The sequence below is a fragment of the Electrona antarctica genome, assembly GCF_951216825.1.
Source record: "Electrona antarctica genome assembly, chromosome: 2".
Lineage (NCBI taxonomy): Eukaryota > Metazoa > Chordata > Actinopteri > Myctophiformes > Myctophidae > Electrona > Electrona antarctica.
This window is the reverse complement of record NC_136807.1, coordinates 52599708-52671796: the sequence shown is the minus strand read 5'-3', so window position 1 is coordinate 52671796 and position 72089 is coordinate 52599708. Positions and strand designations below refer to the sequence as shown.

General features: G+C 45.2%; 2 protein-coding genes across 3 annotated transcripts; one reads left to right on the top strand and one right to left on the bottom strand.

Annotated features, from left to right (window-relative positions):
• Positions 1-12707: 12707 nt before the first annotated feature.
• LOC306917000 (intermediate filament protein ON3-like) lies at positions 12708-20318 on the top strand. The gene is made up of 8 exons (XM_079495118.1): positions 12708-13226; positions 15130-15338; positions 16948-17008; positions 17099-17194; positions 17644-17808; positions 18107-18232; positions 18714-18978; positions 19466-20318. The coding sequence occupies exons 1-8, from the start codon at positions 12795-12797 to the stop codon at positions 19708-19710; spliced, it is 1599 nt and encodes a 532-aa protein (XP_079351244.1). The 5' UTR covers positions 12708-12794; the 3' UTR covers positions 19711-20318.
• A 12508-nt stretch (positions 20319-32826) lies between these two features.
• LOC306917025 (uncharacterized protein) lies at positions 32827-62972 on the bottom strand. Of its 2 annotated transcripts, none has more exons than XM_079495143.1 (3): positions 62547-62972; positions 53955-54095; positions 32827-34310 (listed from the first exon to the last, which is right to left on the bottom strand). In XM_079495143.1, the coding sequence occupies exons 1-3, from the start codon at positions 62839-62841 to the stop codon at positions 33490-33492; spliced, it is 1257 nt and encodes a 418-aa protein (XP_079351269.1). In that variant the 5' UTR covers positions 62842-62972; the 3' UTR covers positions 32827-33489. The 2 variants fall into 2 exon arrangements, with proteins under 2 accessions (XP_079351269.1, XP_079351270.1); XM_079495144.1 differs by lacking the exon at positions 32827-34310 and adding an exon at positions 52212-52665.
• Between the last annotated feature and the right edge of the window lie 9117 nt (positions 62973-72089).

The window sequence follows — 72089 nt, the reverse complement described above, 5'->3', positions numbered from 1 at the left end:
CATCATCATGCATCATCTCATACTGGCCAATCAGAATGCCTGTTGCCACAAATCTACGTCAGGCCCGCTCCTCTCTGGAGGGCGGTGATGGGGATAATTAAACAATAACTGGCTTCTTTTCTTTCTTTTCTCTTCTAGGTGGCGGTGGTGGACCCAGCGGACGGCGAGATGAGTGGTATAGCCTAGGCTTTAGCGTAGGGCTTTAGAATAGCGTTTAGCATAGGATTTCTCCCCCCCCCCAGGGGTCCCGTCTACAGGTGAAGTATGACAACAGGTGATATATTTACAATTTACAATTTAGGCATTTAGCAGACGCTCTTAATCCAGAGCGATTTACATTAAGCAATAACAAAAGCATGGCATACATCACATATATAAAAAGTAGTTATCATGAATCATGCGTAAACTAAGAACGTAACAGTGGAGTATCTATGTTAACTATACATACTGTAGTGAACCTGAACTTGGAGGACGTCAGAAATGACAACTGTCAATCACAGACTGATGGCCACCACCTGAGTGTGAGACGTGCGTCGCGCTGATCACTCACGGCTGGACATGATAGGTTTGAGGAAGGTGAAACTATAAAACTGTCTTGCTCAGTATGATACGGGGTGTCTGGAGAGCGGAGCTCTGGTTATGTTGCTGGCGTTGAGCCAACGATTTGTTTGTGCACTCACTACGGAGGGGGGTGGGTGCCGTTCGCACGCTGTTTAGGGCTGCCGGCGGCGAAGATAGTCAGGGGCTTAGGGCCAGGTTCCTGCGTTAGGCAGGGAGAGAGAAATATAGCGGGGACATAGGAGTGCTCTCGTTCCGTTCTCCAGTTTGGGGCGAGCGGTCTCATACAGTCAACGGAGATCACTCACGGCGTTGGACCGGCGGTGTTTCCCACACACCAACACAGACAAACTAACAGCCGAGCCAACGACACAGCTCCGACCCTGTGGGGGGTCGTTTCCTTGTGGAAAGTTAAGTACATATAGCGCGTTAAAGACATTCAGTCAGTCAGTACATGGATATTATATATTGTGATCATCATAGACTAATTGTATTGTGTAGAGTATATTGTGTAGGTTTTAATTAGGATGAATTATTAAACTGCTTATGAAATGTATAGATTGAATATTTAATGTTTGGAAAGTCCATCGGCTGATGGCATTCTGTCCATGATTTGTACTGTGCTTTAAAGGGGTTGTAGTGGGTGGGGGAAGGAATCTATATGACTGCATATTTATTATTGTCTATTGTCTAAGAGTGAATTAATAAATGATCCGGGCTGTGAAATAGTACCTGGGTTGTTCTCTTCCATTATTAAATGCTCACAGTTGAAATATTCTGTAGGGCGGGCTCTTTACACTTCTCATACCTGAGACAAGGTTTATTACACTGGTGGCAGCGGTGGGATCTTGTATCTCCCAAAAGTAACACTTGGTAAAGTTAGCCCTTTAACAATATGGATGCAGAAAATATCCCAAATGGGGGGGGCAATGGGGAGGCCCCATCCACTAGCGCTATTCAAGTGAATCCCTTGTCTGTGCGTCCTGTGGGCGGACAGACTCCCCGTCCGGTTTTTATGCCGGAGACATTTACAGGAGCAGGCCGTGAGTGGTCTGATTGGTCAGAACAGTTTGACTTGGCCGCTGAAGTTAATAATTGGGACGAGGCACTCAAGCTCAAGTTCATGTCTCTCTTACTGTCTGGGCGTGCACGTGATATGTATAGTGGACTGCCTACTGAAGATAAAAACAATTATGTCCTGTTAAAAGCTGCTATGTCACGGTGTTTCGAGCCCTGTGATAGCGATGATTGGGGCAGGGCTAGTTTCACTTCCCGCCGCCGTCGTCCACATGAGACGGCCAGGGAATTTGGAAATGCTTTGAGGAGGCTTGCCAATAGGGCATATCCCTCCGCTGATGACCGCACCCGTGATATGTTGGCCAGAGATCAATTCATATTACATCTCGCTACCGGTGATTTCCGGGTTAGCTTACGAGCTGCCAAGCCTAAAACATTAGAGGAAGCCATTGAACTGTCCTCCGAAATGGAGTTGCTGAGAAATCTGGAGCAGTCTCATCACGTGACTCCAGAGGCCAAAGTGATGGGTGTGTCAAATGTAAAATCCAGCAGTGAAGAGCAGATGGGTGTATTGTTGGGAGTAGTGGAGGGGTTAAGGCAGGATGTGGCATGTCTTCAATCAGCTGTTAAGAATATGCAATTAACCCCCAAGGCACTCAATCCGGTGCAGTCCACTGAACCCTCTGGTGGGGCTTGTGGGCGTAATAGTGCGCCACCTAGTGGAGCAGCCAGTCAGGGGTACAGAGACAGTGGAGGGGGGTGTTGGGAATGTGGTTGCACCCGGCACATCAGACGTAACTGCCCATATCTGCAGGGAAACTAGAGGGGGCAGGTACCGCAGGCCAACTGCCTGCCCCCGAGTGCATTAAGACAACTGTGGCCTCTGCAGGTAACCATGGGGGTTCTGGATATATCGCAGCAAAAGTAGGAGGGTCAGATTATTTGCTATTGGTTGATAGTGGTGCAACATTCTCTGTGATTCCAAAAGAAATCTGGTTAAATATTACTAATGGGGGATCACAGCTGGATGGTCACCATGGGGAAGTATCGGCTGCAAATGGTGGGGGGATGGGAATCCTGGGGAAGTGGCAAACCATCTGTCAATTTGACTCGCTGGCAGTGGTTGCTGAATTTCTGGTGGCTGATGTGCCATCTCAGGAGGTCTTATTAGGGTTCGACTTTCTCCACAAGTACGGAGCTGTAGTGGATTTTGAGAAAAATGAATGTAGGATAATGGGCAAACACCTTCCCCTCATTGTTCCGGCAGACCTGGGAAAGCCTCAAGTCGTCACAATACCTGTGGACACTGTAATTCCCCCCCGCAGTGAAACGATCATCGAAGGTAGAGTGGAAGGCAATATGGGTCCAGGGTGGGAGGGGATGTTGGAACCTGCCGACTCTGTGTCTGAACATTGTAATGTCATGGTGGCCCGGGTGGTTTGTAAAGTAGAACAGGGCTCCCTGCCGGTCCGGGTCATCAATGTCACTGACGAGGCGCTCACTTTGAAGGGTGGGGTAAAAGTGGGCACATTGCATACTGACATAGAGGTGGGGAAAAGGGCAGAGCATATGGGGATGGCAGACAAGGGGGAGGAGTCACCTAAATCTTGGTCAACTGACTCATTGTTAGACCATCTTGGGTTAACACAGAAAGGTTTTGGGGCCCCTGAGTTGGCAGTCATCCGTGATTTACTGTACCAGAATCTAGCAGCATTCAGTACCGGGGACAATGACTTGGGGAGAACTCAGTACACTGCGCATCAGATTGATACAGGTGGAGAGAGGCCAGTGAGGTTGCCCCCTCGGCGTGTCCCACTCCATTTACAACATGAGGTTTCAGAGCAGGTAAAGAAAATGTTAGAGAATGACATTATCCAGCCGTCTCACAGCCCCTGGGCAGCCCCTGTAGTTCTTGTCCGCAAGAAAGACGGAAGTCTCCGCTTTTGTGTGGATTACCGAAAATTGAATGATTTGACTCGTAAAGATGCGTACCCTTTACCCCGCATTGACGATGCTCTTGACATCCTGAGTAAGTCGTGTTGGTTTTCCACTCTCGACTTAGCCAGTGGGTACTGGCAGGTCGAGATGGACCCACAAGACAGGCCTAAAACAGCATTCACTACGCGCCAAGGCCTTTTCGAATTTAATGTGATGCCTTTTGGCCTGTGCAATAGTCCAGGTACATTTCAGAGGTTAATGGATCTGGTGTTGGCGGACCTACAGTGGGTGACCTCATTAGTCTACTTAGATGACATAATTGTGTTTGGTCGAACATTTCATGAACACGCTGCACGGTTGGACGAGGTGTTAACCAAACTACGGCAGGCTGATCTCAAAGTAAAGCCAGTTAAATGTAACCTATTCGCTACTCAGGTTAAATATTTGGGTCACATCATTTCCGAGCAGGGTGTGGAGGCCGATCCTGCCAAGGTAGATTGTGTGCGACAGTGGCCGGTACCAAAGAACCAGACTGAAGTCAGAAGTTTTGTCGGGCTGGCGTCCTACTATAGGAGATTTATGAAAGGTTTTGCCAACATTGCTCGACCCCTGCATCAGCTCACAGAAAAGGGCAGACGGTATAAATGGACGGATGACTGTCAGGCAGCCTTTGAGTCACTCAAACTCAGTTTGATGTCCGCACCTGTTCTCGCCTACCCTGATCCTCACAAACCGTTTATTTTAGACACTGACGCTAGTGATACCGGTATTGGTGCAGTATTGTCACAGGAGGAAGGAGGGCAGGAGCAGGTCATAGCTTACGCCAGTAGGGCGCTGTCCAAACCAGAAAGGAAGTATGCAACCACCAAGAAAGAGCTGTTGAGCATGGTCATGTTTACTCAACACTTTAAACACTACTTGTTGGGCAAAGAATTTGTGCTACGGACAGACCATAATTCTTTGAGGTGGTTGCACAATTTTCAAGGAGTTGAGGGCCAGCTAGCTAGGTGGCTAGAACAGTTAGCCAGGTTCCAATACAAGATTGTGCACCGCCCTGGGCGTGTACATTCTAATGCAGATGCGCTCTCTAGGTTGCCTGCATTTATGTCAGAGCGAGAGGTAGGGGAGTCCCCAGTGACTCAAACTATACGTGCAATACATGCTCGTCGTAAGGAGCCGGCAGAGTCAGAGGAAGGAGATGAGTTGGTGCAGGCTCAGCGAGAGGATGCAGAGTTGCAGCAAATCATTGTTCTTAAGGTGGGGAAGACGGAGTGTGTGCAACCCCCCAGAGAGTTACAGAAATATGCACCAATGTGGGCTCAGCTGCAAATGCAAGGTGCTAGGTTGGTGAGGGTACCCCCTAGTAATTCTGATGCAGCTAATCAGGTTCAGGTTGTCCTTCCTAAAACCTTGGTGCCAAAAGTTTTAGAACAGTTGCACAATTCAGTCACAGCTGGTCATTTGGGGGTACAAAAGTTGCAAGCTAAGGTAAAAGATCGGTTCTACTGGCTGGGGTGGTTTGGGGATGTGAAGCGATGGTGTCAGGAGTGTGTAGACTGTGGTTCCCAAAAGATATCTGGACCACAGCGGCGGGCTCCTCTCCAGTCGACGGTAGCATCCAGGCCATTTGAGCGGGTGGCACTGGACATTTTGGGGCCACTACCAGAAACTTCTAATAAGAATAAGTACATCTTGGTTATTGGGGATTATTTCTCCAAATGGACAGAGTCATTCCCCCTCCCTAATCAGGAAGCTCAGACAGTGGCCAAGGTTTTGGTAGAGCAGTGGATTTGTCGACTAGGGACCCCTCGTACCATTCACAGTGACCAGGGAAGACAGTTTGAGTCAAACTTGTTTAAAGAGGTATGTCAGCTGTTAAAGATGCAGAAAACCCGCACGTCGCCCTACCACCCTGAGTCCGATGGAATGGTAGAAAGGTTCAATAGGACATTGATATCGATGCTGTCTTTGTTTGTGGAGGAAAATCAGACAAATTGGGACGTACTGTTGCCGTATGTAATGTTGGCTTATAGGAGCAGTATGCACTCAAGTACTGGGTTTACGCCTTATAAGGTCTTGTTTGGGCAGGAGATAATTCTCCCTGTGGATCTGATGTTGAATCTGGGCAGGGGGGAGACTTTCACTGCAGCTACTGAATATGTATCTAGATTGGCTGACACACTATCCACAGTGGTAGGTGCTGTAAGAGGACATCAGGCCAGGGCCTCAGGTAGACAGAAGGAAAATTATGACGTGAGAGTAAAGTGGCAGTATTATTCAGAGGGGGAGTTGGTATGGGTCCGTTCTAAAGCTAAGAAAAAAGGGGTCTGCCCGAAATTGCAAAGGCGGTTTAAGGGCCCCTATAGGGTCCTAGAGAGAGTGACCGAAGTGTTATATCGGTTGGTGTTAGTCGAGGGAGGACCAGAGATTACGTTGCACTTCAACCGACTCAAACCCTGTATTTCCCCTGTACCAGAGAGAAACAACCAGGAGGGTGCACCGAGGCAGCAGACGGTGCCTACACAACCTGGGACGTCTGGGACTGCTGGCTGGACCCGTTGGCGAACCCCTGGTTCTACAACAATGTCAGGAGGGGGAGACGTCCAGCAGCCAGACAGAACAGCAGCCCCAAGTCAGGGGGCGGGGGAAAGAGAGAGGCAGACAGGAGGAGCCTCAGCAGGAGACCAGCCTTCAGCAGAACCCGCAGCGGTAACTTCAGCGGAACCGGCAGCAAGGACTCCAGCAGCAGGGACTCCAGGAACCAGCAACCGTCGTGCACGGGAAGGAGAAAGGCAGAGTAGAGGATCAACTATACAAGAGGATGCAGCGACTCCCAGCCCAGACCAGAGAGAACAGCGGGTGTTGTCATCCTCTCGTCAAGGACGGAGACGGAGGTTACCAGGATGGGCCAGTGACTATGACTTTTGGTGACTCAGGGACGAGTCACATTTAAGGGAGGGAGGAGTGTAGTGAACCTGAACTTGGAGGACGTCAGAAATGACAACTGTCAATCACAGACTGATGGCCACCACCTGAGTGTGAGACGTGCGTCGCGCTGATCACTCACGGCTGGACATGATAGGTTTGAGGAAGGTGAAACTATAAAACTGTCTTGCTCAGTATGATACGGGGTGTCTGGAGAGCGGAGCTCTGGTTATGTTGCTGGCGTTGAGCCAACGATTTGTTTGTGCACTCACTACGGAGGGGGGTGGGTGCCGTTCGCACGCTGTTTAGGGCTGCCGGCGGCGAAGATAGTCAGGGGCTTAGGGCCAGGTTCCTGCGTTAGGCAGGGAGAGAGAAATATAGCGGGGACATAGGAGTGCTCTCGTTCCGTTCTCCAGTTTGGGGCGAGCGGTCTCATACAGTCAACGGAGATCACTCACGGCGTTGGACCGGCGGTGTTTCCCACACACCAACACAGACAAACTAACAGCCGAGCCAACGACACAGCTCCGACCCTGTGGGGGGTCGTTTCCTTGTGGAAAGTTAAGTACATATAGCGCGTTAAAGACATTCAGTCAGTCAGTACATGGATATTATATATTGTGATCATCATAGACTAATTGTATTGTGTAGAGTATATTGTGTAGGTTTTAATTAGGATGAATTATTAAACTGCTTATGAAATGTATAGATTGAATATTTAATGTTTGGAAAGTCCATCGGCTGATGGCATTCTGTCCATGATTTGTACTGTGCTTTAAAGGGGTTGTAGTGGGTGGGGGAAGGAATCTATATGACTGCATATTTATTATTGTCTATTGTCTAAGAGTGAATTAATAAATGATCCGGGCTGTGAAATAGTACCTGGGTTGTTCTCTTCCATTATTAAATGCTCACAGTTGAAATATTCTGTAGGGCGGGCTCTTTACACTTCTCATACCTGAGACAAGGTGTATTACAATACTATACTATATAATATATTATACATGTGTACTATAAAGTGCTATGACTACATAAAGTGCAATTCTAGAGCTGTCTACGTAAGTCTGTTTAAAATACTATCTAAGTCTACATAATGTGCTATCTAAGGGGATAGGCTAGGGCAAGTGCTACGGGCCATGGTGGAGTCTGAAGAGGTGGGTTTTCAGACTACGGCGGAGGATTTGGAGTGAGGCTGCAGTTCTGACTGTGATGGGAAGTGCATTCCATAGTTTTGGAGCCAGAAGGGAGAAGAGTTTGGGACGTGTGGAGCGTTGTCCCGGCGTTTTTAGTGAAGGTACCTCCAGCTTCCTTGCGTTGGCTGATCTGAGTGCGCGGGAGGGTTTGTAGGGTACGATCATACTTGTGAGATATGGGGGGGCCATGCCTTTGGTTGCTTTGAATGCCAGCATCAGAGTTTTGTATTCTGTGCGGGCAGCGACCGGGAGCCAATGGAGGGAGCGGAGAAGGGGGGTGACGTGTGAGAATTTTGGCTGGTTGAAGACCAAGCGGGGTGCGGCATTTTGGATCAGTTGGAGGGGCTTAAGTGCACATGCCGGTAGGCCAGTAAGGAGGGAGTTACAATAGTCAAGTTTTGACAAGACTGTTGTCTGGATTAGGAGCTGGGCTGACTCCTGGGTGAGGAACTGTCTAATTCGTCGTATGTTGTAGAGTGTAAACCTACAGGATCTAGTGACAGCTGTGATGTGTGTTTTGAACGAGAGCTGACTGTCCAGGACAACACCAAGGTTCCTGGCTGTCGGGACAGACTTTACCAGGGCGTTGTCTACGGAGATAGTTAGCTCCCGCATAGGGCAGGACTTAGCTGGGAAGAACAGAAGCTCAGTCTTGTCTGGGTTCAGCTTGAGGTGGTTGGAAGACATCCACTGTGAGATGTCAGCCAGGCATGCAGTGATGCGCTCTTCTACCTGGGTGGCAGAGGGGGGGAGATAGAAACAGTTGTGTGTCATCGGCATAGCAGTGATAGGATATATTGTGAGCAGAGATGATGGTGCCAAGGGATTTAGTGTACAGTGAGAAGAGGAGGGGACCAAGTACAGATCCCTGTGGGACCCCAGTTTGGAGGGTGCGGGGGGATGATAGCAAACCTTTCCAAGAAACCTGGTAAGTCCGGTCAGAGAGGTAGGAGGAGAACCACTTCAGCGCTGTCCCGCCGATGCCTAGATCAGCTAGGGTGCCTAGGAGCAGCTGGTGGTTCACTGTGTCAAATGCCGCCGATAGGTCTAGGAGAATCAGGACTGCAGAGTGGGAAGCAGCCTGGGCAGCATGTAGTGCTTCTGTGACTGCAAGGAGTGCAGTTTCCGTGGAGTGTGCCTTCTTGAATCCTGACTGGTTTGGATCCAGCAGGTTGTTCTGTGAGAGATGGAGAGAAAGCTGGTTAGAGACAACACGTTCAAGGGTTTTGGAAAGAAAGGAAAGGAGTGATACCGGTCTGTAGTTCTTGACATCTGAGGGGTCAAGAGTTGTTTTTTTGAGGAGTGGTGATACTCTGGCTGACTTGAAGGCAGATGGGACGCAGCCTGAGGTTACTGAGGTGTTGATAATGGAGGTGATGAAGGGGAGCAGGTCAGGTGCGATGGTCTGGAAGATTGGAGACGGGGCGGGGTCGAGAGGACAGGTGGTAGGTCTAGTGGATGTGACTAGTTTCAGGACCTCGTCTGGGGATAGAGGAGAGAAGGAGGACATGCATGGTATGTTATGGTTAGCATTGGTTGAGTCGAGTGCTTTTTTATGGGGGAGGGGGGTAAAGGAGCTACTGATATCATCAACCTTCTTTTCGAAGTAGGTGGCAAAGGCCTCCGCGGTGAGGGATGAGGGTTGAGTGGAGAAGAGTTTCCTTGGGTTAGAAGTGCAGGATTGGATTTTGGTGTGGTAGAAGGAGGTTTTAGCAGTGGTTAGTGAGAGGGAGAAGGCAGAGAGGAGTGAGTGAAAGTGGGAGAGATCGTCTGGTAGCTTTGTCTTGTGCCACTTCCTTTCAGCTAGCCTGAGAGGTGTTCGTTCAGATCTGAGGGTTTCAGATAACCAGGGGGCCGGTGGGGATGAGCGAGCTGGCCTGGTCGAGAGAGGGCAGTGTTGGTCAAATGCAGATGAGATAGAGGAGAGGAAGGATGTGGTTGCGGAGTCGGGTGAGAGAGAGAGGAAGGACTCCAGGGAGGGTAGAGAGGAGAGAATAGAGGATGAGAGGGAGGAGGGGTTTAGGGACTTGAGTTTGCGTCGGGTGGTGACGGTCGGAGGGTGAGTAGGTTTAGGTGGGAGAGTAGAGAGAGAGAGGGAGAAGGTTATGAAGTGGTGGTCAGACCTAATTAAGGGAGTAACAGAGCGTGGAGGGGGAGCAGCCTCTGCAGAACACGAGGTCCAAAACATTACCAGCCTTGTGAGTGGGAGGGGAGGGAGAAAGGGAGAGGTCAAACGAGGATAGGAGGGACGTAACGGGAAGATACTTCTCTGCCGTAGGTAGGTTAAAGTCACCCAGTAGAATCAGGGGGGTGCCATCCTCCGGAAACGAGCTGATCAGAGAGTCTAGTTCTTCCAGGAAGTTCCCAAGGGTTCCTGGGGGGCGATAGAGCACAATGAGGGTGAGGGGGACTGGTTGTGATATTGAGATAGCATGAAATTCACATGTGGTGAGAGAAAGGTGAGAGAGATTTAAGACACGGAAATTCCATTTTACAGCCATCCCTCACGTCCATCTGACACTGTATATTAAATGTCAAGTAAATTATCACCAACAATCAGGCCAACAGGCTGGTTTGCGCAGTTCACCTTCTTTGCATATACACATACATACCTGTATGTGACACGGTGAATAGAAACACATGATTTAAATTAACAGGTTTATCTCCATGTCACAACGAGATAAAGCCTGGAATGAACTACTGCCTAAAGTGCCTAAAGCCGGAGCTCCACCGGACGGCGGACGAGTTGCGTCTCCGTCGCATGCGTCAAAAAACGAACCGGGGCAATTTTAATGCAGTCACGCAACGCAATGCGGGCAGTGGAGCCACTTTCATTGATTAAAAAGGGAACATTCCCTGACGGTGACGGTGACGGAGATGCGACGCTGACGCGCCCGGTGGAGCCTTGGTGTAACCGGAAGTGCAAGAAGTACATGCCCTGTAGGCTATACTTTCTGCACTTCTGGTTGTGGTTCATTGTGAGCTTGGAGATGCTATTTAAAAAGAATGTGACATTTTGGAAAGTTTTATAGATTTCTATAGACTTTTAGAAATATTTTAGAAATTCTTTCAAATGTTTTTGGACATTTTGGAAACTGTTCACATGTGCTGACATGCCCAAAATATCTCTCACTCACATTTTTGTACTCACACTACAAGTATCAATACCACAATGTAGAAATGACATGTAAATGCCCTGTATTCAAATTTAACTTGAGGTACAAAAGTATTGGCATCAACATTTACTTAAAGTCCCAAAAGTAAAAGTGATCATTATCTAGAATGTCCCTTTTCACAAGTTTTCAAAATGTATTAAAAGTCTATGCAGATCTACAAGCTCACAACGCGTCGCACCTCAACGCGTTGAGCTTGTACATAGCCAAACTATATACAGTATAGGGATGAAGTGGTTATGTATGGTTTATATGTTTTGTAATAATAATGACTGAAAAAGGAGAGAGGCCGCACAGCTCGTAGTCACGATGCCAATCAAAATCTTTATTTTTCCAACGTTTCGGCAACAAGTTGCCTTCTTCAGGGAATCAATAATAAACATAAACAAAGTAACTTGTAACTAGTTTAGTTTTCAAATAATTGTTGTGGAGTACAACATTTGCCTCTGAGATGTAGTGGAGTAGACGTAAAAGTATTGCAAATTGGAAATACTCCAGTAAAGTAAGTAACTCCAAATTGTACTTAAGTACAGTACTTGAGTACAAGTACTTATCGGTACTTTCCACCACTGGCATGATGCTTATCTCTTGTCTCTGACAAGAAGACCACCCAATGTGTTGCCTGAAGATGCAATGTGTGTAATGAGTGAAATGAGTGAAACTCACTCTGGAGTGCATTTGAATAATGTAAATTGTATTAGGGGTGGGGTGGGTCAGCTTGTGCAGCAAGCCAATGCTGCTTAGGAAGATGTATTAATTAGAAGGGGAATGAAGCTACTTGAAAGCTCTGCTTTAACTCCACATATTCAAAGACAACATTAAATAACTGAACTGTCAGCTAATGTTAGCATTAAGGTAAAAAAGATGTCCACCTCACATTATGAAAAAGGCCTTGGAGAAATGCATACTGTAACAACAGGTCACTACTCTCTGACACACAACTAGCTGTGACAACAAGCCACTTGTCTAATTGACAGCCATGATGGCACGCACGCACGCACGCGCACGCACGCACGCACGCACGCACGCACGCACGCACGCACGCACGCACGCACGCACGCACGCACACACACACACACACACACACACACACACACACACACACACACACACACACACACACACACACACACACACACACACACACACACACGCACACACTCGCTGTGTAAGAGTAGCTGCATACCATTTAGAAGAGTAATCCCTAAAGAAAGAGGAATTTAGGCAGAAAGAAAGAATGAAAGAAAGAAAAAGAAAAAAAAGGAAAAAAAATAGAAAGACACTATAACTACGTAACTAACTAACCAACTAACCAACTAACTAACTAACTAACTAACTAACTATTATCTCATTAACACACTCACACACTCACTAACTTTCTACAAACCTAATTATCTAAGAATATAACAAACAATGGGAATGATACACGCCCTCCCTGACAATCCAGAAAAATAACAAGTTTTCCCTGACAAAAGTCCTCTAAAAAGGCCAGATAATGCACAAGAGATAAGCATCATGCCAGTGGTGGAAAGTACCGATAAGTACTTGTACTCAAGTACTGTACTTAAGTACAATTTGGAGTTACTTACTTTACTGGAGTATTTCCAATTTGCAATACTTTTACGTCTACTCCACTACATCTCAGAGGCAAATGTTGTACTCCACAACAATTATTTGAAAACTAAACTAGTTACAAGTTACTTTGTTTATGTTTATTATTGATTAATGGTTTGGAATGACTGGACGATGCGTCATAGAAACCCAGAAGTGTTTAGTTACAGCACCGCCTCTCTCTCCCCCCTCCCAGCCGTAGCTGCTGGCCAATCGCAGCTGACCACAATCCCCTCCCATGACGGCAGGCAGTTAAAAACACTTCACTAACTTGTGCTCTGCCTATCCACTCTGGTCTCTCCCCAGCCATCCAGCCATCTAGCCTGCCCGCCAGCCTAATCCTTCCTCAGTACAGTCTGAAGCCACTCCAGAACTCACCATGTCAGTGAAGAGGAACGTCACCTACAGTGTCAAGTCGTCCTCCTCGGGGACGGCCCCCAGGAGCTTCAGCAGCATGTCTTACAGCGGACCCAGTGTGGCCTCCCGTCAGAGCTACAGCGTCCGCAGCTCAGGACCCAGCAGGGGCTTTGGAGGAGGTTCCGGTGGCGGCTACATATCCAGCTCCAGTGCCTACGGAGGTGGCATGGGCCTGGGCATGGGCATGGGTGGCGGTATGGGTATGGGTGGAGGTATGGGTATGGGTGGAGGTATGGGTATGGGCGGCCATGTCCCTATCCAGGCCGTCACGGTGAACAAGAGCCTGCTGGCCCCACTCAACCTGGAGATCGACCCCAAGATTCAGTCCGTCCGCACCCAGGAAAAGGAACAGATCAAGAGCCTCAACAACCGCTTTGCCTCGTTCATCGACAAGGTCAGTGCTTGTGCTGTACAATAAGAGCATGCAGTGAAACCCTGAGTGTCAATGTAACTCCGAGAGGTCAAAACTGACCCTTACAGGTCCGCGTTGACCTCTCTGAGTTACACTGACCCTCTGGATACTGATGATTTCACTTTGTAGGTGTATGTGTGTGAACCTTCTCTGTGTCGAGGTTGCCTTGTGCTTGTACAACTTAATTATACACGGGGAGCCCATTTCTCCTCCTTCTCTCAGCCATAATGGTTATGCAAGCTGTCTTTGATCAAAGGTTTGATCCATGTGTCTGCAATACTATGCTAATACCTTGGGTTCGACGGCGTGGAGAAAAAGTAGATTTACTCTCCCTTATGGTTTCATCACCTCCCACGGAACGCAGTCAAGACAGGAGATAAGAATGTTTGTCTCTAGGGGTTTGGCTTCAGGGCTCATATCTAATGCTTTTTTGGCAGTCCTTTTATAGTGATGGAAAACAGACACGCGGAGGAGCGAGGATTGGAGAGCGAGGGGCGAGGAAAGGGAGCGAAGGGTGTGTCCATATGAAGCCCATAGCTAGTGATACGAGTTACCTTGGCAACGGGCCTGCCCTTTGCTGGGGTGTGGCTCTTAATATGTGGCCCTTACGGACACAGACACAAACACACACACATACACCAGTGACACAGAAACCAAGCATATCTACCTAATTGACAATAACGGAAATGTTCACTACAGTGACATGCCAATGACATGACAAAGTAGTGTCCAATGTTATAGCTTTTCATATGGTATTTCCTGACATTGAGCCCATTCTACTGCTGCTAGGCGTATAGTTAGGTGCAACGTCTCCCCAGGCCACAGCAGGTTCATATTTTAGAAGGCCAGTTGGTTTCATGTTCTGGTCAACACTGGTAGATTGGTTACATAACCACTCTTCTTCTCTCTGAGGCCTGCGGACCGTCAAACAGAGAGATTATAGGGAAACTGGCTTATCGCTTGATAATTGGTGACAACGGTCGGTTCCTATACGTGCCTCCTCATTTTTAGGATGTCTGTTGCAGCTCAAAGGAGCTGCCTGTCAAGAGGCTTTGTCCTCCAGACTTCAGAGCTGCTCTGTGAATAGAATGCAGCAGCGAGGTGGGGAGGGGCAAGGTTCAGTCGCTGGCCATCACATACCTGTTGTCACACCCTGTTATTAATGTCCACAAATGTCTCTCTCGCCTCCCCACCCCCACGGTGTTCTCCAGCCCCTCCCACCCCCAATGGAGTGACTCTCCCCCCCCCCCCCCCCTCTCAATCTCTCTTTCCCCTCATCGCACCTAGATCACAGTTAAATATTTACCTTGCTTGTGTGTGTATGTAAACGAAAAAGGTTGCCTAGCTTCATAACCATGCCCTCCCCCCTCCCTCCTCCTCTCATCTGGTCTGGCACCCGTGACAACGGATATCAGTCTCCCTTGCTCTGTGAAAACAGGAAGACACAAAGGGAGGGATGGGGTTAAATACCTCTTTCCAAACCCGAAATGCACACCTCCCTCCACAGTACACGACCTCCTGTCAGGATGCTAGTACAGCGTGGCCTTCCTATGGAAAGAGAGACACACGCTGGAATGACCAATGAGCAGCTGGCCCACGCAGATTAGAACAATAAACACAGTTGATTGTGAATAGCGGCTGAATCCTGCCGTTTTGGTTGATGTCCAGGATGATATCCAACCTTGTATGTGGTTATCATGTCAGCGAGCAGCGTTTACATCACCATTACAGGCAATTACAACCTGGCGCCCCTATTATATTGTCCAAGAAGAATAGTTACATTTCCATTATTACATTATGATAAGGCTATTTATTCGTTCTAATTTCGGAAATTCGCGGGAAATGTTTGCCTATAATGACATGCCTTCATCTTTCTCCATACCAGGTGCGCTTCCTGGAGCAGCAGAACAAGATGCTGGAGACCAAGTGGAACCTGTTGCAGGGGCAGACCTGCACGCGCTCCAACATCGACAGCATGTTCGAGGCCTACATCACCAACCTGCGCCGGCAGCTAAACGGCCTGGGAAACGACAAGATGAGGCTGGAGGCCGACCTGCACAACATGCAGGGCCTGGTAGAGGACTTCAAGAACAAGTGAGTGACCTAGTAGAGGACCTGGTAGAGGACCTGCACAACATGCAGGGCCTGGTAGAGGACTTCAAGAACAAGTGAGTGTCTGTGAGGCACGAGGACCCAAGCCCCCAGTAAGGCTATCCAACGTTGAAGTTGCCACTACCTACTGGTGAAATGTGGAATTGCAGCACTTAATGGAAGTGGACGGACGTTCATGACGTCACGTGAAAAGCCCGGACCTCAAAGTTCAGGTCCGGGTCTAGGCTAGGCTAAACTTCCGCTCACTCGAGCCATTGAGTTATAATTATACTTCCGGAAGTCTTCCGGGTGCTTCAAAACGCCACTGAGCAACTTCCACTGAAATGAATAGCGGGGGGGTGGGGGGGGGGGGGGCGGGGCTAACGCTCCAGTTCGGTCTCTATCCTTTATATACTCTATGCGAGGACGTGATAGCCAACCCTTAGGTGGTGGGAAGGGAAGGGAGGAAGAACACAGGAGGAAAGGGTGGGAGGGATAGATCTGGAACTTATGATTCACGGACTCTACCGTCAGTAGTCTTGCCTAGCCAGACGATGAGAGATTTCCGCCTACTGATATGTCGGTGGAATTCTAACGTCAATGTAGGGGCTAGAACAGTGGAGACAATGACCATGCACTGCGTTGAAAACCAATCACATCACCGATCTAATATGAAGGACCACCTTTAAAGTATTTGCATTGGTTCCACAATGCAGTTCCTTTCCCCTAAAACTCAGTTTTAGAAACAACATTGAGTTTAGATGTCACCAGACATACACATGACTAGAAGATCAGGAGCAAGGGTGTGAAAATAAGCTTAACCCTAAACCACAGAAGGATGCATTATTCCAATGAAGTTGAAGGGAACATGTAGGTGAAAGGATTCTTTTTGGTCTTTCTGTGGACTCATATTCTTTATGGACATGCATGTCTCATCTGTTCTAAATTAAAAAATACACTGACTCGGAACAGTCAAGGCTCAGGGTTCAAACTAGTTCTGAAATTATTAAGTTTCAAGTAACTTGACACTACACGGAACGAGCCGTACACTGGAGTTGATCGCTATGTGACCTACTCCCCACATCTGTCTGACCGCAGATCTGCAGGGAATGACAGCACACAATAGGCATGTCCTGATTTATAAAACCAACACAATACAAAATAACTAGAGACAGAATGACTAGAGACATGAACCTTTCACATGCACGAGATACACAAACACACCCATGCACAGCAGTGCATAGACGATGCATAAATCTATTGGCTTCTTATAGACACCTGGAGCATGTTAACTGAAGTCAGAGGGGGCCTGAAAGGGAGAAATATGAACACCTGAAACTACTCACAAGTTCATTCTCATTTTGGGCATGCAGGTTTTCAGAATGTTCAACAATCTTTTTTCAAACAAATTGAAAAGTAGTAAAGATACAGCACAATCCCACAACGCATCCCATTGTGATGATTTATGCAACTTGTTGAAGTATGGAGACAATGTTTCTGCCCAACAGCGACGATTATGAACATGACTTGATAGAATCCTGTCAAAGCTCTGTCTGTGTGATTTTGTTTTTAATTTTATACTAATGACAGTCTCAATAATGTTTGCACTCAGGTACGAGGATGAAATCAACAGGCGTACAGAGTGCGAGAACGACTTTGTGCTCATCAAGAAGGTCAGTATCCAGATTCAATATTTGAAACTGAACATATTTGTTCTCTGTGCTCTGTTGTCCCTGACGGTTTGACGATTCCGTATGTTTCAGGACGTCGATGAAGCCTACATGAATAAGGTCGAGCTGGAGGCCAAACTGGAGAGCCTGACAGATGAGATCAACTTCCTCAGACAGATCTATGAGGAGGTAAGCAATGATCCACTGCCTGATGTCACTCACCCACTGCATCCTGATTGGCTCAGACAAACCCTAGGGCCTCACAAGCACCAGCTGTTTTGGGCCTTGGTTGCACTCACTACTCACAGACTCACTAGAATAAAATCAAAAGAAGCAAGGGAAGAAATTATAAAACCATCCTTGATGAATCATAAAGGTTACAGAGTAGAAATGGTAGCAATTCCGTGTAGCAAGCATGGCTTATTTTGATTGCAAACAGATGAATTCTGGGTTGCTTTCATCAACATTATTCCGGGTTTAATTAGCGAGCTGTCTTTGTTGAGTTATCGTCTTGCACGAGCGACCTGGGTTCATATCGCGGGTAGGACACGGAAGTTGTGGACTGCAGCTTTAAACAGCCTCAGAATTAGTTTCTGCCTGGTGTTTTAATCCCATGTCTGTCATGGTTCTTCCTCCAGGAACTGCGTGAACTACAGTCACAGATCAAGGACACCTCAGTGGTCGTGGAGATGGACAACAGCCGCTCCCTGGACATGGACGCCATTGTGGCCGAAGTGCGCGCTCAGTACGAGGCCGTAGCCAACCGCAGTCGCCAAGAGGCCGAGACGTTGTATAAGTCCAAGGTGAGGTCACTCACACACTGACACGTGTAGCTCTCATCATGTGGAATAAAGCCAAAGGCAAAACCTAGTTGTGTGCCTGTGTGCATACGCTTGAAAATAGCTGATCTGCAAGTTCACAATGTGTCACAGTGCGGCCCGCCGTGAGCTTGTAGATCCGCCAAAAAAGTACGACAGCGCTATAAGGCAAATTGAATGGGCACCTAACGATGACATTTGAAATCACAAAGTTAACATTTCTCTGCGCATTATCAAGAGGCTTTCAAAATACTGATTGGTTGTTTTCCTGATGTCTGTTTAGTACGAGGAGATGCAGACGTCTGCCGGCAGATACGGAGATGACCTGAGGAACACTAAGACAGAGATCTCAGACCTGAACCGCATGATCCAGAGACTGACAGCAGAGATCGATGGCGTCAAGGGACAGGTAAAACATTATGTAGCTCAGAATAGACTTCTGTAGTTGCCATCATTGTTTTCTTATTTTGGACCATTGCAACTTATCCCAGAGTAATTTAGTCATTTTAATTGCCATACGACATTAGTCTTTGAGAATCATAAAGATATTGTTCCAGCATTTTTGTTCTTACTGTCATGTGACCAGGAATGGCGCAGTAGATGTGCAAAAACACTTGAAAAACACTAAACCATTTGTTTTTAACATTTTAGCTTTGCCAGTTTTAACTGAGAATAACACCATTTTATTTTCTGAACTTTTTTAATTCTCACCATTGACACATTTGTAGTATTGTGGGGAAAGCTTCCGCAGAAAAAAACAGATTGGCAAGCTGACAACGTGACGCGTTGTAAAAAAAAAACCCAACACACCAGCACAGATCCCTGAGGGACTTCACTCAACCATACAAGGGTTCAGTGGTTAATGTCTTCTGTTCTCTGTCTTCGATCAGCGGGCCAACCTGGAGGCCCAGATTGCTGAGGCTGAGGAGCGGGGAGAGATGGCCGTGAGGGACGCTAGGGAACGCATCAAGGACCTGGAGGACGCTCTGCAGAGAGCCAAGCAGGACATGGCCCGCCAGATCAGAGAGTACCAGGACCTGATGAACGTCAAGCTGGCGCTGGACATCGAGATCGCCACCTACAGGAAGCTGCTGGAGGGAGAGGAGGACAGGTTGTCCACTGGCATCCAGGCCATCAACATTTCCCAACAGAGCTGTGAGTTTAAAACATCTCTAGATGGTCAGAGCTGTGAGTTTAAAACATCTCTAGATGGTCAGAGCTGTGAGTTTAAAACATCTCTAGATGGTCAGAGCTGTGAGTTTAAAACATCTCTAGATGGTCAGAGCTGTGAGTTTACAGTTTGCCGTTATTTCCTTGTAATAACTGCAGCTATAGGTTATTATTGTTTGCCATGATTATACCCTGGTATTGTATTCGTTTTCCTATAGGCTTTAAAAGCAATCCCTTTATTTGCAATCAAACATAGAAATGCCATCTCTGGCAAACAATTACATGACTCTCCTCATACAATATTAAAGGATGTAGCCTACAATATGAAGATAAAAACATAAGGCTACACATTAAAAAAAAAGTATATACAAATGAAAACTGAACAAAGTGTAAAACATCTCTAGATGGTCAATGATTTGATAGATTTCTTCAATTGCCCATTTTCATTCTTGTCCTCGTCCCCTCTCACCAGCGAGCTACGGCGGCGGTTACAGCAGTGGCGGCTACGGCAGCGGCGGCGGCTACGGCAGCAGCAGCGGCGGCGGCTACGGAAGCAACAGTGGCGGCTACGGCTTCAGCTCCGGCAGCAGCAGCGGCGGCTACGGCGGCGTCAGTGGGAGCAGCGTTGTCCAGAACAAGAAGAGTGTCATCATCAAGATGATCGAGACCAAGGACGGCAAAGTGGTGTCGGAGTCCTCCGAGGTGGTGGAGGATTGAGCCGTTCAGATGAGAGCGTCCGCCGCGGCCTGCTAGGATCTTCTCCTGTTTGTCTTAGTAGTTTTATACTCACAGCTCACTTTCCCCAAACCGTTAGTCTCTCAAGCCATGACTATCTCTTCCACAATCTTTGAATGCTACAGAGGGTGCAATTCCGCCCGGTAAAAGTTGAGAACAGGAAGCTGTCATCTGCTCTTCAGGCTGGAAGGGTATTATTCGACCTATCACAATGCGGTGTTCACGAAAATGAAGTACAGACTTTCAGGCGGAAGCATTTGAGAATTGTGGGAGCCTAACACGTCTGTCTGGAGAGACTAAACCGCTGTCTAATAACCCAGTCTGAAGCAATTCCTCGCCATTCCTTCTACAGTACCATGCATAGGCCTTCCATGTGTCCGCTAAAAGAAGCAATAGTCCTGACCCGAAAAGAAAAAAAGATCTGAAAGGGACCAAATAATCTATTTTTGTCAGTCACATTTTGTATATCTTGAGATGAATGTTTGTTTTTACTAAAACAGTTGTTTGAAGTTTTTGTCTCACAAGCAACAAAAAAAGAGAAAAAGGATCGATGGGCAAATTGCAACTATGTAATAGTTGAAAAACAAAAAGCAACATACAACACATTCCCTCCAATCTATGCAACTTTACTATTCCACACTACAAGGGCTATTCCCTTAAAGAATACATAAATACAGGTTGCATGAAATGGGTAAAGTAGTATTGTGAATGTACTTAAACAGTGCAGAGGTGTTTTTGGTCAACTAATGTCTTAAAAATGTCTGTAGGTAGTGCATGTCACCCCTATGTGTGTGTCCTGTAACTGTCAACGGGCGACCCCTTAGGAGACTGCCCACACAATACTGTTGTCCTGAGGTGTCCTGAGGTGTCCTTAGGAGACTGCCCACACAATACTGTTGTCCTGAGGTGTCCTGAGGTGTCCTTAGGAGACTGCCCACACAATACTGTTGTCCTGAGGTGTCCTTAGGAGACTGCCCACACAATACTGTTGTCCTGAGGTGTCCTGAGGTGTCCTTAGGAGACTGCCCACACAATACTGTTGTCCTGAGGTGTCCTTAGGAGACTGCCCACACAATACTGTTGTCCTGAGGTGTCCTGAGGTGTCCTTAGGAGACTGCCCACACAATACTGTTGTCCTGAGGTGTCCTGAGGTGTCCTTAGGAGACTGCCCACACAATACTGTTGTCCTGAGGTGCTGTTTTTGCTACCAAAGCAAATAAAACAGTGTTTACTGAAATCTCCATGTTGTGATGAATTTATCCTTCATTCAAATGAAATTATGAATAAATGAATCAGCAAATTATGGTTTAAGGTTTTGAATGAATGAATTAACGAATAAATGAATGAATGAATGAATGAATTAAGCAGTTGAGACTAATAAGCAGTCTAAGTCCCTAATTTATTCTGACCCCTCCCCGAAAAGGCCTAGCTGTCCTGACCCCATATCCATCATTTATACATTATGGATAATTAGTGTGGACTTAGACTGTTATTCGTCTCAACTGCTCAATTAACGAATGAATGAACGAATTAGAGAAACCGGAATAAAATACATCTAATCCTTATTATTTATTTATACTATGTGCTATCAAATTAATGCAGCATGCAATTAAAATGACTGCTAGCATTTACAGTTGTTTATCTGATCAAGAACGAGAAATTGCTTTACAAGAAGCTTTATAACAAGCGCCCCTGTTCCTTGACTGCAAAAGGCAAGCCATTTCACATTTGTATAGCCTTATTAGCAGTTAGCACAGGCCTCTTAGCACAGGGCTTATAGTTTAGTTTAGTTTAGTTTATTCGCACGATAAAAACAGTACAAAAAAAAGGGTAACATCAATAAAAGAGAAATATGTGCAGGTGAGAAAAGAAACCCATGGAGGGCTTATATGTGGTTCTCACCAAAGATAATTTTACAAATAGTAAATAGACAAAGTAATCAAACAACTATATGTGGGGGGTGCGAGGCAGTGTGGATCTGACTTACCACCCGACGTCGTTAGTGAGGCGTGCCTCCGTTGTGCCCGTGGTGAACCAGCCGCTGTCAGACGCGGAATGACGTCGTCTTTTATATCGACCCTCCTGGGGGATCCGGCTGCCGCTGATTAGGGTGCGGCCCCGGCATCATTTCACACTGCTGGAGGAGGTTCGGTATGTATCCGTGATCTATCAGCGCGCCGAGGGCGGGTCTTTTGTCCGAGGACGCTATGTGTCTGACAGCGCGTCTGGTTACCATGGCAACGCACTCACCTGGTCGGGGGTTTCCTAGCGAGACCCCACAATACAAAATAATTGACATGAAATCTATATCTATCTCTTTATCTGGCTATGCTTTTTTACATGCTTTCCTCTAGTTTTTAGGATTTATTTAATGTCAGAGTATTGTTTCGTACTTGATATAACACATTTCTACAGAAGCCGTGGATATCCTTCTGGGCATAAACAAGAAGTTGAACATTTCAGTGATATAGCACAACACAGAGGAGCTGTAGTGGTGAAACCTTTATTAGATAAACTGACCAAACATATATAATTTCCACCAAAGGCATAAAAGGAGATCTTTGAGGTTATAACAGCACCTCTATGAAGACACAACAGTATAATGAGTTTATAAAACACCTCTATGAAGACAGTTAGGAAATTAGGTTAAATTAACTTTGATTTTACAATATACATTGGGGCCAGAGATAGAAATGTCATTAAATAGGGGGCCCTTGAAATAAAAATGGTTGAAAATCACTGCTAGAGTCGTAAAAATCTTCTCCTTGGCATATATTTTCAAATGGGGGGTCCGCACCGCAGGGATAATGAGTGTCAATTTGGGGGTCCTTGACATGAAAAGGTTTATGAACCATTGATGTACACCGTGTCTCTGGAATCTAGCATATGATGTACTATGATCATTTAACAATCCAAACAACACACAACGTCAACACAGTGAATAGCAGCATGTCAGCACTTTATGGAACCTTTATTTACAGCCTTTGCTGCATATCAATGAACATAATAATGATTGCATGAATATCATAATGAATATAAGAAAATAAGAAAATAAGATCCATACACAAGATGAAACAAAAATCCATCCAACAAACTATTCATCTTTATTTTAACATGTTGATATTGTCAGATTATGTGATTCCTCTCCTTTAGTATCCTCGTCATTGTCATCCTGGATTAGACTGAATGATCATATAATTGTCTGTGTGTGACAAACTTATACTAACAGACTTCACCCCCTGTATGAGTTAGATTACCCTTCTGAGTATAGCCTTTACCACAAACTGTACAAGAAAAGGGCTTTTCACCTGTATGAATCCTCATGTGTAGTTTTAGATCATTTGTGCTAACAGAGCCTTTTCCACAAATTGTACAAGAAAAGGGCTTTTTGCCTGTATGACTCATCATGTGTATTTTTAGATGACATTTGTGAGCACAGCCTTTTTCACAAACTGTACAAGAAAAGGGCTTTTCCCCTGTATGGGTCATCATGTGTAATTTTAGATTACGTGTGGCAACAGCCTTTACCACATACTGTACAGGAATAGGGCCTTTCGCCAGTATGAGTCATCATGTGTGTTTTCAGACTACCTTTCTGAGTAAAGCCTTTACAACAAACACTACAAGAAAAGGGCTTTTCCCCTGTGTGAATCATTGTGTGACTCTCCAGCCTGTGCTTTGATCTAAACATTTTGCCACACTCTGTACAACTAAAAGGTTTCTTCCCTGTGTGACTCCTCATGGAGTGAGTTTGTTTAGATGATTTCAGGTCCTGGGACAGCTTGCGCTGTCCTCCCACAAGTTGTGTGTTTTGTGATTTCAGTGCGTTTAAAGCTGACTGATCTCCCCTAGTCTCCTCCCACTCATCACTGTCTTCAGTGATGTCAGATTCAGAACAGTGTGAAGAGAGGAGCTGCTCATCACTAGCTGGTTGTGATGTTCCACAGTCAGTTTGTGTTTTCATGTGTTCAGTTGAGGTGCCGGCTACAGGCCCTGTCTCTCTGTTTTCATCATCATCTTCACTTTTCACTGCTAGTATTGTCAACGTTGACCCACCAGCCTCCTCTGGTCTTTGGGGTAGCTCCTCTTGTTCATCTTTAATCTGTGGAGGTTGTGGTTCCTCCTGGACCAGACTGGAGATCCTCTCCTCTTCAGATGAAACCTCCTCTTTACATACAGGGAGGTGCACGATGTCTAGGGAAAAAACAGGGATGTGCAGGTAGTCTAGGAAAAAGATACAGTGAAACTCTATAAAAGGTTTGAACTTGACATGATTTCAGTGAATCCTCTACAGCAGGCTAGTTAACACTGAAGTAGAATTAACTAGTAAATATTTGTACAACCCAACCATTGTCCGATTCATAGTACATTTAGATCAATGCATCAATGAAGTCACATTGTTAATGCTTACATCGAGAAATGATTCATATCAGTTCATCTTACACCCTCAGTACCGACCCACTTTCACCAATAAAATAAATGAAGACAGAGTGCTTGAAACTTACTGAGATCTAGGTGGTCTTCAGGTTCCTGTTTAAGATGGTCTTCAGGTTCCTGTTTAAGGTGGTCTTCAGGTTCCTGTTTAAGGTGGTCTTTAGGTTCCTGTTTAATAGAAACAGTGGTGGCTGGAGGACTGATCTTCACCTGCAGACTGGACTCCACACACTGGTCTGGAATGAAGGAATACAATAAGGACATAATTATTACTTAAAGGACCACTTCACCACTTTTCAGCCTATCCTAGTTTAATTGGTCCTCTCTGTTTTCATCATCATCTTCACTTTTCAATGCTAGTATTGTCAACGTTGACCCACCAGCCTCCTCTGGTCTTTGGGGTAGCTCCTCTTGTTCATCTTTAATCTGTGGAGGTTGTGGTTCCTCCTGGACCAGACTGGAGATCCTCTCCTCTTCAGATGAAACCTCCTCTTTACATACAGGGAGGTGCAGGACTTCTAGGGAAAAAACAGGGATGTGCAGGTAGTCTAGGAAAAAGATACAGTGAAACTCTATAAAAGGTTTGAACTTGACATGATTTCAGTGAGTCCTCTACAGCAGGCTAGTTAACACTGAAGTAGAATTAACTAGTAAATATTTGTACAACCCAACCATTGTCCGATTCATGGTACATTTAGATCAATGCATCAATGAAGTCACATTGTTAATGCTTACATCGAGAAATGATTCATATCAGTTCATCTTACACCCTCAGTACCGACCCACTTTCACCAATAAAATAAATGAAGACAGAGTGCTTGAAACTTACTGAGATCTAGGTGGTCTTCAGGTTCCTGTTTAAGATGGTCTTCAGGTTCCTGTTTAAGGTGGTCTTCAGGTTCCTGTTTAAGGTGGTCTTTAGGTTCCTGTTTAATAGAAACAGTGGTGGCTGGAGGACTGATCTTCACCTGCAGACTGGACTCCACACACTGGTCTGGAATGAAGGAATACAATAAGGACATAATTATTACTTAAAGGACCACTTCACCACTTTTCAGCCTATCCTAGTTTAATTGGTCCTCTCTGTTTTCATCATCATCTTCACTTTTCAATGCTAGTATTGTCAACGTTGACCCACCAGCCTCCTCTGGTCTTTGGGGTAGCTCCTCTTGTTCATCTTTAATCTGTGGAGGTTGTGGTTCCTCCTGGACCAGACTGGAGATCCTCTCCTCTTCAGATGAAACCTCCTCTTTACATACAGGGAGGTGCAGGACTTCTAGGGAAAAAACAGGGATGTGCAGGTAGTCTAGGAAAAAGATACAGTGAAACTCTATAAAAGGTTTGAACTTGACATGATTTCAGTGAGTCCTCTACAGCAGGCTAGTTAACACTGAAGTAGAATTAACTAGTAAATATTTGTACAACCCAACCATTGTCCGATTCATGGTACATTTAGATCAATGCATCAATGAAGTCACATTGTTAATGCTTACATCGAGAAATGATTCATATCAGTTCATCTTACACCCTCAGTACCGACCCACTTTCACCAATAAAATAAATGAAGACAGAGTGCTTGAAACTTACTGAGATCTAGGTGGTCTTCAGGTTCCTGTTTAAGGTGGTCTTCAGGTTCCTGTTTAAGGTGGTCTTCAGGTTCCTGTTTAAGGTGGTCTTTAGGTTCCTGTTTAATAGAAACAGTGGTGGCTGGAGGACTGATCTTCACCTGCAGACTGGACTCCACACACTGGTCTGGAATGAAGGAATACAATAAGGACATAATTATTACTTAAAGGACCACTTCACCACTTTTCAGCCTATCCTAGTTTAATTGGTCCTCATTGGTATATCCGAACTCCGATTATTTGCAGGGTCATATCTGCTGATTATACCACAATGGAAACAAGCCTAGGCCCTAGTGGCTTGGCCCATAGCCTGTTAATAAAGTAAGTTAGTATTCAATCAATAAATAAAAAAGCCTATAATTTTCCACGTGTCTGTTTTCACAACTGAATGACTGAGATTAATACACAAATAAAATGTAACATTTTACACAGTATTTGATTTGGCTTTTGTTCTAGACACACTTGACATACTAGACACACTAGACACACTTGATTTATATTGAACTAATTTATGATTGTTTACATTTTTCATATATTAAATAATCGGGATAAGACTGATCCGATACCGCTATGGCATTTGTATGGCCGATATGGCCAATTCCACTATTTTGATAGCACATCGGTGAGCTGGATGAAATCCTACCTGGAGGGAAGAGAACAGATGGTGGCGGTGAACGGAACACTGCCCCCACCCCCCCCTCCTCCCAGTGAGCTGTGGCCTTCCACAAGGAAGCATTATTGCTTTACTGTTCCTAATATATGTAAACGACATGACATCTGCTTGTGACTGCAACTTGTTCCTGTTCGCAGATGACTCAGCACTGCTGGTCTCGGACAGGAACAAACTGATGGTTGAAAAGGACCTCAGGAGGGGCACGGTGGCACAGTCGGTAGTGCTGTCGTCTCACAACTAGAAGGTCCTGGGTTCAATTCCCACTGGGGACGCTGTGGGCGTGTTCTCTCCTCCGCGTCATCAGTGCCCATACCCGAGGCGGGGTTGGCGAAAGGGCCTTTCTGTGTGGAGTTTGCATGTTCTCCCCGTGTCCCCTAGGGTAGGTACCCTCACAAAAAACATGCAGTAATCCTGGTCTTTAAACGACCTCCCCCTGACCAGCCAGGGCAGCTGATGGAGGGGAAAGGAACTGGTCGGAATAACGTGTTCCTTCCACACGATATGTCTGGCCGGGGAAACTCCCCCCTGTCAGGTGAAAAGAAGCAGCTTGGACTCCTCATGCATAGAAGGAAGCATGAGGTCAGTCCGCTGCCCCCCCCCCCCCCAGGTTGGCAGAGGAAGTGTAGCACCCAGGATTACATTAAATAATCGACAATGGGTGGAAAAAAATGGGTTGCAAAATCGTGGGATGAAAATTAAATGAAAAGAAAAGGCCCTCAGCTCTGAGCTCGGTAGAATCTGCACCTGGCTCGCTGAAGACAAACTATCTTTACACCTGGGAAAAACTGAATCCATTCTCTTTGGATCAAATAGTAATCTCAGCAAGGCTGATGGCTTCTTGGTTAGAGTGGGTGACAATATTATCACACAAAAAGATGAAATTACCTACCTAGGTTCCATCCTGGAGGCAAATCTTTCCGGTGATGAAATGGCCACCAATGTAATAAAAAAAAGTCAACCAAAGAATGCCTATACAGGATCTCATCACTGCTAGCCACGATCACACATTGGTGTGTCATTCTCACGTCGCCATATTATTGTATCGTGATGCTAATTATACAAGCATCTATTTGTAGCGATCATGTTATGATTTGGCCTATAAAGCCACGGTACAATAAATTAATTTGATCGCTACCAGCCGGGTAAAAAAATAATTTCGTTCCGCGTTAATAAATGTGACGGCTGGCACGCCCTATGAAATCAAGCCTCGCCCTCGTTTTTGCGAAATGAACAACTGCAGTACGACCTTGGAAACCATAGTTACATGACGAAAAAAATCAAGCCTTGCCTTGCCTTGCTGACCGCCTCACCCCCCCTCTCATACACACACACACACAGACGCACGCACGCACACGCAACTTGCAAGCAACTGTCACTGTGTGTTGTTAGTTGTATATACAATTATTAAAATGTTTATTCATTTAATATACATTATATAATATAAGATTAGTGAGCGAAAACCTGAACCTGTGATTCTGTGAAGCATTAATTAGATAATATTGCTCACGTCATTGGAATGAGTTTGGACACGCACAACCCGTGACAAATGCTGTTTTGCAAATAGCTGCATCTCCTCCTCCGCTCCTGTTCTGTCTGTCACTGTCGTGACATGCAGGTCACTGTCGTGCACGTTTATGACATTACTGTATATTAGACTGCCTCCCTGCGCAGCCTAAACCTTATGTGGTACAGGTGGTAGGCTATAGTGCCGTCCGTGAAGTTGGCACCCCGTGATTTTCCATATGAAAAAAATAATAATAAGATGCGGTCCCCACTTGCGCTGCCTCGGCACTGTCGGCATGTCACATTTATTGGCATTCGAGCGCATCAGATTTATCCTTAATTAAAAGGACGAGACGTAATGCGAGAAAGACATGGCTGTAGATTGCAGTTGGTTGGTAGACTTGACTAGCTGCATAGCCTCGGTCCCAGGCTTACTTATCTGCGAAAAGAAAAGCTATATAGCTGCAGCAGTGCAGCTATGCAAATGCCTCTCGATCCATGTCATGGAAGTGAACTACTGGTATAGTTAACTAGAGGGGGGGGGGGGGGGGGGGATTGGGGGGGCTACCGGTATGTGCTCATGCAAAACATGGCTTAAGCATGACTTGCAACATTGTTTTTAATTGCGCGATTTTAATTGCTTGCACACTTATAAATATCCTACCAATTTCATATGACATGCCTTTACAAAATATATTTTTTTCACATGTATTATTAGTTTTATACATTTTAGGAGTGAAAACAGATGCCTGTGACAGCCTCTCAGCTGGTCAAACAATGCTGCTCCGCTTTTCTACAACAGAAAAACAGGTGAGGACAAAGCGTACGACAGCTCCCGACCTAACGTGATTTTTGTCCTGGCACACGTTCAAATTCAAGGTTTTGCGGAAATGGTAAATGCCGAAAATTGCGGTGATTTCGGCATGCACCCATATTCCACATGCACCCGAGTTGATAAATGAGGGCCTATATTTTGATACATATCATGGGCACCAAGTCATATCAAAACAATGTCCTTGGATGTGTTTTTATCAAAACTGTGTTTCTTCATAACAGGTTTTTGAGATACATGAATAGACAAGGTACTGGTCAGACTATGTAAACATGGTATACATCAAAAAAAATGTAACTAGACAACTCACCCTTTAAAATGAGATATGGCATGGGTATGTACGCCCAGCAGAAAAAAAGTTATTTGGAAAATAAAACTTCAAACGGGCATAATTTTTTTTGTTGTCCTAGAAACACTACAGAGTGTAAATGCAGGCTTTTAAATGGCTTCCAACACAAAAACTAAACATTTTATCAACTCAGTTCATTTATTGCTTGGAAGCAGACAAGTCAAGCTGTCTCTGAAGGTCTTTCAGTCGCACATTCACAACAGAGAATTTTCAATAAATCATTCAAAAACTGCATTCTCCCATAGAGAAGTCCATCAACTACATTGATTTGACTTGAATCTTTCAAAGAGTTAAAACAAGGCTCCAGACGTCCCAAAACAAACTGGTTAGGTTACTACTTGGCCTCACTCCCTGAACGCCAGAGTACAGCATCTTGCAATGGGTCTGGTCCACAAGATTCGCTACTCCACCAAGATACCCATGTACCCGTCTAAATACTTCCTTAATGTCAATGAAGTCCACACCCACAACACCAGAGGGAGTTCAACAAACCATGTGCAACCCAGATTCGGCACAAACAAGGGACTAAATTAATTTCGCTCTTATGCCACCAAAATGTGGAACGTAGAGGAGGTCTATCTGAACGTGTGCGTATGTCAGACCAGTTGAAACATAGAACAGATTGTTGTCCAGCGTCCAATTTGTAAAGGCCATGCACTCAGAATGTATCCATTTAGCTATATTTTTAAAATTATTATTATTATTTGTTTTACAAAGAAACATAATGTTGTAGAGAATTAAATGCTTAATTTATAGTTGTAATGTGTAAATGAATAGTTTTTCAATGGATTCAGTTCACTAGAGGGTACTCTTATTTTTAACAGAAGTCTTATATTTGCTATCTAATATGTGGCAGCTAGACAGAGCGCAATCGGGACACTGTGTGTTTTACTATGACTGTCTCGATCTAGAGAAAAACAACACAGAGTACACTATAAAAAATGTTTTGGCTCATCTGCAGCCTGATTGATTGATTGATTGATTGAAATATTTATTAACAGTTTGCAGAATTACAGTACATTTCAAGCACAAACACAATACAAAGGCTGTTAACTGTGAGTGGACGACCCAATTAAGCATTACATTTGTTTACAAGAGGGTCCACCATGTTCAATTCATCAAAACATTTAGAGACATACAAATAAGACACTTCTATATAGACAAAGAACAGAACAGGAATTCATCATAATGGAGGTAAAAAGGGACATGTTTCCTAGTCATTCCTAGAAGGCAGCTGCTACTTGTAAAAGTTCATGTGTTTACCAACCTGCTCTGTGTAGTCTGATGTGTGTCTGCAGCATCACGTCCAACAGTTTGTTCCGTTTCTCCAGAAGAGTTTCTAGTGTTTCCATCTCTCTCTGGAAAAGGTTGCACATGAACTCTCCCACCGCGCTGAGGCGCTCCAACACAAACACTCTGACATTAAGCGTCACACTACAAACATCAACACCACGCTGTTTGTCCAAAACACACAATATCTCCTCTCCCACCGACGTCATGTGTTCATTTATCTTCAGCCGTACAGACTCCATTTGACTCCTTTTACCTCCTTTGGGAGACATTTTCACCACGCTTTCTGTTAAAGTAATGTAAACTTAAGGCACAAAGTCGACAAAGAGCAATCGACGCAGCATGCTCCCACAATTACTAAAAATAAACAACACGCATTTACTTCCAGGTCAACGTGCTACAAGCACGAGCAGCAAAGGATAAAAGCACTGTTGTCTTTCGCCGCCTGGTGGAGGAGGTGTAACTGTCACTGAATGAAGATGAGATAGATTTCAAAAGAAAGCACAAGTCAGTACAAAAACTGCTACTGGGGATAAAAGTAAAACCAGAAAAAAGCACTATTAAAAGACTTGTTTAAATCAGGGTCATTTTCAATTCACTGGAACATTTAATGACGTACAAATGTACACTACGAAAAACAGGAAATCATCATATAGCCTAGTTAAAGAAAGTTAAAAAAGGAAAAAAAGAAAATCACACCTGTGTGAAGTGAGGGGCACTCTTATCAACATACATATATTTGTGTCCTCACTTTTCCATCCTCAATTTTATCTTCAATGTTTTACAGGGGCCAGTTTTGAATTGCAGCCGCCCGCAAGTGCTCTGTGAGAGCGGTTTTGAAGGAGTCTAGGGATTCACATTTCTTAACGGATACCGGAGAACTCGCCAGTATACCGACTCTCTGCAGTTTAGTGCATTTTAGTTTATACACCAAAGTACCAAAACAATGTAATTCATTAGTAAACAATATCCTGAATAGGCCTACTATCATTGGTATTCACATACTCAACCTTTTATCATTGAATAGCTGGCCATTTAATTGCACAAAATAATTTGATGACTTTGGAAATGAACTATAACATCTGTGAGTTTGACATACTATACTGATGAAGACAGCATGTTAGCATAACGATGAAGACATTTTAATATATGTAATGTAATGTGTACACAAAAAACAAAAAAAAGATTGTCGACTTCAGGACTAGAATCAGGCCACAACACCATCCAATGACCATGTATGGATTGATTGATTGAAGTATTTATTAACAGTATGCAGAATAGGTACATTTCAAGCACAACTCATGACGCGGAATGACGGCGTCTTTTATATCGACCCTCCTGGGGGATCCGGCTGCCGCTTATTGCTGATTACGGCGCGGCCCGGCATCATTTCAAACTGCTGGAGGAGGTTCGGTATGTATCTGTGATCTATCAGCGCGCCGAGGGCGGGTCTTTTGTCCGAGGGCGCTATGTGTCTGACAGCGCGTCTGTTTACCATGGCAACGCACTCACCTGGTCTCCTAGCGAGACCCCACAATACAAAATAATTGACGTGAAATCTATATATATCTCTTTATCTGGCTATGCTTTTTTACATGCTTACCTCTAGTTTTTAGGATTTATTTAATGTCAGAGTATTGTTTTGTACTTGATATTTTATTCTTGTATGAATCGATGTTGTCTTTTAACTAGGAGAAACATACATATTTTTTTATTGAGGCTGCTTGCAGTTGGAAAAGCAATGCCAGATAAAGCAATCTTGATTGAATCTTGAATAATATACATTCATGCTCCAACATTCACAAATTGATTTGTAAACTGACTCAGTCAAAAACATCTGTAATCAGTGATCCAGGACTATCCAACGTCGGTATCGGCATTGGAATAAAAACAATGTGGCATCGGTCGGGCTCATTCATTTATTTCTACAATTGCAACACATTTCTACAGAAGCCGTGGATATCCTTGTCATTCTGGGCATAAACAAGAAGTTGAACATTTCAGTGATATAGCACAACACAGAGGAGCTGTAGTGGTGAAACCTTTATTAGACAAACTGACAAAACATGTATAATTTCCCCCAAAGGCATAAAAGGAGATATTTGAGGTTATAACAGCACCTCTATGAAGACACAACAGTATAATGAGGTTATAAAACACCTCTATGAAGACAAATGATAGTTAGGAAATAAAATGGACCCTTATGTGTCTGTAAATCAGAGATTGTACAAATGGAAACAAATGGAGTTAAATTAACTTTGATTTTACAATATACATGGTGGCCCCAGAGATAGAAAGGCCATTAAATAGCTTAATGTAAGTCGCTCTGGATTAAGAGCGTCTGCTAAATGCCTAAATTGTAAATTGTAAATTGTAAATTAAATAGGGGACCGTGGCCTAATTCAGGTCAAACCGGGGGCCCTTGAAATAAAAATGGGTGAAAATCACTGCTAGAGTCGTAAAAATCTTCTCTTATGGGGGTCCTTGGCATATATTTTCAAATGGGGGGTCCGCGCCGCGGGGCTAATGAGTGTCAATTTGGGGGTCCTTGACAAAAAAAGGTTTATGAACGATTGATGTACACCGTGTCTCGGGAATCTACCATATGATGTACTATGATCATTTAACAATCCAAACAACACACAACGTCAACACAGTGAATAGCAGCACGTCAGCACTTTATGGAACCTTTATTTACAGCCTTTATCAATGAACATAATAATTATTGCATGAATATAATAATGAATATGACTCGTTAAATCCTGACAAATGTGGACACACACTGATGTTCATAATGTTCTACCAGTAACCTATGAGCTGGAGGGAATAATACAAGATAAAAAAAATGAAAAATGAAATTCCATCATGTTGAATAGAAAATAAGATCCATACACAAAATGAAACAAAAATCCATCCAACAAACTATTCATCTTTATTTTAATCAGTCATGTTGATTTAATCAGATTATGTGATTCCTCTGCTTTACTATCCTTGTCATTGTCATCCTGGATTAGACTGAATGATCATATAATTGTCTGTGTGTGACTAATTTATACTAACAGACTTCACCTCCTGTAGGAGTCCTCATGTGTCTTTTCAGACTACCCATCCGAGTAAAGCCTTTACAACAAACACTACAAGAAAAGGGCTTTTTGCCTGTATGAGTCACCATGTGTTGTTTTAGATTGCTTGTGCCAACATAGCCTTTACCACAAACTGTACAAGAAACGGGTCTTTCACCTGTATGAGTCCGCATGTGTTTTATAAGATTAACTTTCTGAGCACAGCCTTTACCACAAACTGTACAAGAAAAGGGCTTTTCCCCTGTGTGAATCATTGTGTGACGCTTCAGATCATGCTTTAATCTAAATATTTTTCCACACTCTGTACAACTAAAAGATTTCTTCCCTGTGTGACTCCTCATGGAGTGAGTTTGTTTAGATGTTTCCAGGTCCTGGGACAGCTTGCGCTGTCCTCCCACAAGTTGTGTGTTTTGTGATTTCAGTGCGTTTAAAGCTGACTGATCTCCCCTAGTCTCCTCCCACTCATCACTGTCTTCAGTGATGTCAGATTCAGAACAGTGTGAAGAGAGGAGCTGCTCATCACTAGCTGGTTGTGATGTTCCACAGTCAGTTTGTGTTTTCATGTGTTCAGTTGAGGTGCCAGCTACAGGCCCTGTCTCTCTGTTTTCATCATCATCTTCACTTTTCACTGCTAGTATTGTCAACGTTGACCCACCAGCCTCCTCTGGTCTTTGGGGTAGCTCCTCTTGTTCGTCTTTAATCTGTGGAGGTTGTGGTTCCTCCTGGACCAGACTGGAGCTCATCTCCTCTTCAGAGGAAACCTCCTCTTTACACACAGGGAGGTGCAGGATGTCTAGGGAAAAAACAGGGATGTGCAGGAAGTCAAATAGACTGTAGAACACTTTCCCTCTCGTTCGCGAGTTTCCAGAGTTAAGTTTTCATTGTTTAATCCACATTTTAATCAGTTTGAAGTCATACAGACTTTCGACCGGACAGAGGAGGATAGGAGCTGTTACCACTGAAGTAGAATTAACTGCAAAGCTCCAGTAAATATTTTCACAACCCAACCATTGTCCGATTCATGGTACCTTTAGATCAGTGGTTCTCGGTACTTGAGCGCGGAAGAATCTTCCCAAAAATGAAAAGGGGGGGGGGGGGGGGGGAAATATATATATATATATATATATATATATATAATAAAAACATAATAAAACTATTGAAATACTACTTTGAATGGAAATGACATTACCATAATATCACTTTAATTGAATTTAAAAAATGTTTTGTTGAACACTTGGGAACAGCGCATTTCCTGGCTGTTACTTTTAATGCGCCGGTACTGGTAGTAGCCACGATCAAAACAAACACGGGGAACTGATGGCTGGCGCCTTAGAGGTGGATTTAGAGGCACTGCGACGGGATTCAACTTTTGCGTGCGTGTGTGCGTGTGTTTGTTTGTTTGTTTGTGTCGGTCGCGCGCGCGCGACCGCGCGCGCGCGCGCGTGCGCGTGCGTGCGTGTGTGTGTGTGTGTGTGTGTGTGTGTGTGTGTGTGAATGTGTGAAAATGTAATCTTTGTTCACAAAGTGTACAAGTAAAGGGCTTTTTGCCCCTTATGGCTCCTCATTGTAACAGTTAAAGTGCCCGTTTTGCACAGCATGATTTTGGCTGACGTCTGTGAAAAATAATAAATATTCTTATTAGGACTAAATTTGCCTCCTGTGTGAACTGTGCATATATATTTTAACATAAGTTATAATGGTGGTCATATTGTCATTATAATGGTGGTGATATTGTCATTATCATTTTGATAACAGTGTATATGTACCCGAAATCCATCATAAACCCGCCAAAAAAGCATCAATAACCGCTAATAACCGCACATTTTCCCTGTGCACGTTTGGCGGTGGTGGTACTTGGAGTGACAAATACAATCTGAGGTGGTACTTGGTGTAAAAAGGTTGAGAACCACTGCTTTAGATCAATGCATCAATGAAATCACATTGTTAATGCTTAAATCGAGAAACGGTTCATATCAGTTCATCTTACACCCTCAGTACCGACCCATTTTCACCAATAAAATAAATAAAGACCAGAGTGCTTGAAACTTACTGAGATCCAGGTGGTCTTCAGGTTCCTGTTTAAGGTGGTCTTCAGGTTCCTGTTTAATAGAAACAGTGGTGTCTGGAGGACTGATTTTCACCTGCAGACTGGACTCCACACACTGGTCTGGAATTAAGGAATACAAGGACATAATTATTACTTAAAGGACCACTTCACCACTTTTCAGCCTATCCTAGTTTAATTGGTCCTCATTGGGTTTGTCAAATTATGAAATTATTACCGATATCCGATCTCCGATCATTTGCAGGGTCATATCTGCCGATTATACCACAATGGAAACAAGCCTAGGGCCTAGTGGCTTGGCCCATAGCCTGTTAATAAAGTAAGTTAGTATTCAATCAATAAATAAAAAGCCTATAATTTTCCACGTGTCTGTTTTCACAACTGAATGACTACTGAATGAGATGAGTACACAAATAAAATGTAACGTTTATTTTTACACAATATTTTATTTGGCTTTTGTTCTTGACTAGAGGTACTAGACACACTTGATTTATATTTAACTAATTTATGAATTTGTACATTTTTAAACGACATGACATCAGCTTGTGACTGCAACTTGTTCCTGTTCGCAGATGACTCAGCACTGCTGGTCTCGGGACGGTGGCACAGTCGGTAGTGCTGTCGCCTCACAGCTAGAAGGTCCTGGGTTCAATTCCCCCTGGGGACGCTGTGGGCGTGTTCTGTCCTCCGCGTCATCAGTGCCCATACCCGAGGCGGGGTTGGCGAAAGGGCCTTTCTGTGTGGAGTTTGCATGTTCTCCCTGTGTCCCCTAGGGTATGTACCCTCACAAAAAACATGCAGTAATCCTGGTCTCTAAACTACCTCCCCCTGGTCAGCCAGGGCGCCTGATGGAGGGGAAAGGAACTGGTCAGAATAACGTGTTCCTTCCACACTGTCATGGCAGCTTGACTGGCTGTCTGTTCTGACTCTTCTGTTTCTTTGTCTTTTAGGTTGGAGCTGCATTCCACTTTCGGGGAGGTGTGTCCTGGCTATGACCTGGCTGGTCTCCATCAGGCAATCACCTTGGCTGTCTACTAATACCTGGCTGTGATGGCACGCAGTGCTCAGTGATAGTTCCTCCTTCGGCCAGTGCACACCTCTGTGCTTTTGTACTAGGTCAGTTGTATTCTGCGAAAGACTTAAGTACCTATTCTGCTCCTTGACTGCATGGCCTGCTTCTAATTGTTGGTCTCCTCCCTCAGTGCCTGCCTGCCAGCCTGCACACCTCTCCTTGCAGCTCCAACCAAGGACCTAAGTATAATTTATTTTGGAAACTTGGACTTTAAGTTTGGACTTAAGTTACGTTTTTGCCTTGAAAGTTTTGGAAGACCTTCTGTGTTTTGAGTAAATAAATACTCTGGATTTTGACATTATACCACGTTTCCTTGTCTGTCTGCATCTGGGTTCCCTGTCTGCCAATATGAACCCAGCAGACTCAGACAACATCCATCAGGCTTTGGCTGGTCAGGCCGTATTACTAGGAACTCATGATCAAGCTTTGAGAGAAATTATGGGTGGCATGCGAGACCTTTCCAGCAACATGACTAGCCTACGCAGAGAGCTAAGCACCACCGCTGCCCAGGCTCAACCCCTTCCCTCCGATGATGTTGATGATTCAGTGAACCGGTCTGCTGCATCCCCGGGCTCCTCTCGGGAGCCTCACGCCCCAGCACCCGAGCGTTACGACGGTTCCCTCGTCTTTGATCTTCAGCCACAGGCTTATTCCACTGATCGGTCACGTATCGCCTACCTTCTAGGCTGCTTGAAGGGAGAGGCCTTGGCCTGGGCGAGACCAGTATGGGAGAGCCGATCCCCCGTTTGTTGTTCGTTGGAGGCTTTCACCCAGGCTATGAGAACCGTATTCGATCACCCTGTGAAGGGGAGGGAGGCGTCCAAGCGGCTGTTGAATTTGAAGCAAGGCTCCAGAAGCGTGGCGAAGTACGCAGTTGAATTTCGCTCCCTCGCCGCTGAAAGCAGATGGGATGACGTCGCACTACAGGAGGTGTTTCAACATGGCTTGTCCGAGGCTATCAAGGATGAATTGGCAGCTCGCGACGAGGCTGAGGATCTTGATTCTCTCATTTCCCTGGCCATTCGCCTCGATAATCGGCTCCGTGAACGACAGAGGGAGAGAGGTGGGCGTACCTCCCAGTCTCGTGTGTTCACTCCCCGACGCTCTCCACCACGTGGGTTTCCGTCTTCCTCCGAGAATACCCGAGAGCTCCCGACAACGAGCGAGCCCGAACCGATGCAAGTCGGTCGAGCTCGTGCTCCGTTAACGACGGAGGAGCGTCAGCGCCGCCAGCAGAGCAACAGTTGTTTTTACTGTGGCAAGCCAGGCCACTTTATTCACCAGTGCTCCCTGCTGTCGGGAAAAGACAAGGGCTCTCAGTCAGGAGGGGACTGATAGCCCAAACAACACGGCACACCTCTACCACGAGAACTTCTCTGCACGCGCAGCTGGTAATTAAAGGTACAGTGCACTCATTTTCTGCTTTATTAGATTCTGGCGCAGATGAGAGTTTCATTGATTCCTCTGTGTGTGAGAGGCTTAATATTCCTCTTATTGACCTAGAAGTGCCTCTTAAGACCAAGACTTTGAGTGGGGAGTTGTTAGCCCTTGTCACCCAGAGGACTGAACCTTTAATGCTGCACCTGTCTGGTAACCACCAAGAATGTATCAGTTTCTTTGTATTGAGTTCCCCTGACGTACCTCTGATTATTGTAATTCCATGGCACTATTCGTAGCTGGAGTGTTTTATGTCATTCCTGCTGTCTCAAGTCAGCCCTGAGCCCTAACCCCCTCACTTCTGCTCCTCCAGTAACCCCTCCTGACCTGATGACTGTGCCTCCTGTGTACCATGATGTGGGAGAGGTTTTTAGTAAACAGCGGGCTCTCTCTCTCCCACCCCACCGGCCCTACGACTGCGCCATTGAGCTGTTGGCCGACGCACCACTGCCTGGGAGCCACCTGTACAACCACTCTCGCCCGGAACGTGAGGCTATGGAGAACTATATTCAAACGTCCCTGGCTGCTGGCCTCATTCGTCCCTCCTCGTCCCCTGTTGGAGCTGGATTTTTCTTTGTGGGGAAGAAAGATGGCAGTCTGAGGCCCTGCATTGACTATAGAGGTTTGAATAACATCACAGTCAAGAACCGTTACCCCCTTCCTCTCATCAGTTCAGCTTTTGAGCCCCTGGAAGGAGCCACCATCTTTACTAAATTAGATCTACGCAACGCCTACCACCTGGTACGGATCCGCGATGGTGATGAGTGGAAGACGGCCTTCAACACACCTCTGGGGAACTTTGAGTATTGTGTGATGCCTTTCGGACTCACTAACGCCCCTGCTGTATTCCAGACCATGGTTAACGATGTGTTAAGGGACATGCTTAACCGTTTTGTTTTCGTCTTTCTTGATGACATTCTTGTGTTCTCTAAGTCCTTGGCTGAGCACATTCAGCATGTCCGCCTGGTCCTGCAGAGGCTCCTTGAGAACCAGCTTTTTGTGAAGGCGGAGAAATGTGAGTTCCATGTGCCCAGCACCTCCTACTTGGGCTTCATCATCTCTGAGAGGGAGATGAGCATGGACCCTTCCAAGGTGACGGCAGTCTCTGAGTGGCCGCAGCCGACCAACCGCAAACAGCTCCAGCGGTTCTTGGGCTTTGCGAATTTCGATCGCCGCTTCATCAGGAACTACAGCCGTGTTGCAGCCCCCCTGGCAGCCCTCACCTCTACCACGACCAAGTTCAAGTGGACTACTGAGGCGGCTGCTGCCTTTCAAGTTCTTAAAAGACTCTTCACTACTGCCCCCATCTTGGTTCAGCCTGATCTGTCCCGGCAGTTCATCCTGGAGATGGATGCCTCTGATGTCGGTGTCGGAGCTGTGCTTTCTCAGCGGTCAGCCTCAGACCAGAAGGTCCATCCTTGTGCTTTCCTCTCTCACAAACTTGATGCTGCTGAGAGGAATTATGAAGTGGGGAACCGTGAACTTCTAGCTATAGTCCTAGCCTTAGAAGAGTGGAGACACTGGCTGGAGGGCGCCAAACATCCTTTTGTGGTTTGGACTGACCACAAGAACCTGGCCTACCTCAAGACGGCTAAACGCCTCAACTCACGTCAGGCCAGGTGGGCCCTGTTCCTGGGACGTTTTCAGTTTACCCTGACCTACCGCCCAGGCTCCAAGAACACCAAGGCTGATGCCCTTTCTCGTCAGTACGCTGCGGAGGAAGCTACTGCTCCACCTGAGACTATCCTGCCCCCCTCCTGTGTTGTTGCTGCACTCACATGGGACTTCGAGTCAGCCATTCTGGAGGCCCAACACACCCAGCCGGACCCAGGCACCGGCCCCCCAGGTCGCTTGTTCATTCCTGACTCTGTGCGCTCCAGAGTTCTCCAGAGGGCTCATGCCTCCCGGGTCAACTGCCACCCTGGTAGGAACCGCACCCTTGACATTCTCCACCGTCATTTCTGGTGGCCTTCCATGGAGGCGGATGCTAGAGAGTACGTGTCCAGTTTGTGCCCAGAACAAGACCTCTAACCGACCCAGCTCGGGTCTTCTTCGCCCGCTGCCGATTCCTCAGCGCCCTTGGTCCCACATTGCTTTGGATTTTGTCACCGGACTGCCCCCTCCGATGGGAACACTGATATTTTGCCCATCATAGATCGTTTCTCTAAGGCTGCCCACTGCGTTGCTCTTCCTAAGCTCCCCTCTGCCACCGAGACGGCCGATCTCTTAGTTCTCATGTGTTCCGGATTCACGGCATTCCAGCTGACATCGTTTCGGACCGAGGCCCACAGTTCACCTCTCAAGTGTGGAGGGCTTTTTGCACTGCACTGGGTGCCACGGTTAGTCTGTCCTCAGGCTTTCACCCCCAAACCAATGGGCAAGTTGAGCAATGGAACCAAGAACTGGAGACCACGTTACGTTGCCTAGCATCCTCTCGTCAATCTACCTGGTCGTCTCAGCTTGTGTGGGCTGAGTACGCTCACAACTCGGCAACTAGCACAGCTACAGGCATGTCCCCCTTCCAGTGTTACCTTGGCTACCAACCTCCTCTATTCCCTGTTGAGGAGGGGGACCTCAGTTCCCTCAGTTCAGGCCCACCTTCGCCACTGTCGTCGAGCCTGGAAGTCTTCTCGTGCCGCTCTTATGCGAACTTCCCGAAAGAATGAGGCACATGCTAATCGACGGAGGATTCCGGCCCCTAAGTATCGACTAGGATAGAAGGTGTGGTTGTCGACTACTGATCTGCCCCTTCGGACGGAGTCCCGTAAACTGTCTCCTAAATTCATTGGACCTTTCCCCATCGACAAGATCATCAATCCGGCCGCGGTCCGCCTGAAGCTGCCCCGGACCCTTCGCGTTCATCCTACGTTCCACGTGTCTCTTATAAAGCCAGTGGTCACTAGTTCTCTGTAACCCCCCTGTTCCGCCCCCTCCTCCTCCCAGGATGCTGGATGGTGGCCCGGTCTACACGGTTCGCCGTCTGCTCGATGTTCGCCGCCGTGGCCGGGGGTTTCAGTACCTGGTGGACTGGGAGGGTTATGGACCGGAGGAGTGCTGCTGGGTCCCTCGGCGCAACATCTGTGATCCTGCTCTCATCCGGGAGTTCCGTCTTCAGCACCCGGGTCGACCTGGTCTGGCGCCCTGAGGCGCCCGTTAGGGGGGGGTACTGTCATGGCAGCTTGACTGGCTGTCTGTTCTGACTCTTCTGTTTCTTTGTCTTTTAGGTTGGAGCTGCATTCCACTTTCGGGGAATGCAGTGTGTCCTGGCTATGACCTGGCTGGTCTCCATCAGGCAATCACCTGGCTGTCTACTAATACCTGGCTGTGATGGCACGCAGTGCTCAGTGATAGTTCCTCCTTCGGCCAGTGCACACCTCTGTGCTTTTGTACTAGGTCAGTTGTATTCTGCGAAAGACTTAAGTACCTATTCTGCTCCTTGACTGCATGGCCTGCTTCTAATTGTTGGTCTCCTCCCTCAGTGCCTGCCTGCCAGCCTGTACACGTCTCCTTGCAGCTCCAACCAAGGACCTAAGTATCATTTCTTCTTTTGGAAACTTGGACTTTAAGTTTGGACTTAAGTTACGTTTTTGCCTTGAAGATTTTGGAAGACCTTCTGTGTTTAGAGTAAATAAATACTCTGGATTTTGACATTATACCACGTTTCCTTGTCTGTCTGCATCTGGCTTCCCTGTCTGCCTTGACACACACGATATGTCTGGCCGGGGAAACTCCCCCGTCAGGTGAAAAGAAGCAGCTTGGACTCCTCATGCATAGAAGGAAGCTTGAGGTCAGTCCGCTGCCCCCCCAGGTTGGCAGAGGCAGTGTAGCGCCCACGATTACATTAGATAATCGACACAGGGTGGAAAAAAATGGGTTGCAAAATCGTGGGATAAAAATTAAAAGAAAAGAAAGGGCCCTCAGCTCTGAGCTTAGAATCTGCACCTGGCTCGCTGATGATAAACTATCTTTACACCTGGGAAAAACTGAATCCATTCTCTTTGGATCAAATAGTCATCTCAGCAAGGCTGATGGCTTCTTGGTTAGAGTGGGTGACAATATTATCACACGGAAATATGAAATTACCTACCTAGGTTCCATCCTGGAGGCAAATCTTTCCAGTGATGAAATGGCCACCAACGTAATAAAAAGAAGTCAACCAAAGAACAAGATTCCTATACAGGATCTCCTCACTGGTCAACAAAAACACCTTGAAGACCCTAACAGGAGCCCTAGTACAAGGTTTCTTTGACTATGCTTGCACTTCCTGGTACCACCGCATCTCAAAGGCCCTTAAAACAAGGCTCCAGACTTCCCAAAACAAACTTGTCAGGTTACTACTTGGCCTCACTCCCCGAACGCACCTCACCCCTGCCCATTATGACAGGCTGGAATGGCTTAGGGTTGACGACAGAGTACAGCATCTTGCAATAGGTCTGGTCCACAAGATTTGCTACTCCACCAAGATACCCATGTACCCGTCTAAATACTTCCTTAATGTCAATAAAGTCCACACCCACCAGAGGGAGTTCAACAAACCATGTGCAACCCAGATTCGGCACAAACAAGGGACTAAATTCATTTCGCTCCTATGCCACCAAAATGTGGAACGCCCTACCAACATTCATTAAGACATGCAAATCCCTTGACTCCTTCAAAACTGCTCTCAAAGGGCACCTACGGACGGCTGCAATTTGAAACTGGCCCCCGTAAATTCTGAATCCCCCACCCACCCCTTTTCCCCCTCACTGTATATATTCTTTCCCTTTTTTACCTCCTCTATGATGATTTCCTATTTTTGGAATGTGTATATTTGTACGTCTCTAAATGTTATGATGAATTGAAAATGGTGGACCCTCTTGTAAACAAGTGTAATACTTTATGGTGTCGTCCACTCACAGTTGACAGTTTTTGTATTGAGTTTTATTTTAAATGTACTATAATTCTGCAAACTGTTAAATAAATACTTCAATCAATCAATCCGATTATGATACAAATTGTATTGTGCATCCCTAGTCCTCCCTAATGTTTTCCACTCATATCTGTGTCTCATAGGAGGGCTGTGGGCAGTTCAGAAACACGTCCAGCGTTTTTATTATCGTGAGAACGATGGCCATTATCGCAGTGCAACTTTTAAGGAATAGAAACCCTGCAGTTTCTATTAGCTTGGATTCCCTGTCGGACAGTGCAGTGTTGTAGAGGAGGTCTCTCTGAACACGTGCGTATGTCAGACCAGTTGAAACATAGAACCTTTCAGGGGCGGCAGTGGCTCAGGGGTAGTTTCCGGATGGTAACCGCGAGGTCGTCAGTTCGAACTCGGGCTCCCCCAGAGTTAGTGTCGAAGTGTCCTTGAGCAAGACATTGAACCCCTAATTGCTCCCGATGTGCTGGTTCGTGCCTTGCATGGTTTCCGCCGCCATTGTGAATGGGTGAATGTAATGCACAATCTATGTAAAGCACATTGGATAAAAGCGCTATATAAATGCACCATTTTACCATTTATAGAACAGTTTTTTGTCCAGCGTCCACTATAGTCTGGAAACAGCACTTTTCTTTTTTACCTCTGACCGCACTGGATGGCCCGCCACTTTTTATTTTACGCCTCTGCTGCATAGCCGAGAGTGTGGTGTCGTAGAGGTCTCTCAGAACGCGTGTGTATGTCAGACCAGTTGATACAGAACCGATTTTTGTCCAGCGTCCAATTTGTAAAGGCCATGCACTAAGAATGTATCCATTTAGCTATATTTTTTTAATTATTATTGTTGTTGACTCTACAACATTATGTTTCTTTGTAAAACAAATAATAATAATAATTAGAGAATTGTTGAAATGCTTAATTTATAGTTGTAATGTGTAAATGAATAGTTTTTCAATGGATTCAGTTTACTAGAGGGTAATCTTATTTTGAACAGATCATCCACCGGAAGTCTTATATTTGCTATCTTAATTTGGCAGCTAGACAGAGCGCAATCGGGACACTATAGATGTGTTTTAATATGACTGTCTCGATCTAGAGAAAAACAATAAAGAGTATACTATTAAAAAAATTGGCTCATCTGCAGCCAACAAGTTTCCTAGTCATTCCTAGAAGGCAGCTATAAGCTACTTGAACAAGTTAATGTGTTTACCAACCTGCTCTGTGTAGTCTGATGTGCTGCTGCAGGTCCAGCAGTTTGTTCTGTTTCTCCAGCAGAGTTTCTAGTGTCTCCATCTCTCTCTGGAAAAGGTTGCATATGAACTCTCCCACCGCGCTGAGGCGCTCCAACACAAACACTCTCACATTAAGCGTCACACTACAAACATCAACACCACGCTGTTTGTCCAAAACACACAATATCTCCTCTCCCACCGACGTCATGTGTTCATTTATCTTCAGCCGTAGAGACTCCATTTGACTTTTTTTACCTCCTTTAGGACACATTTTCTCCACGCTTTCTGTTCCTACTGTAATATATTTACATTATAACGTCTAAAGTAATGTGTAAACTTTAGGCACAAAGTCGACAAAGAGCAATGGAGTGGACGCAGCATGCTCCCACCATTACGCTAAAAAGCAACAACACTCATTTACTTCCGGGTAAACGTGCTACAAGTACGATCAGCAAAGGATAAAAGCACTGTTGTCTTTCACCACCTGGTGGAGGTGTGTAACTGTCACTGAATGAAGATGAGATAGATTTCAAAAGAAAGCACAAGTCAGTACAAAAACTGCTAATGGGGATAAAAGTAAAACCAGAAAAAAGCACTAAAGACTTGTTTACATCAGGGTCATTTTCAATTCACTGGAACATTTAATGACGTAGGGCCTACAAATGTACACTTCTATGAAAAACAGGAAATCATCATATAGCCTAGTTAAAGAAAGTTAAAAAAGGGGAAAAAAAGGAAATCACACCTGTGTGAAGTGAGGGGCGCTCTTATCATCATATATATTTGTGTCCTCACTTTTCCATCCTCAATTTTATCTTCAATGTTTTACAGGGGCCCGTTTTGAATTGCAGCCGCCCGCAAGTGCTCTGTGAGAGCGGTTTTGAAGGAGTCTAGGGATTCACATTTCTTAACGGATACCGGATAACTCGCCAGTATACCGATTCTCTGCGGTTTAGTGCATTTTAGTTTTACTTCACCTTCATTTAAATTGCATTGAATTGAGACAGAGAGGATAGTTGTTTAGAGTTTACACTAGATGAAGTGGGAATGCTAAAGTTTATACACCAAAGTACCAAAACAATGTAATTCATTAGTAAACAATATCCTGAATTGGTAGGCCTACTATCATTGGTATTCACATACTCCACCTTTTATCTTTGAATAGCTGACCATTTAATTGCACAAAATATTTTGATCACTTTGGAAATGAACTATAACATCTGTGGGTTTGACATACTACACTGATGAAGACAGCATGTTAGCATAACGATGAAGACATTGATGAGGAGTTTTCGGTGTGACGAGTTGGTAAACTTGCGAGTTCTCCGGATAGGCGGATACCCTGTTGGTAGGGTGTTTTTCCACGTTAGTGGCATATGTAATGTGTACACCAAAAAATAACCCAAAAAACAAGGAATTGATTGTCGACTTCAGGACTAGAATCAGGCCACAACACCATCCAATGACCATGTATGGATTGATTGATTGAAGTATTTATTAACAGTATGCAGAATAGGTACATTTCAAGCACAACTCATTCCAAAAACTGTGGACGACACCATAAAGCATTACGCTTGTTTATGATAGGGTCCACCATTTTCAATTCATCAGAACATTTAGAGACGTACAGATATACAATTCTGTTTAAAAAAAATCACACTTGTGTGAAGTGAGGGGCGCTCTTATCATCATACATCATCATGCATCATCTCATACTGGCCAATCAGAATGCCTGTTGCCACAAATTTACATCAGGCCCGCTCCTCCCTGGAGGGGCGGTGATTGGGATAATTAAACAATAACTGGCTTCTTTTCTTTCTTTTCTCTTCTAGGTGGCGGTCGTGGACCCAGCGGACGGCGAGATGAGTGGTATAGCCTAGGCTTTAGCGTAGGGCTTTAGAATAGCGTTTAGCATAGGATTTCTTCTCCCCCCACCCCAGGGGTCCCGTCTACAGGTGAGGTATGACAACAGGTGAGGTATTTATCTGTAGCTCGTTACTCTTCGCTCTATAACCCGCAGCCAGGTAGGTGCCCGTTAAGTGACAGTCTATTCCAATGGGGATTCGTATATTTAGCTACTGTGCTTCATAACAGTGCTTTAGTATTAAAGTTTTCTTTCCGACCTGAATTCAGTGCGGGCTCCTGGATTTGACGTTTGCGCTGCGCCGCTCCCCGTAGGCGGTGCAGAGCCAAGAGATAGGTTTCCCTCCCTCAGTAGATCCCGTCTCCGTCCGTCACGTTTCCAGGTCCCGTCCTAAAAGCCTGCGGTGGGAGAGAGAGAGGTAAGTGGACAGTGTTTGGCACATGTATATGTGGGGGGTGCGAGGCAGCGTGGATCTGACTTACCACCCGGCGTCGTTAGTGCGGTGCGCCTCTGTTGTGCCCGTGGTAACCCAGCCGCTGTCAGACGCGGAATGACGGCGTATTTTATATCGACCCTCCTGGGGGATCCGGCTGCCGCTGATTGCTGATTAGGGCGCGGCCCCGGCATCATTTCACACTGCTGGAGGAGGAGGTTCGGTATGTATCTGTGATCTATCAGCGCGCAGAGGGCGGGTCTTTTGTCCGAGGGCGGTATGTGTCTGACGGTATGTGTCTGACCCCCGACCACTCACCTGGTCGGGGGTTTCCTAGCGAGACCCCACAATACAAAATAATTGACATGAAATCTATATCTATCTCTTTATCTGGCTATGCTTTTTTACATGCTTTCCTCTAGTTTTTACGATTTATTTAATGTCAGAGTATTGTTTCGTACTTGATATTTTATTATTGTATGAATCTATGTTGTCTTTTAACTAGGAGAAACATACATCTTTTTTTATTGAGGCTGCTTGCAGTTGGAAAAACAATGCCAGATAAAGCAATCTTGATTGAATCTTGAATATACATTCATGCTCCAACATTCACAAATTGATTTGTAAACTGAAAGATTTCTCAGTCAAAAACATCTGTAAATATAGCTGCAAGCAGCGATAAAGCGGGACCAAGATAGAAGAAGAACAATGCGCAATGAGAACAACACGCACAAATGAGACTGACAAACCGAGTTGTCGGTACCGGGATTTGAACTCGCAACCTTGTGGACCGAAGGCGGGAGCTCTACTGAATGAGCTACACAGAGACAATCAGTGACTACATTGTAAACGGTAAAACCATTCAGTGATTTGGTAACAAGAAGGTGTGTCCTCATTTTGGGCATGTCTTTCCATTACTACAGTGTGTTTTCACGCACAGTTAAAGTGTGTGTGTGTGTGTGTGTGTGCTTGCGTGCGTGCGTGCGAGCCTGCCTGCCTGCCTGCGTGCGTGCGTGCGTGCGTGCGTGCGTGCGTACTAACTTCTCTTTGTGTGTGTGTGTGTGTGTGTGTGTGTGTGTGTGTGCGTGCGTGCGTGCGTGCGTGCGTGCGTACAAACTTCTCTTTGTGTGTGTGTGTGTGTGTGTGTGTGTGTGTGTGTGTGTGTGTGCGCGTGCGTGCGTGCGTGCGTGGCTGCATGCCTGCCTGCCTGCCTGCCTGCTTGCCTGCCTGCCTGCCTGCCTGCCTGCCTGCCTGCCCCTGCCTGCCTGCGTGTGTGTGTGCGTGTGTGCGTGCGTGCGTGCGTGCGTGCGTGCGTGCGTGCGTGGCTGCATGCGTGTGTGTGTTAGGCAGACAATCGTTCATAACCATGGATTTGGATTGAAGATCATCTCTTTAGTTTTTGTGGTGTTTAACATAAGGTGGCTATTATCACACCAGTCTTTAAAGTTATTGATCTCACTGATATAGCCCACAGGGCGTTCAACAATATGTACAAATAAGACTGACAAGCTGAGTTGTCAGTAGCTGGATTTGAACACACAACCTTGCGGTCCAAGGGCAAGAGCTCAACTGACTGAGCTACACGGAGACAATTAGATACTCCATTGTTAACAGGAAAATCATTCAGTGTTAGTTCAGCATAAGTACTCAAACTTTGGTGTGTGTGTGTGTGTGTGTGTGTGTGCGTGCACGCGCAATTTTCATTGGCTCATAAAAACTTCATTTTTTCACTTAGAAAAAAATGTGCTACGATTATTTGTCCGTATAGGTCCAAAGTTCACGTGTAGAAGTTTTCGTGCATTTTGAGCAAATATTCTGGGAGGAGTTACATTTGAACTGTTTTTCATATAATTCAAAATGGCGGGTGATCTAAAGGTCAGAGGTCAAAAGTCAGAACACGAAAGTTGTTCGGCATGAGGAGACGCATATGTGTATCAAAGTGTCAATGCCAACGGTCAAACGGTTCATGAGATATGCACGTTCAAAGTTTGCAAGTTTGCAAGTTTTGCATCAATTGAGTGCTATAGCGCCACCATTTGGCCAATCGTGATGGGCTTCGCATAGTAAAGTGACATAAGCATATGTGTGTATTAGAGGCAGAAGAATAATTTTCACAAAACAGCAATTTTTATTGGTTCATAAAAACTTCATTTTTTCACTTAGAAAAAATGTGCTACGATTATTTGTCCGTATAGGTCCAAAGTTCACGTGTAGAAGTTTTCGTGCATTTTGAGCAAAGATTCTGGGAGGAGTTACATTTGAACTGTTTTTCAAATAATTCAAAATGGCGGGTGATCTAAAGGTCAGAGGTCAAAAGTCAGAACAAGGAAGTTGTTCGGCATGAGGAGACACATATGTGCATCAAAGTGTCATTGCCAACGGTCAAACGGTTCATGAGATATGCACGTTCAAAGTTTGCAAGTTTGCAAGTTTTGCATCAATTGAGTGCTATAGCGCCACCATTTGGCCAATCATGATGGGCTTCGCATAGTCACCGTTTGGCATGGTCCTCTATCATGTTGACAAGTTTTGCGCAAACCGACTGCACGGTTCAGTCAGAACAGCTATTTTTGGCGGAAGGAGAAGGAGAAGAAGTACTGATCATATAATTCAAAATGGCGGGTGATCTAAAGGTCAGAGGTCAAAAGTCAGAACACGAAAGTTGTTCAGCATGAGGCGACGCATATGGGTATCAAAGTTTCATTGCCAACAGTCAAACGGTTCATGAGCTATGCACGTTCAAAGTTAGCATTTTCAATTGAGCGCTATAGCGCCACCATTTGGCCAATCGTCTTGGGCGTCGCATATTCACCGTTTGGCATGGCCCTCTACCAGATTACCGCGTTTCACGAAAACCGACTGCACCATTCAGTCAGAACAGCTATTTTTGGCGGAAGGAGAAGAAGGAGAAGAAGAAGGAGAAGAAAAATAAACACAAAAACAAAGAGTGACCAAAGTCACTGCGTGACTTCTTGGTCCCTAACTAGAAAAAGTGCCCTTCTGGGCACAGGTCTCCACCAGGAGGATAGGACTGTGTGAGATGTTTGGCAAAATGTTTAGGAGTAATATAAACATGTTTGCCTTTGATGGCAATTGGATGACTTGAGGCATTTTGTTCCAAAAATGTGTTTTGCAAAAATCAACCTGTTGGTGGCGCTATAACAGGCCAATGTGAAAAGGGTGGGATATATTCCTCAGCCTAGTAAGAAAATGTGTGAAAGATTTCACGTAAATTGCGCGCTGCGTTCATGATGTGAGGCTTTTGTTCAAAACAGGGCAATCTTGCAAACTGTGAAAGCCAATTATAGCCAATTAGGATGGAATATGAAATATCGGACAGATCCGACTTGAGCACATGACCATAGAGATACTGTGTAACGATTTGTGAGATTTTTGGACAGAATCTGGAGGACTAATATAAAAAAATGTGTTTTACAAAAGTCAGCCTCCTGGTGGCGCTATAAAAGGCAGATGCGGAAAATGCAGGTCAAAGGTTTGTCCTTGGCCTCTAGGGAGTGTGCATGCAACGTTTCACGCAGATCGGTGCAGTTTTAGGTAAAAATTTGAAAAGCTGCCTCATGGTGGCGCTATAACAGGCCGTTCTGGAAAATGCGGGGCAGAGGTTCATCGTTGGCATCCAGGGAGTGTGTGTGCAAAGTTTGGCATCGACCGGGTTAACGGTGCCGGAGATTAGCTGGTAACGGACGGACGGAAGGACGGACGGACGGACACACACACACACACGGACGGAGTGCAAAACATACTCTCTCCCCATGCCTTCGGCCTGGTGGAGACAATCAGTGATCCAGGACTATCCAACATCGGTATCGGCATTGGAATAAAAACAATGTGGCATCGGTCGGGCTCATTCATTTATTTCTACAATTGCAACACATTTCTACAGAAGCCGTGGATATCCTTCTCATTCTGGGCATAAACAAGAAGTTGAACATTTCAGTGATATAGCACAACACAGAGGAGCTGTAGTGGTGAAACCTTTATTAGACAAACTGACAAAACATATATAATTTTCCCCAAAGGCATAAAAGGAGATCTTTGAGGCTATAACAGCACCTCTATGAAGACACAACAGTATAATGAGCTTATAAAACACCTCTATGAAGACCCAACAGTATAATGAGGTTATAAAACACCTCTATGAAGACAAATGATAGTTAGGAAATAAAATGGACCCTTATGCGTCTGTAAATCAGAGATTGTACAAATAGAACCAAATGGAGTTAAATTAACTTTGATTTTACAATATACATTGGGGCCAGAGATAGAAATGCCATTAAATAGGGGAACGTAGCCTAATTCAGGTCAAACCGGGGGCCCTTGAAATAAAAATGGTTGAAAATCACTGCTAGAGTCGTAAAAATCTTCTCTTATGGGGGTAATTGGAATATATTTTCAAATGGGGTGTCCGCACCGCGGGGCTAATGAGTGTCAATTTGTGGGTCCTTGCCATGAAAAGGTTTATGAACCACTGATGTCTCGGGAATCTAGCATATGATGTACTATGATCATTTAACAATCCAAACAACACACAACGTCAACACAGTGAATAGCAGCACGTCAGCACTTTATGGAACCTTTATTTACAGCCTTTACTGCATATCAATGAACATAATAATTATTGCATGAATATAATAATGAATATGACTCGTTAGATCCTGACAAATGTGGACACTGTTCATAATGTTCTACCAGTAACCTATGAGCTGGAGGGAATAATACAAGATATAAAAAAATAAATAAAATAAAATTCCATCATGTTGAATAGAAAATAAGATCCATACACAAGAGGAAAACAGAAATCCATCCAACAAACTATTCATCTTTATTTGAATCAGTCATGTTGATATTGTCAGATTAAGTGATTCCTGTGCTTTAGTATCCTTGTCATCCTGGATTAGACTGAATGATCATATAATTGTCTGTGTGTGTGACTAACTTGTACTAACAGACTTCACCCCCTGTATGAGTCCTCACGTGTATTTTTAGATGACCCTTCCGAGTAAAGCCTTTACCACAAACTGTACAAGAAAAAGGCTTTTCACCTGTATGAGTCCTCATGTGTGGTTTTAGATGACCCTTCTGAGTAAAGCCTTTACCACAAACTGTACAAGAAAAGGGCTTTTCACCTGTATGAATCATCATGTGTAGTTTTAGATCATTTGTGCTAAGAGAGCCTTTTCCACAAATTGTACAAGAAAGGGCCTTTTTGCCTGTATGACTCATCATGTGTATTTTTAGATGACTTTTATGAGCACAGCCTTTACCACAAACTGTACAAGAAAAGGGCTTTTCCCCTGTATGGGTCATCATGTGTGATTTTAGATGACCCTTCTGAGTAAAGCCTTTACCACAAACTGTACAAGAAAAGGGCTTTTCACCTGTATGAATCATCATGTGTGATTTTAGATTACTTGTGCCAACACAGCCTTTACCACATACTGTACAGGAATAGGGCCTTTCGCCAGTATGAGTCCTCACGTGTATTTTTAGATGACCCTTCCGAGTAAAGCCTTTACCACAAACTGTACAAGAAAAGGGCTTTTCCCCTGTGTGAATCATTGTGTGACGCTTCAGATCATGCATTAATCTAAATATTTTTCCACACTCTGTACAACTAAAAGATTTCTTCCCTGTGTGACTCCTTATGGAGTGAGTTTGTTTAGATGTTTCCAGGTCCTGGGACAGCTTGCGCTGTCCTCCCACAAGTTGTGTGTTTTGTGATTTCAGTGCGTTTAAAGCTGACTGATCTCCCCTAGTCTCCTCCCACTCATCACTGTCTTCAGTGATGTCAGATTCAGAACAGTGTGAAGAGTCAGAACAGTGTGAAGAGAGGAGCTGCTCATCACTAGCTGGTTGTGATGTTCCACAGTCAGTTTGTGTTTTCATGTGTTCAGTTGAGGTGCCAGCTACAGGCCCTGTCTCTCTGTTTTCATCATCATCTTCACTTTTCACTGCTAGTATTGTCAACGTTGACCCACCAGCCTCCTCTGGTCTTTGGGGTAGCTCCTCTTGTTCGTCTTTAATCTGTGGAGGTTGTGGTTCCTCCTGGACCAGACTGGAGCTCATCTCCAGGAAACCTCCTCTTTACACACAGGGAGGTGCAGGATGTCTAGGGAAAAAACAGGGATGTGCAGGAAGTCCCAGGAAAAAGATACAGTGAAACTCTAAAAAAGGTTTGAACTTGACATGATTTCAGTGAGTCCTCTGCAGCAGGCTAGTTAACACTTTGACTTCTGAACACGAGTTACACGAGCGAATAGACTGTAGAACACTTTCCCTCTCGTTCGCGAGTTTCCAGAGTTAAGTTTTCATTGTTTAATCCACATTTTAATCAGTTTGAAGTCATACAGACTTTCGACTGGACAGAGGAGGATAGGAGCTGTTACCACTGAAGTAGAATTAACTGCAAAGCTCCAGTAAATATTTTCACAACCCAACCATTGTCCGATTCATGGTACCTTTAGATCAGTGGTTCTCGGTACTTGAGCGCGGAAGAATCTTCCCAAAAATGAAAAAGGGGGGGGGGGGGTATATATATATATATATATAATAAAAACATAATAAAACTATTGAAATACTACTTTGAATGGAAATAACATTACCATAATATCACTCTAATTGAATTTAAAAAATGTTTTGTTGAACACTTGGGAACAGCGCATTTCCTGGCTGTTACTTTTAATGCGCCGGTACTGGTAGTAGCCACGATCAAAACAAACACGGGGAACTGATGGCTGGCGCCTTAGAGGTGGATTTAGAGGCACTGCGACGGGATTCAACTTTTGCGTGCGTGTGTGCGTGTGTTTGTTTGTGTCGGTCGCGCGCGCGTGTGTGTGTGTGTGAATGTGTGGAAATGTAATCTTTGTTCACAAAGTGTACAAGTAAAGGGCTTTTTGCCCCTTATGGCTCCTCATTGTAACAGTTAAAGTGCCCGTTTTGCACAGCATGATTTTGGCTGACGTCTGTGAAAAATAATAAATATTCTTATTAGGACTAAATTCGCCTCCTGTGTGAACTGTGCTAATATATTTTAACATAAGTTATAATGGTGGTCATATTGTCATTATAATGGTGGTGATATTGTCATTATCATTTTGATAACAGTGTATATGTACCCGAAATCCATCATAAACCCGCCAAAAAAGCATCAATAACCGCTAATAACCGCACATTTTCCCCGTGCACGTTTGGCGGTGGTGGTACTTGGAGTGACAAATAAAATCTGAGGTGGTACTTGGTGTAAAAAGGTTGAGAACCACTGCTTTAGATCAATGCAGCAATGAAATCACATTGTTAATGCTTAAATCGAGAAACGGTTCATATCAGTTCATCTTACACCCTCAGTACCGACCCATTTTCACCAATAAAATAAATAAAGACAGAGTGCTTGAAACTTACTGAGATCCAGGTGGTCTTCAGGTTCCTGTTTAAGGTGGTCTTCAGGTTCCTGTTTAAGGTGGTCTTCAGGTTCCTGTTTAATAGAAACAGTGGTGTCTGGAGGACTGATTTTCACCTGCAGACTGGACTCCACACACTGGTCTGGAATTAAGGAATACAAGGACATAATTATTACTTAAAGGACCACTTCACCACTTTTCAGCCTATCCTAGTTTAATTGGTCCTCATTGGGTTTGTCAAATTATGAAATTATTACCGATATCCGATCTCCGATCATTTGCAGGGTCATATCTGCCGATTATACCACAATGGAAACAAGCCTAGGGCCTAGTGGCTTGGCCCATAGCCTGTTAATAAAGTAAGTTAGTATTCAATCAATAAATAAAAAGCCTAGAATTTTCCACGTGTCTGTTTTCACAACTGAATGACTACTGAATGAGATGAGTACACAAATAAAATGTAACGTTTATTTTTACACAATATTTTATTTGGCTTTTGTTCTTGACTAGAGGTACTAGACACACTTGATTTATATTTAACTAATTTATGAATTTGTACATTTTTAAACGACATGACATCAGCTTGTGACTGCAACTTGTTCCTGTTCGCAGATGACTCAGCACTGCTGGTCTCGGGACGGTGGCACAGTCGGTAGTGCTGTCGCCTCACAGCTAGAAGGTCCTGGGTTCAATTCCCCCTGGGGACGCTGTGGGCGTGTTCTGTCCTCCGCGTCATCAGTGCCCATACCCGAGGCGGGATTGGCGAAAGGGCCTTTCTGTGTGGAGTTTGCATGTTCTCCCTGTGTCCCCTAGGGTATGTACCCTCACAAAAAACATGCAGTAATCCTGGTCTCTAAACTACCTCCCCCTGGTCAGCCAGGGCGCCTGATGGAGGGGAAAGGAACTGGTCAGAATAACGTGTTCCTTCCACACTGTCATGGCAGCTTGACTGGCTGTCTGTTCTGACTCTTCTGTTTCTTTGTCTTTTAGGTTGGAGCTGCATTGCACTTTCGGGGAGGTGTGTCCTGGCTATGACCTGGCTGGTCTACATCAGGCAATCACCTTGGCTGTCTACTAATACCTGGCTGTGATGGCACGCAGTGCTCAGTGATAGTTCCTCCTTCGGCCAGTGCACACCTCTGTGCTTTTGTACTAGGTCAGTTGTATTCTGCGAAATACTTAAGTACCTATTCTGCTCCTTGACTGCATGGCCTGCTTCTAATTGTTGGTCTCCTCCCTCAGTGCCTGCCTGCCAGCCTGCACACCTCTCCTTGCAGCTCCAACCAAGGACCTAAGTATAATTTATTTTGGAAACTTGGACTTTAAGTTTGGACTTAAGTTACGTTTTTGCCTTGAAAGTTTTGGAAGACCTTCTGTGTTTTGAGTAAATAAATACTCTGGATTTTGACATTATACCACGTTTCCTTGTCTGTCTGCATCTGGGTTCCCTGTCTGCCAATATGAACCCAGCAGACTCAGACAACATCCATCAGGCTTTGGCTGGTCAGGCCGTATTACTAGGAACTCATGATCAAGCTTTGAGAGAAATTATGGGTGGCATGCGAGACCTTTCCAGCAACATGACTAGCCTACGCAGAGAGCTAAGCACCACCGCTGCCCAGGCTCAACCCCTTCCCTCCGATGATGTTGATGATTCAGTGAACCGGTCTGCTGCATCCCCGGGCTCCTCTCGGGAGCCTCACGCCCCAGCACCCGAGCGTTACGACGGTTCCCTCGTCTTTGATCTTCAGCCACAGGCTTATTCCACTGATCGGTCACGTATCGCCTACCTTCTAGGCTGCTTGAAGGGAGAGGCCTTGGCCTGGGCGAGACCAGTATGGGAGAGCCGATCCCCCGTTTGTTGTTCGTTGGAGGCTTTCACCCAGGCTATGAGAACCGTATTCGATCACCCTGTGAAGGGGAGGGAGGCGTCCAAGCGGCTGTTGAATTTGAAGCAAGGCTCCAGAAGCGTGGCGAAGTACGCAGTTGAATTTCGCTCCCTCGCCGCTGAAAGCAGATGGGATGACGTCGCGCTACAGGAGGTGTTTCAACATGGCTTGTCCGAGGCTATCAAGGATGAATTGGCAGCTCGCGACGAGGCTGAGGATCTTGATTCTCTCATTTCCCTGGCCATTCGCCTCGATAATCGGCTCCGTGAACGACAGAGGGAGAGAGGTGGGCGTACCTCCCAGTCTCGTGTGTTCACTCCCCGACGCACTCCACCACGTGGGTTTCCGTCTTCCTCCGAGAATACCCGAGAGCTCCCGACCCCGAGCGAGCCCGAACCGATGCAAGTCGGTCGAGCTCGTGCTCCGTTAACGACGGAGGAGCGTCAGCGCCGCCAGCAGAGCAACAGTTGTTTTTACTGTGGCAAGCCAGGCCACTTTATTCACCAGTGCTCCCTGCTGTCGGGAAAAGACAAGGGCTCTCAGTCAGGAGGGGACTGATAGCCCAAACAACACGGCACACCTCTACCACGAGAACTCCTCTGCACGCGCAGCTGGTCATTAAAGGTACAGTGCACTCATTTTCTGCTTTATTAGATTCTGGCGCAGATGAGAGTTTCATTGATTCCTCTGTGTGTGAGAGGCTTAATATTCCTCTTATTGACCTAGAAGTGCCTCTTAAGACCACGACTTTGAGTGGGGAGTTGTTAGCCCTTGTCACCCAGAGGACTGAACCTTTAATAGTGCACCTGTCTGGTAACCACCAAGAATGTATCAGTTTCATTGTATTGAGTTCCCCTGACGTACCTCTGATTATTGGAATTCCATGGCACTATTCGTAGCTGGAGTGTTTTATGTCATTCCTGTTGTCTCAAGTCAGCCCTGAGCCCTAACCCCCTCACTTCTGCTCCTCCAGTAACCCCTCCTGACCTGATGACTGTGCCTCCTGTGTACCATGATGTGGGAGAGGTTTTTAGTAAACAGCGGGCTCTCTCTCTCCCACCCCACCGGCCCTACGACTGCGCCATTGAGCTGTTGGCCGACGCACCACTGCCTGGGAGCCGCCTGTACAACCTCTCTCGACCGGAACGTGAGGCTATGGAGAACTATATTCAAACGTCCCTGGCTGCTGGCCTCATTCGTCCCTCCTCGTCCCCTGTTGGAGCTGGATTTTTCTTTGTGGGGAAGAAAGATGGCAGTCTGAGGCCCTGCATTGACTATAGAGGTTTGAATAACATCACAGTCAAGAACCGTTACCCCCTTCCTCTCATCAGTTCAGCTTTTGAGCCCCTGGAAGGAGCCACCATCTTTACTAAATTAGATCTACGCAACGCCTACCACCTGGTACGGATCCGCGATGGTGATGAGTGGAAGACGGCCTTCAACACACCTCTGGGGAACTTTGAGTATTGTGTGATGCCTTTCGGACTCACTAACGCCCCTGCTGTATTCCAGACCATGGTTAACGCTGTGTTAAGGGACATGCTTAACCGTTTTGTTTTCGTCTTTCTTGATGACATTCTTGTGTTCTCTAAGTCCTTGGCTGAGCACATTCAGCATGTCCGCCTGGTCCTGCAGAGGCTCCTTGAGAACCAGCTTTTTGTGAAGGCGGAGAAATGTGAGTTCCATGTGCCCAGCACCTCCTACTTGGGCTTCATCATCTCTGAGAGGGAGATGAGCATGGACCCTTCCAAGGTGACGGCAGTCTCTGAGTGGCCGCAGCCGACCAACCGCAAACAGCTCCAGCGGTTCTTGGGCTTTGCGAATTTCGATCGCCGCTTCATCAGGAACTACAGCCGTGTTGCAGCCCCCCTGACAGCCCTCACCTCTACCACGACCAAGTTCAAGTGGACTACTGAGGCGGCTGCTGCCTTTCAAGTTCTTAAAATACTCTTCACTACTGCCCCCATCTTGGTTCAGCCTGATCCGTCCCGGCAGTTCATCGTGGAGATGGATGCCTCTGATGTCGGTGTCGGAGCTGTGCTTTCTCAGCGGTCAGCCTCAGACCAGAAAGTCCATCCTTGTGCTTTCCTCTCTCACAAACTTGATGCTGCTGAGAGGAATTATGAAGTGGGGAACCGTGAACTTCTAGCTATAGTCCTAGCCTTAGAAGAGTGGAGACACTGGCTGGAGGGCGCCAAACATCCTTTTGTGGTTTGGACTGACCACAAGAACCTAGCCTACCTCAAGACGGCTAAACGCCTCAACTCACGTCAGGCCAGGTGGGCCCTGTTCCTGGGACGTTTTCAGTTTACCCTGACCTACCGCCCAGGCTCCAAGAACACCAAGGCTGATGCCCTGTCTCGTCAGTACGCTGCGGAGGAAGCTACTGCTCCACCTGAGACTATCCTGCCCCCCTCCTGTGTTGTTGCTGCACTCACATGGGACTTCGAGTCAGCCATTCTGGAGGCCCAACACACCCAGCCGGACCCAGGCACCGCCCCCCAAGGTCGCTTGTTCATTCCTGACTCTGTGCGCTCCAGAGTTCTCCAGAGGGCTCATGCCTCCCGGGTCAACTGCCACCCTGGTAGGAACCGCACCCTTGACATTCTCCACCGTCATTTCTGGTGGCCTTCCATGGAGGCGGATGCTAGAGAGTACGTCGCGGCGTGTCCAGTTTGTGCCCAGAACAAGACCTCTAACCGACCCAGCTCGGGTCTTCTTCGCCCGCTGCCGATTCCTCAGCGCCCTTGGTCCCACATTGCTTTGGATTTTGTCACCGGACTGCCCCCTCCGATGGGAACACTGATATTTTGCCCATCATAGATCGTTTCTCTAAGGCTGCCCACTGCGTTGCTCTTCCTAAGCTCCCCTCTGCCACCGAGACGGCCGATCTCTTAGTTCTCATGTGTTCCGGATTCACGGCATTCCAGCTGACATCGTTTCGGACCGAGGCCCACAGTTCACCTCTCAAGTGTGGAGGGCTTTTTGCACTGCACTGGGTGCCACGGTTAGTCTGTCCTCAGGCTTTCACCCCCAAACCAATGGGCAAGTTGAGCAATGGAACCAAGAACTGGAGACCACGTTACGTTGCCTAGCATCCTCTCGTCAATCTACCTGGTCGTCTCAGCTTGTGTGGGCTGAGTACGCTCACAACTCGGCAACTAGCACAGCTACAGGCATGTCCCCCTTCCAGTGTTCCCTTGGCTACCAACCTCCTCTATTCCCTGTTGAGGAGGGGGACCTCAGTTCCCTCAGTTCAGGCCCACCTTCGCCACTGCGTCGAGCCTGGAAGTCTTCTCGTGCCGCTCTTATGCGAACTTCCCGAAAGAATGAGGCACATGCTAATCGACGGAGGATTCCGGCCCCTAAGTATCGACTAGGATAGAAGGTGTGGTTGTCGACTACTGATCTGCCCCTTCGGACGGAGTCCCGTAAACTGTCTCCTAAATTCATTGGACCTTTCCCCATCGACAAGATCATCAATCCGGCCGCGGTCCGCCTGAAGCTGCCCCGGACCCTTCGCGTTCATCCTACGTTCCACGTGTCTCTTATAAAGCCAGTGGTCACTAGTTCTCTGTAACCCCCCTGTTCCGCCCCCTCCTCCTCCCAGGATTCTGGATGGTGGCCCGGTCTACACGGTTCGCCGCCTGCTCGATGTTCGCCGCCGTGGCCGGGGGTTTCAGTACCTGGTGGACTGGGAGGGTTATGGACCGGAGGAGTGCTGCTGGGTCCCTCGGCGCAACATCTGTGATCCTGCTCTCATCCGGGAGTTCCGTCTTCAGCACCCGGGTTGACCTGGTGGGGCGCCCTGAGGCGCCCGTTAGGGGGGGGGTACTGTCATGGCAGCTTGACTGGCTGTCTGTTCTGACTCTTCTGTTTCTTTGTCTTTTAGGTTGGAGCTGCATTCCACTTTCGGGGAATGCAGTTTGTCCTGGCTATGACCTGGCTGGTCTCCATCAGGCAATCACCTGGCTGTCTACTAATACCTGGCTGTGATGGCACGCAGTGCTCAGTGATAGTTCCTCCTTCGGCCAGTGCACACCTCTGTGCTTTTGTACTAGGTCAGTTGTATTCTGCGAAAGACTTAAGTACCTATTCTGCTCCTTGACTGCATGGCCTGCTTCTAAATGTTGGTCTCCTCCCTCAGTGCCTGCCTGCCAGCCTGCACACCACTCCTTGCAGCTCCAACCAAGGACCTAAGTATCATTTCTTCTTTTGGAAACTTGGACTTTAAGTTTGGACTTAAGTTACGTTTTTGCCTTGAAGATTTTGGAAGACCTTCTGTGTTTAGAGTAAATAAATACTCTGTATTTTGACATTATACCACGTTTCCTTGTCTGTCTGCATCTGAGTTCCCTGTCTGCCTTGACACACACGATATGTCTGGCCGGGGAAACCCCCCCCTGTCAGGTGAAAAGAAGCAGCTTGGACTCCTCATGCATAGAAGGAAGCTTGAGGTCAGTCCGCTGCCCCCCCAGGTTGGCAGAGGCAGTGTAGCGCCCACGATTACATTAGATAATCGACACTGGGTGGAAAAAGATGGGTTGCAAAATCGTGGGATAAAAATTAAAAGAAAAGAAAGGGCCCTCAGCTCTGAGCTTAGAATCTGCACCTGGCTCGCTGATGATAAACTATCTTTACACCTGGGAAAAACTGAATCCATTCTCTTTGGATCAAATAGTCATCTCAGCAAGGCTGATGGCTTCTTGGTTAGAGTGGGTGACAATATTATCACACGAAAATATGAAATTACCTACCTAGGTTCCATCCTGGAGGCAAATCTTTCCAGTGATGAAATGGCCACCAACGTAATAAAAATAAGTCAACCAAAGAACAAGATTCCTATACAGGATCTCCTCACTGGTCAACAAAAACACCTTGAAGACCCTAACAGGAGCCCTAGTACAAGGTTTCTTTGACTATGCTTGCACTTCCTGGTACCACCGCATCTCAAAGGCCCTTAAAACAAGGCTCCAGACTTCCCAAAACAAACTTGTCAGGTTACTACTTGGCCTCACTCCCCGAACGCACCTCACCCCTGCCCATTATGACAGGCTGGAATGGCTTAGGGTTGACGACAGAGTACAGCATCTTGCAATAGGTCTGGTCCACAAGATTTGCTACTCCACCAAGATACCCATGTACCCGTCTAAATACTTCCTTAATGTCAATAAAGTCCACACCCACCAGAGGGAGTTCAACAAACCATGTGCAACCCAGATTCGGCACAAACAAGGGACTAAATTCATTTCGCTCCTATGCCACCAAAATGTGGAACGCCCTACCAACATTCATTAAGACATGCAAATCCCTTGACTCCTTCAAAACTGCTCTCAAAGGGCACCTACGGACGGCTGCAATTTGAAACTGGCCCCCGTAAATTCTGAATCCCCCACCCACCCCTTTTCCCCCTCACTGTATATATTCTTTCCCTTTTTTACCTCCTCTATGATGATTTCCTATTTTTGGAATGTGCATATTTGTACGTCTCTAAATGTTATGATGAATTGAAAATGGTGGACCCTCTTGTAAACAAGTGTAATACTTTATGGTGTCGTCCACTCACAGTTGACAGTTTTTGTATTGAGTTTTATTTTAAATGTACTGTAATTCTGCAAACTGTTAAATAAATACTTCAATCAATCAATCCGATTATGATACAAATTGTATTGTGCATCCCTAGTCCTCCCTAATGTTTTCCACTCATGTCTGTGTCTCATAGGAGGGCTGTGGGCAGTTCAGAAACACGTCCAGCGTTTTTATTATCGTGAGAACGATGGCCATTATCGCAGTGCAACTTTTAAGGAATAGAAACCCTGCAGTTTCTATTAGCTTGGATTCCCTGTCGGACAGTGCAGTGTTGTAGAGGAGGTCTCTCTGAACACGTGCGTATGTCAGACCAGTTGAAACATAGAACCTTTCAGGCTCAGGGGTAGAGTTTCCGGATGGTAACCGCGAGGTCGCAGGTTCGAACTCGGGCTCCCCCAGAGTTAGTGTCGAAGTGTCCTTGAGCAAGACATTGAACCCCTAATTGCTCCCGATGTGCTGGTTCGTGCCTTGCATGGTTTCCGCCGCCATTGTGAATGGGTGAATGTAATGCACAATCTATGTAAAGCCCCTTGGATAAAAGCGCTATATAAATGCACCATTTTACCATTTATAGAACAGTTTTTTGTCCAGCGTCCACTATAGTCTGGAAACAGCACTTTTCTTTTTTACCTCTGACCGCACTGGATGGCCCGCCACTTTTTATTTTACGCCTCTGCTGCATAGCAGAGAGTGTGGTGTTGTAGAGGTCTCTCAGAACGCGTGTGTATGTCAGACCAGTTGATACAGAACCGATTTTTGTCCAGCGTCCAATTTGTAAAGGCCATGCACTAAGAATGTATCCATTTAGCTATATTTTTTTTATTATTATTGTTGTTGACTCTACAACATTATGTTTCTTTGTAAAAAAAATAATAATAATAATTAGAGAATCGTTGAAATGCTTAATTTATAGTTGTAATGTGTAAATGAATAGTTTTTCAATGGATTCAGTTTACTAGAGGGTAATCTTATTTTGAACAGATCATCCACCGGAAGTCTTATATTTGCTATCTTAATTTGGCAGCTAGACAGAGCTCATCTGCAGCCAACAAGTTTCCTAGTCATTCCTAGAAGGCAGCTATAAGCTACTTGAAAAAGTTAATGTGTTTACCAACCTGCTCTGTGTAGTCTGATGTGTGGCTGCAGCATCACGTCCAGCAGTTTGTTCTGTTTCTCCAGCAGAGTTTCTAGTGTCTCCATCTCTCTCTGGAAAAGGTTGCATATGAACTCTCCCACCGCGCTGAGGCGCTCCAACACAAACACTCTCACATTAAGCGTCACACTACAAACATCAACACCACGCTGTTTGTCCAAAACACACAATATCTCCTCTCCCACCGACGTCATGTGTTCATTTATCTTCAGCCGTAGAGACTCCATTTGACTTTTTTTACCTCCTTTAGGACACATTTTCTCCACGCTTTCTGTTCCTACTGTAATATATTTACATTATAACGTCTAAAGTAATGTGTAAACTTTAGGCACAAAGTCGACAAAGAGCAATGGAGTGGACGCAGCATGCTCCCACCATTACGCTAAAAAGCAACAACACTCATTTACTTCCGGGTCAACGTGCTACAAGTACGATCAGCAAAGGATAAAAGCACTGTTGTCTTTCACCGCCTGGTGGAGGTGTGTAACTGTCACTGAATGAAGATGAGATAGATTTCAAAAGAAAGCACAAGTCAGTACAAAAACTGCTAATGGGGATAAAAGTAAAACCAGAAAAAAGCACTAAAGACTTGTTTACATCAGGGTCATTTTCAATTCACTGGAACATTTAATGACGTAGGGCCTACAAATGTACACTTCTATGAAAAACAGGAAATCATCATATAGCCTAGTTAAAGAAAGTTAAAAAAGGGGAAAAAAAGGAAATCACACCTGTGTGAAGTGAGGGGCGCTCTTATCATCATATATATTTGTGTCCTCACTTTTCCATCCTCAATTTTATCTTCAATGTTTTACAGGGGCCCGTTTTGAATTGCAGCCGCCCGCAAGTGCTCTGTGAGAGCGGTTTTGAAGGAGTCTAGGGATTCACATTTCTTAACGGATACCGGATAACTCGCCAGTATACCGATTCTCTGCGGTTTAGTGCATTTTAGTTTTACTTCACCTTCATTTAAATTGCATTGAATTGAGACAGAGAGGATAGTTGTTTAGAGTTTACACTAGATGAAGTGGGAATGCTAAAGTTTATACACCAAAGTACCAAAACAATGTAATTCATTAGTAAACAATATCCTGAATTGGTAGGCCTACTATCATTGGTATTCACATACTCAACCTTTTATCATTGAATAGCTGACCATTTAATTGCACAAAATATTTTGATCACTTTGGAAATGAACTATAACATCTGTGGGTTTGACATACTACACTGATGAAGACAGCATGTTAGCATAACGATGAAGACAATGATGAGGAGTTTTCGGTGTGACGAGTTGGTAAAGTTGGTAGAGTTTGGTAGAGTTGGTAAAGTTCTCCGGATAAGCGGATACCCTGTTGGTAGGGTGTTTTTCCACGTTAGTGGCATATGTAATGTGTACACCAAAAAATAACCCAAAAAACAAGGAATTGATTGTCGACTTCAGGACTAGAATCAGGCCACAACACCATCCAATGACCATGTATGGATTGATTGATTGAAGTATTTATTAACAGTATGCAGAATAGGTACATTTCAAGCACAACTCATTCCAAAAACTGTGGACGACACCATAAAGCATTACGCTTGTTTACGATAGGGTCCACCATTTTGAATTCATCAGAACATTTAGAGACATACAGATATACACTTCTGTTTAAAAAAAATCACACTTGTGTGAAGTGAGGGGCGCATCATCTCATACTGGCCAATCAGAATGCCTGTTGCCACAAATTTACGTCAGGCCCGCTCCTCTCTGGAGGGGCGGTGATGGGGATAATTAAACAATAACTGGCTTCTTTTCTTTCTTTTCTCTTCTAGGTGGCGGTGGTGGACCCAGCGGACGGTGAGATGAGTGGTATAGCCTAGGCTTTAGCGTAGGGCTTTAGAATAGCGTTTAGCATAGGATTTCTTCTCCCCCCACCCCAGGGGTCCCGTCTACAGGTGAGGTATGATAACAGGTGAGGTATTTATCTGTAGCTCGTTACTCTTCGCTCTATAACCCGCAGCCAGGTAGGTGCCCGTTAAGTGACAGTCTATTCCAATGGGCATTCGTATATTTAGCTACTGTGCTTCATAACAGTGCTTTAGTATTAAAGTTTTATTTCCGACCTGAATTCAGTGCGGGCTCCTGGATTTGACGTTTGTGCAGCGCCGCTCCCCGTAGGCAGCGCAGAGCCCAGAGATAGGTTTCCCTCCCTCAGTAGATCCCGTCTCCATCCGTCACGTTTCCAGGTCCCGTCCTAAAAGCCTGCTGTGGGAGAGAGAGGTAAGTGGACAGTGTTTGGCACATGTATATGTGGGGGGTGCGAGGCAGCGTGGATCTGACTTACCACCCAACGTCGTTAGTGAGGCGCGCCTCTGTTGTGCCCGTGGTGAACCAGCCGCTGTCAGACGCGGAATTTTTACATGCTTTCCTCTAGTTTTTAGGATTTATATAATGTATTGAGTATTGTTTCGTACTTGATATTTTATTCTTGTATGAATCTATGTTGTCTTTTAACTAGGAGAAACATACATCTTTTTTCATTGAGGCTGCTTGCAGTTGGAAAAACAATGCCAGATAAAGCAATCTTGATTGAATCTTGAATATACATTCATGCTCCAACATTCACAAATTGATTTGTAAACTGAAAGATTTCTCAGTCAAAAACATCTGTAATCAGTGATCCAGGACTATCCAACATCGGTATCGGCATTGGAATAAAAACATGTGGCATCGGTCGGGCTCATTCATTTATTTCTACAATTGCAACACATTTCTACAGAAGCCGTGGATATCCTTCTGGGCATAAACAAGAAGTTGAACATTTCAGTGATATAGCACAACACAGAGGAGCTGTAGTGGTGAAACCTTTATTAGCTAAACTGACCAAACATATATAATTTCCCCCAAAGGCATAAAAGGAGATCTTTGAGGTTATAACAGCACCTCTATGAAGACACAACAGTATAATGAGGTTATAAAACACCTCTATGAAGACAAATGATAGTTAGGAAATAAAATGGACCCTTATGCGTCTGTAAATCAGAGATTGTACAAATGGAACCAAATGGAGTTAAATTAACTTTGATTTTACAATATACATTGGGGCCAGAGATATAAATGCCATTAAATAGGGGACCGTAGCCTAATTCAGGTCAAACTGGGGGCCCTTGAAATAAAAATGGTTGAAAATCACTGCTAGAGTCGTAAAAGTCTTCTCTTATGGGGGTCCTTGGCATATATTTTCAAATGGGGGGTCCGCGCCGCAGGGATAATGAGTGTCAATTTGGGGGTCCTTGACATGAAAAGGTTTATGAACCATTGATGTACACCGTGTCTCTGGAATCTAGCATATGATGTACTATGATCATTTAACAATCCAAACAACACACAACGTCAACACAGTGAATAGCAGCACGTCAGCACTTTATGGAACCTTTATTTACAGCCTTTACTGCATATCAATGAACATATTAATTATTGCATGAATATCATAATGAATATGACTCGTTAAATCCTGACAAATGTGGACACACACTGATGTTCATAATGTTCTATCAGTAACCTATGAGCTGGAGGGAATAATACAAGTTGAATAGAAAATAAGATCCATACACAATATGAAACAAAAATCCATCCAACAAACTATTCATCTTTATTTTAACATGTTGATATTGTCAGATTATGTGATTCCTCTGCTTTAGTATCCTTGTCATTGTCATCCTGGATTAGACTGAATGATCATATAATTGTCTGTGTGTGACTAACTTATACTAACAGACTTCACCCCCTGTATGAGTCCTCATGTGTATTTTTAGATTACCCTTCTGAGTATAGCCTTTACCACAAACTGTACAAGAAAAGGGCTTTTCACCTGTATGAATCCTCATGTGTGTTTTAAGATCACTTGTGCTAACAGAGCCTTTTCCACAAATTGTACAAGAAAAGGGCTTTTTGCCTGTATGACTCATCATGTGTATTTTTAGATGACATTTGTGAGCACAGCCTTTTCCACAAACTGTACAAGAAAAGGGCTTTTCCCCTGTATGGGTCATCATGTGTAATTTTAGATTACGTGTGGCAACACAGCCTTTACCACATACTGTACAGGAATAGGGCCTTTCGCCAGTATGAGTCATCATGTGTGTTTTCAGACTACCTTTCTGAGTAAAGCCTTTACAACAAACACTACAAGAAAAGGGCTTTTCCCCTGTGTGAATCATTGTGTGACTCTCCAGCCTGTGCTTTGATCTAAACATTTTGCCACACTCTGTACAACTAAAAGGTTTCTTCCCTGTGTGAGTCATTGTGTGACGCTTCAGTGTTTGCTTTAATCTAAACATTGTGCCACACTCTGTACAACTAAAAGGTTTCTTCCCTGTGTGAATCAGTGTGTGCCGCTTCAGATCATGCTTTGATCTAAACATTTTGCCACACTCTGTACAACTAAAAGGTTTCTTCCCTGTGTGACTCCTCATGGAGTGAGTTTGTTTAGATGATTTCAGGTCCTGGGACAGCTTGCGCTGTCCTCCCACAAGTTGTGTGTTTTGTGATTTCAGTGCGTTTAAAGCTGACTGATCTCCCCTAGTCTCCTCCCACTCATCACTGTCTTCAGTGATGTCAGATTCAGAACAGTGTGAAGAGAGGAGCTGCTCATCACTAGCTGGTTGTGATGTACCACAGTCAGTTTGTGTTTTCATGTGTTCAGTTGAGGTGCCGGCTACAGGCCCTGTCTCTCTGTTTTCATCATCATCTTCACTTTTCACTGCTAGTATTGTCAACGTTGACCCACCAGCCTCCTCTGGTCTTTGGGGTAGCTCCTCTTGTTCGTCTTTAATATGTGGAGGTTGTGGTTCCTCCTGGATCAGACTGGAGCTCCTCTCCTCTTCAGATGAAACCTCCTCTTTACATACAGGGAGGTGCAGGATGTCTAGGGAAAAAACAGGGATGTGCAGGAAGTCTAGGAAAAAGATACAGTGAAACTCTATAAAAGGTTTGAACTTGACATGATTTCAGTGAGTCCTCTGCAGCAGGCTAGTTACCACTGAAGTAGAATTAACTAGTCAATATTTGTACAACCCAACCATTGTCCGATTCACGGTACATTTAGATCAATGCATCAATGAAGTCACATTGTTAATGCTTACATCGAGAAATGATTCATATCAGTTCATCTTACACCCTCAGTACCGACCCACTTTCACCAATAAAATAAATGAAGACAGAGTGCTTGAAACTTACTGAGATCTAGGTGGTCTTCAGGTTCCTGTTTAAGGTGGTCTTCAGGTTCCTGTTTAAGGTGGTCTTCAGGTTCCTGTTTAAGGTGGTCTTTAGGTTCCTGTTTAATAGAAACAGTGGTGTCTGAAGGACTGATCTTCATCTGCAGACTGGACTCCACACACTGGTCTGGAAGGAAGGAATACAATAAGGACATAATTATTACTTAAAGGACCACTTCACTACTTTTCAGCCTATCCTAGTTTAATTGGTCCTCATTTGTATATCCGAACTCCGATTATTTGCAGGGTCATATCTGCTGATTATACCACAATGGAAACAAGCCTAGGCCCTAGTGGCTTGGCCCATAGCCTGTTAATAAAGTAAGTTAGTATTCAATCAATAAATAAAAAAGCCTATGATTTTCCACGTGTCTGTTTTCACAACTGAATGACTACTGAATGAGATTAGTACACAAATAAAATGTAAATTTTACACAGTATTTGATTTGGCTTTTGTTCTAGACACACTTGACACACTAGACACACTAGACACACTTGATTTATATTGAACTAATTTATGATTGTTTACATTTTTCATATATTAAATAATCGGGATAAGACTGATCCGATACCGCTATGGCATTTGTATGGCCGATATGGCCAATTCCACTATTTTGAGTGGAATTGGTGAGCTGGATGAAATCCTACCTGGAGGGAAGAGAACAGATGGTGGCGGTGAACGGAACACTGCCCCCACCCACCCCTCCTCCCAGTGAGCTGTGGCCTTCCACAAGGAAGCATTACTGCTTTACTGTTCCTAATATATGTAAACGACATGACATCTGCTTGTGACTGCAACTTGTTCCTGTTCGCAGATGACTCAGCACTGCTGGTCTCGGACAGGAACAAACTGATGGTTGAAAAGGACCTCAGGAGGGGCACGGTGGCACAGTCGGTAGTGCTGTCGTCTCACAGCTAGAAGGTCCTGGGTTCAATTCCCGCTGGGGACGCTGTGGGCGTGTTCTCTCCTCCGCGTCATCAGTGCCCATACCCGAGGCGGGGTTGGCGAAAGGACCTTTCTGTGTGGAGTTTGCATGTTCTCCCCGTGTCCCCTAGGGTAGGTGCCCTCACAAAAAACATGCAGTAATCCTGGTCTTTAAACGACCTCCCACTGACCAGCCAGGGCAGCTGATGGAGGGGAAAGGAACTGGTCGGAATAACGTGTTCCTTCCACACGATATGTCTGGCCGGGGAAACTCCCCCCTGTCAGGTGAAAAGAAGCAGCTTGGACTCCTCATGCATAGAAGGAAGCATGAGGTCAGTCCGCTGCCCCCCCCAGGTTGGCAGAGGAAGTGTAGCGCCCAGGATTACATTAAATAATCGACACTGGGTGGAAAAAAATGGTTTGCAAAATCGTGGGATAAAAATTAAAAGAAAAGAAAAGGCCCTCAGCTCTGAGCTCGGTAGAATCTGCACCTGGCTCGCTGATGACAAACTATCTTTACACCTGGGAAAAACTGAATCCATTCTCTTTGGATCAAATAGTCATCTCAGCAAGGCTGATGGCTTCTTGGTTAGAGTGGGTGACAATATTATCACACAAAAAGATGATATTAACTACCTAGGTTCCATCCTGGAGGCAAATCTTTCCGGTGATGAAATGGCCACCAATGTAATAAAAAAAATCACACCCGGGTGAACTGGGTGACCATAGCAACCATGCTCATTTTTTGAGCACAGACAGACAGACAGACTAAAAAAGCCAGTTGAAGGAGTGGTTTACACCACTCAAAAAAGTCAACCAAAGAACAAGATGCCTATACAGGATCTCATCACTGCTAGCCACGATCACACATTGGTGTGTCATTCTCACGTCGCCATATTATTGTATGGTGATGCTAATTATACAAGCATCTATTTGTAGCGATCATGTTATGATTTGGCCTATAAAGCCACGGTACAATAAATTAATTTGATCGCTACCAGCCGGGTACAAAATAACCCACGCCAATAAAGAATGGTCGGTTGGCTACGATTACTATGTGATTGGCAAAGTTTGTATGCATTAGGTTACACCAAAAGAATGTAATAGTAGCGTGCACTGACTACAGCTAAATGTTTATTTATTTTTATATATGTAGAACTGGCAACAGATGAGGAGGATGACTGGCGTAAAGATGATGATGATGAATTCATTCATTTCAGGGGGGCAGTAAGTGGGTGGGTGTTTTTTTTATTTAGCCTACACACACACATTTATAAAGTGATCGCAAACAGCTGATCCTTCCTTAATTTCGTTCCGACGTTAATAAATGTGACGGCTGAAATCTGGCACGCCCTATGAAATCAAGCCTCGCCCTCGTTTTTGCGACATGAACAACTGCAGTACGACCTTGGAAACCATAGTTACATGACGAAAAAAGTCAAGCCTTGCCTTGCTGACCGCCTCACCCCCCCTCTCATACACACACACACACACACAGACGCACGCACGTACACGCAACTTGCAAGCAACTGTCACTGTGTGTTGTTAGTTGTATATACAATTATTAAAATGTTTATTCATTTAATATACAACAAGATTAGTGAGCGAAAACCTGAACCTGTGATTCTGTGAAGCATTAATTAGATAACATTGCTCACGTCATTGGAATGAGTTTGGACACGCACAACCCGTGACAAATGCTGTTTTGCAAATAGCTGCATCTCCTCCTCCGCTCCTGTTCTGTCTGTCACTGTCGTGACATGCAGGTCACTGTCGTGCACGTTTATGACATTACTGTATATTAGACTGCCTCCCTGCGCAGCCTAAACCTTATGTGGTACAGGTGGTAGGCTATAGTGCCGTCCGTGAAGTTGGCACCCCGTGATTTTCCATATGAAAAAAATAATAATAAGATGCGGTCCCCACTTGCGCTGCCTCGGCACTGTCGGCATGTCACATTTATTGGCATTCGAGCGTGTCAGATTTATCCTTAATTAAAAGGACGAGACGTAATGCGAGAAAGACATGGCTGTAGATTGCAGTTGGTTGGTAGACTTGACTATAGCTGCATAGCCTCGGTCCCAGGCTTACTTATCTGCGAAAAGAAAAGCTATATAGCTGCAGCAGTGCAGCTATGCAAATGCCTCTCGATCCATGTCATGGAAGTGAACTACTGGTATAGTTAACTAGAGGGGGGGGGGGATTGGGGGGGCTACCGGTATGTGCTCATGCAAAACATGGCTTAAGCATGACTTGCAACATTGTTTTTAATTGCGCGATTTGAATTGCTTGCACACTTATAAATATCCTACCAATTTCATATGACATGCCTTTACAAAATATATTTTTTTCACATGTATTATTAGTTTTATACATTTTAGGAGTGAAAACAGATGCCTGTGACAGCCTCTCAGCTGGTCAAACAATGCTGCTCCGCTGTTCTACGACAGAAAAACAGGTGAGGACAAAGCGTACGACAGCTCCCGACCTAACGTGATTTTTGTCCTGGCACACGTTCAAATTCAAGGTTTTGCGGAAATGGTAAATGCCGAAAATTGCGGTGATTTCGGCATGCACCCATATTCCACATGCACCCGTGTTGATAAATGAGGGCCTATATTTTGATACATATCATGGGCACCAAGTCATATCAAAACAATGTCCTTGGATGTGTTTTTATCAAAACTGTGTTTCTTCATAACAGGTTTTTGAGATACATGAATAGACAAGGTACTGGTCAGACTATGTAAACATGGTATACATCAAAATGTGCGTTAGAATGTCTAATTTTATCCAAAAAAATGAGTTTCTATCATGTTCCAATTCAGAGATATCGGCAGTTTTAGATGGATTGGTCAGATTGGTCATGACTGACCATGCTATTTATAGATGGCAAAATATCTACAGTGGTGCATGTGAGAAACTTGTTTTTAAAAATGTAACTAGAGAACTCACCCTTTAAAATGAGATATGGCATGGGTATGTACGCCCAGCAGAAAAAAAGTTATTTGGAAAATAAAACTTCAAACGGGCATAATCTTTTTTTGTTGTCCTAGAAACACTACAGAGTGTAAATGCAGGCTTTTAAATGGCTTCCAACACAAAAACTAAACATTTTATCAACTCAGTTCATTTCTTTCCTGGAAGCAGACAAGTCAAGCTGTCTCTGAAGGTCTTTCAGTCGCACATTCACAACAGAGAATTTTCAATAAATCATTCAAAAACTGCATTCTCCCATAGAGAAGTCCATCAACTACATTGATTTGACTTGAATCTTTCAAAGAGTTAAAACAAGGCTCCAGACGTCCCAAAACAAACTGG

What these genes read in the sequence shown, in the direction of transcription:
- LOC306917000 (XM_079495118.1), top strand. Translation starts at nt 12,795, where the DNA reads ATGTCAGTGAAGAGGAACGTCACCTACAGTGTCAAGTCGTCCTCCTCG. An exon ending in TTGCCTCGTTCATCGACAAG is followed by an intron (nt 13,227 to 15,129) that starts GTCAGTGCTTGT and finishes TCTCCATACCAG; the next exon opens with GTGCGCTTCCTGGAGCAGCA. An exon ending in TCAGACAGATCTATGAGGAG is followed by an intron (nt 17,195 to 17,643) that starts GTAAGCAATGAT and finishes TTCTTCCTCCAG; the next exon opens with GAACTGCGTGAACTACAGTC.
- LOC306917025 (XM_079495143.1), bottom strand. Translation starts at nt 62,841, where the DNA reads ATGTGTCCTAAAGGAGGTAAAAAAAGTCAAATGGAGTCTCTACGGCTG. An exon ending in CATCAGACTACACAGAGCAG is followed by an intron (nt 54,096 to 62,546) that starts GTTGGTAAACAC and finishes CCTTAATTCCAG; the next exon opens with ACCAGTGTGTGGAGTCCAGT. An exon ending in TGAAGACCACCTGGATCTCA is followed by an intron (nt 34,311 to 53,954) that starts GTAAGTTTCAAG and finishes TTTTTTCCCTAG; the next exon opens with ACATCCTGCACCTCCCTGTG.